Below are 72,089 nucleotides of genomic sequence, written 5' to 3'. Positions count from 1 at the left end.
CCTTCATCTGCGATTCTAGAGAGGCAAAGAAGGAGGAAAACAACATTTTGCAGCAAATGAAGTTCCAAAAGAGTTTCATGTGGAGGTATGACCCTCAAGAATTTATGACCAGATTGAGAAAGAAGGCCAAGTTGGGACCTTATATTCACCACCCCATACTAGAGATAGAAATATATGCAAATCAATCTGAGTGGGTGGAAAACACTCTTGTAGACAGAGACAGTACAAAGGTAGATGTAGAGAATGCCTTATGTGACTTAGAAAGACAGTTTGATGAGAGCTCGTTTCTGCAAGTACCTGAACAACAAGAGCCAGCCATGAGCACCCTTCCTATCATGCAGACTCCTCAGAATGAGGAAAAGAACCCCAAAAGGCCTAGGGAGGAACCCTCAAGTTCAGGAATGGGCACATCAAATGTACAATATGAGACCAGTCAAAGCAAAAGGCCTAGGCTAAACCCTGTTTCAGAGCAGGAAGACGCAGAAGGCTCAGTAGAAATAACTGACACTGAGGTGGATAGAAGTAAAGGCATAGCTCTATCTAAGGAAACACAAGGGCCCATCCACATCATAGACCTAGATTTTGGAAAGACAACTAAGTGTAGAAGCATCCTCATTCGATAGGCCTGATGATAAGGAGAAGGATATAAAAGATAGATATAAAGAGATCAAGATGATAAATTAGAAACTAAAGGCCCAAACTTATGCTCAGTATCTGAAACTCACACCTACTAATCAAACAAGGTTGATGTTACCTTTTGACATCAAGGAGGGAAAATTACAGATGTCCTTCATAAAACCAACTGCGCAATAGCCAAGGACATCAATAGATTACAAGATAATTGATTTTGAAGTGATGGCAAGGGATATTCATCCCATAGACAAAATTGAATTGCACAAACAGGCTAGAGAGATGATATACTCCACCCTCACAGGTAAAGCCATAGCTGCCCATCAACTGCAGAATTCATTGATCAATATCTTAGCTCAATACCAATTAGATAAGGTCTCCTCACAGGCCAAGGATACTAGAATCAAGTATTTGGAAGACTTAGTGATTGAATTGGGACATGATCCCAAAGATATCAAAGCCATTGAACAACTGATAAAGAAGAAAAATGATGACATTGCTACACTGAAAAAAACAATTGAAGATACCTCAGCTGCAACATCCCCAAACACAGGAGGTCTTAGAGACCCAAACTAGACATGAAGAGTTGATGGACTTGGTCCTAAAACTTAATGATCAGTTAAGGGAGACAGATAAAGAACTAGACACTTTAATTCAATTGAAGCAAAGTGATATTGCCACTACATCTGCAAATGTCATCCCAACGGTCTCAATAGCAGTCCCTTCAACGTTGGCAGCCTCATTGGCTCCCACAGCTCCCATGCCTACAGCACAACCAGTTTCAACAGAGTCTACATCAGTAGCAGGTGCATCAGGAGAAAAAGTAGCAGAGTTGGTCAGAGCCATGGAGGAAATGTCTATTCAGGCTACAGAAATGAACAAACTGAAAGAAAAGGTGACAATCTTGGAAACAGATTGCAAGCTTGCCAAGATCATGCACAAGGAAGAAGTGCAGAAAGTTGCCAGAATGAATGAAATATTAAAGGCCATGGAGAAAGATCTAACACTAAAGGAACCCCTTGGGCAAGCCAAGGAACTATTATGGGCCAATATCATTGACTCTGTCAATGATATTTGGCCATCAATTCAAGTGATTTTTGAACAGATAGACCTGATAAAGGTAGCTATAGAAGCTATCCAAAAAGTCAAGGAAGAACTAGGAGACATGCCTGAAGATGAAACCAGACTTATCCACTTCCTCAACAGTAAAAACAAGTATGAACTTCAAGAATTGGATATAGAGGATATGACAGAAACAATTTTGGAGGTAAGAAAGGTCCTTTCCAAGAGAAACTTAATGTTAAACTTGGAGGACAAGTGTCAAAATATGCAGGTAGCAGTTGATAGATTTATGACCAAGTTTCAAATTTTGAGAGAGAAAGGGTTACCCAGTCCCTTGGTCATAAATGATAAGCTCATGACACAACAAGATTATAACAACAAAATCAGAGAGCTAGCTAAAGAACAGGCCAGTACATCATCAATAAAGGCATTGCCAACAGGTAAAGTTCTTTACCAGACATTTGAAAACCTATTTTTCCTCCAGCATGAGGTGAAACACATATTCATCACTAGGCTTACTTTTGCTAAGTAAACCGAGGCAGATGAGATATATAGAAGGATGTTAAAAATCAAGTTACCTGATGCAGAATTATGGGAAAAATTGACTGATTTACTATAGTAAAATGTAGTAAAAAGGTTAATGTACAGTCAGCAGAGTAAAAGGTAAAGACAGGTCAGCATGGCTAAAGAGTATTAGTGCCAAAGAGTATCAGATGAAAGCCAAAAGTAACTAAAACCTCTAGTGTGAAAGTTCAAACAAAAAAGAGCATAAAGGGCTACAAACCAAACTATAAAGGCCAGCAACACCACAATAAAAGGGACAACATGAAAGAAGTTCAATAGTTGTCTCTATCTTCTTGCAAGAAGATATTTGTATTTCCTAGATTAAATCTCAAGTTAGTTTGAAATATTTTGTAATAAATTTTTGTATAAATACTTCACAAATCGAAGTATGTGTGTGGATTCTTAGACATTTCTATAGACTTATTGATCAAAATACTATAAAGCTATTTTATCACTGATTGGACTAGCGAGCTGGATTGATGAACAAAGACAATATATTTCACAGGATTCATGTGTAAAGTGAAATGCAGACAAGTATTTTCTCACGTTGTTGTTTTCTTCCTTAAAAAAATTTCCACAATGTATATCTGAATCCGAATGCTATAACATGGAATGATATCTCAGATTTGCCTAATTTCACTATGTTTTAACTGTTAGGCATATAAATTTTTTTATTGATATCTAAGTTAAGGAATTCTTAATTGCTCCTTAGTTTAGGTTGTCTCTTTATAATCTATAACAAATGATTCTTAATTTCCCTTTGTTTCCGATTACCCTCTGTTCCTCATTTAAGTCTCGGTCTAAGAATTCTTGATTGCTCTCTCACCCTGATTTAAACCATTTCACCCCACTTGTGCAAAGACCTACACTCTACTCTGTTATCTTGCCCTTTGAACATTCCCTTTAGTGAGTTAATTCCAGTTTTTCTTCCCTTCTGTTGACTCCATAGCCCAATGGTCTAAAGACATCATTATATCCATCTGTTTTAAGGATTCCACCATCCAATCTTCAATACAAATAAAAAACCCCCTTGAACATTCATAACTAGCCTGAAATCCTAGCAAACAAAGCTAAATCATATAGAGAGAGCCCTCTCTGAGCCATAGGTTGGCTAGAGCCTATGCTTAAAATTTGGTTTGTGGTTACCTCGGTCATTTTCTTTCTTCTGATAACTTCTAGAGAAAATTTTGAGTGATAACATAGTGGCAACCATACTGGGGACATTGAATCCTCAGTCCTAATAAAGCTTTAAGAAAATTCTAAATCTTCATTTTGAGCCTCTTAAAGTCATTTGTTAGAAGTTATCTTGAAAAAAATCTCACAAAAACAATTAATTTTTTTTGAAATTTTGGCTTCCAAGAAGACTCATTTTACTAGGGCTAATCCAGACCCAAACCCTGCCCCAGTAGTTGATAATCCCAACCTAATTTCAAGAAAATCCAAAAAAGAAGAAAGTTCAGTTAGCCAGATACCATTAGTTAAAGCTAATTCATGTCCTGATGAGTGGTTATTTTTAGAAGAACTTCCCTTTGATGTGCCCTTTGATCTTTCATTATTTAGAACAAAATCCAAAAATGCACTCAGTGAAACTGTTCTAGATCCTGATTTTATTACAGACCTTGAAGTTCAACAGGCCAACAAATCCATTGATGAATACATTCTAAAATCTCCACAATCATCCATTAATACTGCCACAATCCTTGAGCTTTCTGAACAATCGTCCATTACTTTGAGTTCACCATTGTTCCCTTCAACTTCATCAATAATAACTTCTGAAGTCCATTCTTCACCACCATTTATACCTACTTTCCCTCACCAACCTATCATTACCCATTCATCACCTACTAGTCCTGGTTCTTCTTCCACTACTGTATCATCTCCGAGTACCTCAACCCCACATCTTAGCCCCTCCCAACTTAGAGCAATGGAAAATAGATATTCTCCTCTTGTTTTACTTGCCTAACTTAATGCTATGCCAATAGACTAACAAAGTAAAATCGTTCAATTTGATGGCACAGGACATTACACTACACAACAACATGTTGACAAGATAACATATTACTTTGAGTTACACGAAATTGACACAGATAATGTTCAAATGAGACTCTTTGCCCAGACTTTAGCTGGTGATGTTAGGAAATGGTTTAGAGCATTGCCTGTTAATAGTATTGATAGTTTAGATGCATTTCATCAGCAATTTTTGAACAGATGGGAAAAGAAAAAGAATCCCCTACAAATCCTTTCAGAATATGAGAATATTAGAAGAGGACCTAATGAAATTGTTCAAGACTACAACACTAGATTCAATAATATATAACGCCATCCCAGTTAATCTTAGACCCCCACCTAACTTAGCATTAATAAAGTTCCCTGATGGTTTTGACACAAATATGGCATACCAACTTAGGGAAATAAACCCGCAAAACTTAGAAAAAATGCAAAGTGTAGCTATTAGTGTTGAAGCTAATTTGTTAGCTAAAAAGGCTAGAGTCAAAAATGAAAGAAGAGGAACTGCAAAGGATGAAGCTTCACCCTCTGACATTAAAATAGATAGCTTAGCCAAAAGTATGGAAAAACTAATGGATAGAATAGATAACATAGAAAGGAAACCCCAATGGGATAACCAACAAGCACCTCCAGTTAGAAACCCAAATTTTAGAAAAAACCAAAACCAAAACATTGGGAAAAATGGACTGGATTAGGACATTAGGCCTCATTTTCAAGAAAATTATGCAGAGACATCCCATACACAAGATTAGAACAAGATACACAAATTAACCTAATGGGAATAAATGATGAGGACACTGTTTTTCTAACCCAAGATGAGCAGGAACTGCATATGTTGCAGCAATTACAGATACAATATGGAGAATCATTTGATTACAAACAAGGATATGATTTTGCCATCTTTGAAGTACATAAACAGTATAATCTAAGAAGAAAAAAGAATGCTAATGTCCCTGACCAAACCAAGAAAACAGTACAAAGTCAACCCAAGAAAATAAAAGAAGCCCCTGTTTCAAAAATCCTCCAAATTCTCCCTAGGCAGAACCCAAATCCTTCTGGCCCCACCATTGTAGATATAACCTCTGATCAACCTTCTGTTGATCCGCCATCCACTTCAATTCCACCTAAGGAACCAGTGGACAAAGCTCAAAACATCAGATCTGAAAATCCACATAAGGAGATCCCCAATAAAGGAAAAGAAGACAAGCCTACTCAAGTCCCTGCTGCAAAAATTCAAAACCTTCAAACAGAAAAAGTCTCTTTGCCATTCAATCTGGGAGCAGAGATAGCAAAGCTAAATATTTCAGTTCCTTTAACAGAACTAATCAAGAATGAAACTTACAAATCACAGATAAACCAGACCTTAAACATTGTTGAAAATGAGGATTCAGTCAACCTGTTTGATGACCAACCAGAACTCATATTTGGTCCAAATGTTAATGGCAAACCATTAGAAGGAGGAGTTCCACCTTTTTACTTCAGCCTTAGTATCCATGAAAAAATTCTTCACAACGCAATGTTGGATTCTAGGGCCTCTCACAACTTAATGCCCAAATCAGTGATGGATAAATTAAACCTAGACATTACAAGGCCTTACAAAGACTTATTTTCATTTGACTCCAGTCAAGTACAGTGTCTAGGATTGATCAAAGACTTGTGTGTCACTTTAGTCCAATATCATGCCAAAAGAATCCTCATGGATATTGTGGTTGCTAACATCCCACCAAAGTATGGCATGCTGTTATCCAGATCATGGGGAGCCAAACTTCAAGGATCCTTACAACTAGATATGTCATATGCAACAATCTATGTTTTTGGATAACCTAAGAAACTATACCGAGAAACTTTAATAAAATATATGGCGAGTAGCTAGGATTGGCATCAAAACTTTCCCATCTACTCCATACACTCAGATATCAATTCTTTTATCCTGTATAATGTTGATCAAACACAAGGAAAAATTTTAGATAGTACTAATGCAGAACCAAAAGAAATTGCAGTTTCTACACAAAATGAAACTAACCAAACTACAAAACTTTTCAATGAACAAGATGGTCAAATTGTTGTAAATGATGAAAAGTTTGTTGCACCAGATAGTCAAAATTATGATCATGAGATATTATGGCATTTAGAATTTGATGGATCAATCAATAAGTTAGGAGGAGCAGGAGTGTGGATATATAATTTTGAAAATAATCACTCAGAAGGACATGCATATAGATTGAATTTAAAATGTACCAATAATATGGCTGAGGATGAAGCATTAATTTTATGTCTTAATTTTATTAGGAATTTAGGAGCTAAAAGAGTTTTTGTCATGGGAAACTTTGAACTAATTATAAAACAGATTGATGTTGTATATATGACAAAGGACCCTAGATTAAGTTTCTATAGAGGAACTATCGTAGAAATACTTAATACTTTCCTAGAAACAAATCTTGCAGTAATTCCTAGAAAACACAATATGCAAGCCCATAGTTTAGCAATGTTTTCTAGCACCTACAAATTACCCTTCCAACCTAACCATCGGTACACTGCTAAAGTTAGACATAGACCTGCAATTCCAGATAATTTGAAGAATTGGCAAATATTTTCTGATGACAAACAAATAAATAACTTTTTACTTTCAGAAGAAGAGTTTGTAAATAACAATATAGATACTGATACATCCATAGATCCTGACACTAAGGATGAGATAGAAATCAATGAGATAGAAGGTGAGGAACTGAATAGACTCAACCCAACTAAATTTACTAAATTAGATGTAGATAACTTAGAGCAAATTGAGATTGATGAAATAATTAGTGAAGAAACCAAATTAATTAATATCAAGGATAACTTCTTACCAAAGGGATTAACCCTTCTGGAAGATTTATTTGATTCAAATGTTGTTCCTAGGAAACCTAAGATGGAACCATTAAGGTCTAATACTGAGTAATGTAATATAGGCACCAATGAAAATCCTAAACCGATCAAACTTTAAAAATCATTACCTCCAACTGAAAAAGTAAAATACATTGAGTTGTTGAAAGAATTTCAGGATGTCTTTGCTTGGAGTTATGAGGACCTCAAATCCTATGACACCAACATCATCCAGCACACAATTCCTATTAAATAAAATCAAAAGAATTTCAAATAAAAACTTAGAAGGATCAATCCTATCTTATTACCTGCAATTGAAAAAGAAATTCAGAGGATGTATGATGCAAAAATAATTGCACCAATCAGATTTTCTGATTGGGTCTCGAACTTGGTGCCAACTACAAAGAACACTGGTGAGATCAGGCTTTGTGTGGATCTTAGAAACCTCAACAAAGTGTCACTGAAATAAAATTACCCTCTCCCCAAAATGGACCACATTTTACAGAGAGTAGTTCGATCAACCAAAATCTCATTGTTGGATGGGTTTTTTGGTTACAATCAAATCTTGGTTCATCCTAATGACCAACCCAAGACTGCTTTTACTACTCCTTGGGGCACATTTATGTATGTGAAAATGCCTTTTTGGATAATGAATGTAGGAGCCACTTTCCAGAGGACTATGGATATAGCCTTTGTGTTATCGGGAAATCTAGTGTCTATGCAGAGCTGCTAGTCCCACTAAGGCTGGTAGCTACCTTAGAAACAAACAAACTAAAACCACTTTCGTTTTCCTTTATGAGAAATAGATAAGAGGGGAAAGAAGGAGACCAACCTCTGTCTTGCGCTTGGTTCCTTGCTTGGTTCCTCTCCCTTCTGATAGGTCTTTGCCACTCGCTTCTTCGTCTACCCAGCTTCAAAGAGCACCTGTAGAATCAAAGCAACATAACACTATCCAAGAACATAGATATACTATCATAAACAATATAGGACCAGATATATATTGACCACAAAAATGCATATATCATCAATCATACAAGAATGTGGAGGAAAACTTGAATAGCTTTATTAATAATCAAGAATAGCAAAGAGGATTACAACCAATTATTCTAACCCAGCATCATCCTCTCAGCAAGAAAGCCCTTCTTCACCTCATGAAAAGCTTAGATCACCCAACACTATGATGTTACACCAAGAAACCAGCAACACTTCCTTACAAGATACAAAATTCCAGCCTCTGGATCTCTGGGATGAGGGATCCATATATAGATGTTTGCAAGGGCGGTGAGTCATCTTTTGAGATTTTATTAGTGTCCTCTCTCTGATAGTTCTTGATTCCACTTGGAGATTGATGATCTCTTACTCATCCCTGGGCGAATGTAGAGAGGCAAGTGTCACAGGAGAAGTTTCTAGAAGATTCCATTATCCTCCACCTCGCAGATTGACCCTGCCATTTGTCCACTCTCGCCCATCGCACCCCATAGAAGGGCTTTTCAGTATGCATCGCACCTCCCTTGTGTATTTAGGTGGGATGCAGTGCACTTCGACCATGGAGTAGGTGAGATGGTCCAGTTTTGACCAGTTCTGAGCAGTTTTTCATGGAGAACTTCTGGGAGAAGATGTTATCAGTTGACCTTGTTCTTTTAGAGGTTGGAACAACACTTTTAGGGACTTAAGAGCCCTTGTTTTATGGACATTTATGATTGGGGTTGCAGTGCCCAAAAATGTCTATAACACTTTGCAAAATAAATTCATGGTTTCCTTGTGATATATCTAGATGATATCACTGTATTTTCAAAATCTGACAATCAACATTTGGATCATCTAAGACAAGTTTTTATTAAATGCAGGAAATTTGGAATCTCCTTGAACCCCAAAAAGTCCTTGTTTGGGTTAGAAGAAGGAAATTTGTTAGGTCACATAATTTCAAAAGATGGTATAAGAATAGACCCTGTGAGAATAGAAGCCATCTTGCAAATACAACACCCTAGGAACATTAAAGAGTTACAAGCTTTCTTAGGGAAAATTAATTTTCTTAGAAGATTTATATCTAATCTAGCAGAGTTAATTAGATCACTAAACATGTTGAAAAAGGACTCCACCATAAAATGGACTGTTGAGGCTAAAAAATCCTTTGAAGATATTAAACTAGCCTTAACTAAAACACCTGTGTTAATCAGTCCTAAATTTGACAGAGATTTCATCTTGTTTTCCTTTGCTTCTGAGCACACAATAGCTGCAGTTCTATTGCAGAAAAATGACCAGGGCTATGAACAACCCATTTCTTTCTTTAGCAAAGCCCTGAGAGATGCCCCCTTGAAATACAATATAATGGAAAAACAAGCATTGGCTTTAGTCAAAGCCATTAAGGACTTTAGGGTATACATCTTGTATTCTCATATAGTAGCCTACGTTCCAAATTTAGTAGTCAAAGACATCCTAACTCAGGATGGTCCTGATGGAAAGAGGGGAAAGTGGATTGCTACTATTTTAGAGTATGATATAGAAATCAAACCTACTAAGTTAATCAAGGGCCAAGGTTTAGCCAAGCTCATGGCTGAATCGAACTGTCAGGCCTTGGATATAAACTTTATTGCAACAATAGATGATGGAGAGGAGATGGCGACTCCACTAATCAACCAGGCCTTTATTGAATCACCTTGGTATGTTGATATTATTTATGTTTTACTGAACTTACAAGCTCCTCCTGAATTATCTAGAACTAAAAGAAGGTTTTTGAAGATGAAATCCTTGAAATTTTGTATATTAGACAATGCTCTGTTTTGGAGAGATCATGAAGGTATTCTTCTCAATTGCTTATTAAAAGAGGAATCTGATAAAGTTTTGCAAGAGTTTCATGCAGGTGACTATGGAGGACACCTTTACTAGAAGACCACTGCAGATAAAATCCTTAGAGCTGGATTTTGTTGGCCTACCTTGTTTGCTGATGTCAAAAAAAATGTAACCTCCTGTCACAAATGTCAATTTTTTTAGGGGAAGAAAAATCTTTTACCTTTACCCCTCAAGCCAATCTCTGTTGAAATACCTTTTCAACAAAGGTGTTTAGACTTCATTGGTGAAATTCATCCACTCTCCTCTGCCCAGCACAAATGGACCCTCACAGCCATAGACTACTTCACAGAATGGATAGAGGTCATACCTTCAAGGCAAGCTACAGACATTGTTATCATAACCTTCCTTGAAAACAATATTCTATCAAGATTTGGATGTCCAACTAAGCTCATTACTGATAATGCAACAACCTTTAAATCCAAAAGAATGATAGATTTCTGCAATAAATATCATATCACCCTGGGCCATTCTACAGCCTATTACCCTCAAGGTAATGGACTGGAAGAATCCTCAAACAAAAGCCTGGTAAACATCATCAAGAAGTTACTAGAGGACAATAAGAAAACTTGGAATAAAAAGCTAGTCAATGCCTTATGGGCAGACAGATTGACTACTAAGAAATCAATTGGTACTTCTCCCTATCAACTAGTTTATGGGATGGAAGTTGTATTTCCATCCTCTTTGGGAGTACCAGTAATGAAGATACTTCAAGAATCGCAGGTTGAACCAAACAATATCCAAAGAAGAATCAACCAAACTATTCATCTACAACAAACTAGAGACGATGTCTATATCAGGTCTCAAGATGTGCAGGAAAGGGTTAAAAATATTTTTGATAAGAGAACCAAAGTTGAAAATTTCTGCCTGGGTGACAAGGTGCTCAAGTGGGATTCAAGGAGGGAAGACAAAGGTAAACATGGGAAATTTGATTTCCCATGGAAATGTCCCTATGTCATTTAAGCTTACAGAGGAAATAATGCTTTCTTCCTGAGAGAAATTGATGGTACGGATGCAAAAGGTGGGCCAGTGAATAGTCGAATGCTAAAACATTACTTTGAACCTAGTTACTAATTTTCATTTCCCATTTGTACATATTCTATTTTCAAAAGTCTAGTTTGGATTGGGTGGTGATCTTTGAAGTTGAAGCCCGAAAAGAATCCCTTCAGTATCAATAATGTAGATTTGCAGAAGGATACCTGGCAAGGCAACACCAACATCAATTCAAAGGCCACTGATCTTTAAAGTTCTTGACATTTCACTAGAAAATGTCATCCCTAAGTGGAGCCACTGTTAGTTTCCTATACCAATAGGAGTCATAATTTTGAATCGCGAAGGTTAAGCCTTGTAATATTGTACATACCTTTGCTTTTTGCAAATGTTTTCCATATTAAAAAATTAAAAAATGTAAAGAGGGTATGTCCTAAAAGAATAATTAAAGGACAAAAAGAGTGAGAAAAGGTCAAAAAATGAAAATATATGAACCCCCCCCCCCCCCCGTCCCAAAAAAAAGAGACCATGAAAGTGAGAAAATCTAAATGCCACTACTATTTACTTTTATGCATAATAATGATTGTGTGCAACTTGTTATTCATGCCACAATCCATGGTAATCAAACTGTTTAATCTTGATTATATCATGCTTTGAATTTTATGTTTATAGTTAGAGAATAAAATCTGACCAAATAGTTTAATCTTGGCACATCCTTAGATAGGTAGAGAAAATAAAATGAGCTCATGAGTTTAAGGTTAGAAATAGATAGTTTGTTTTATTAAAGAAAAGATAGAATAAGGGTTTGCTAGCCTAAATGCACCCAAATAAATGAAGAAAAAATGTTAGGGTAAGAAATGGGTAAGTAGAAGAAAGGTTGCTGAAGTATAAAGTTAATTGGATCAAAATACATGCATCATGCTTACACTCATATTTCAATATGTATGATCAACTGTGAAAGCAAAAACAAAGGTTTGCAAGTTAGTGTGATTAACTCCCCTCATTCATTTTTCCCCTTTACTTACTAATTTCCTATCCACAAGTATGTTCTAGTACTTTAAATCCTACAAGTCAAAGAGGCTCAGAGCATTTCTCTGACTTTTGGTGGGACCAGACCCTCGGCTTAATGACTTATGGACACAAGTGCTAGAATCCCCTTCATAAAATCCATTCCCCCTTCATTTCCCTAATAAAACCCCCTTTTCCTATGGTTAAACTCTTTTTCCTAGGAAAAGTAAAAACAACTCCATGTAAATCCCTTTTCACCCAAAAACCCACAAAAAACCTTTTATCCTAAGTATTGAGCATATGTGCGCTAAAATTACATTTTACCTTTTTACTTAAGGAAAAACCCACTCCGCCACATTTCATATTAATTATTAACTTTATTATATAACTCCCCAATGAAACCCTTTTCCCGTATATTAACTAAATCCCTATGTAAATACCCCCAACCCTTAGTTTTAATAAAAACTAATACATTTACCCCATATCCCAACAAAACCCACTTAATTTACCAAATCTCGGTAAACCTACGTTAAACCCCGTCATTTAATTCCACCCGATCCCCTAACCTCGTGATTAACCACACATTAATCACAAATCGTCGTGATTAAGGCCCCTGGCCCCCCTAAACTCTCGTTCATTTCCTCCACGCAAGTTTGTCACCCAACTACCGTTAGATCAACTTCCCGCTCATCCAACGGTCCACAGCCATATCGGTCGTGCCCGATGGATGAACGTTACCCGCCCGATAAAGTGGTTTTTCCTGACCCCTCCTTTGCTACGTGTCAAGCTCTAGACTATATCGGGTGACCCCTCTCGAAAACCATCTTCGCCTCATAAGCAGTGCGATGGCTTAGGAAACCGTCTCCCTGCTAAACCTGCCAAACCACCTACTTTTCATCGAAATCACCAGCCAAAAGATAACCGTTGCTCCATAAAAAGGCTGAGAAGCCCTTTTTTACCCTTTTTTGCTCATTTTCTCTGCGAACTAGTGTGATTCCTGCAAACGCCGAATTCACCATTTAAACTCCGAATTCAATCCTGAAGAAAGTTGCAGAAACCCCAATCGACCTCTCAGTCCGTACCAAAACCATTCGAACCTCTGCAGCTACCTCCAAATTTGAATATTATTCACGTAATTCCAGGTAGTTTACCACAAATTATCACTCGCCCTTTAAAATTCAGAAATGCTCAGCCTTGTTCAATGTTTCAATTAAGTAAAATTAATTGAATAAATACTTTAAATTTTGAAACCCACGGCCAAACCCTCTGAAAAATCCCAGTTACTGTGGAAAACTTTTGAATAAACCTGTAAAGCCTAATTTAAATTCACAAGAATTAAATTATGGCTGCCCCTGTTGCCCTGGACGTTAGACCTATCACAACTCCCCATTTGGACCTCGACCACCTTTCCTTGGCTGACAGGGATTTACAAATTAAGGATACATCTACCCAAAACCTCCTACTTAAAATTCATTGTTTAAGTAGGGATAGATACCTCAACCATGCTGATGATATTGGCCTTTGGGAGTCAAATTTTCCCAAATACTAGTTCCCAGGGGTACATGTTTTCCTTGAAATTGTCCACCAGTGCCATGCCTATTACAATCCCAGCCTGAGAGCTATTATGCCCCCTGACCAAAAGATTCTATTCACCATTACAGCTAATTCCAAAACTGACTTCACTCTCAATTAGAGATTTGTTAGACCAATATTCCAAGTTAATTCCCTCTAGACTGGCCCAATTGTTCCAAGATTTCATTATTGAAGAGCAGCACATTCCTAAAATTCCCCCCTCCCCTGCACCCCCACCCCGCCCATATCTATCTTTACTCCATGTTCTCTGAAAGGGGCAAACAAATCATCACCATGATATCATGTGTCCTAGGCTGCTCCGCTGATGAATTTGTTGATGAACTTATCCTAGCCTTCATGTCAATCTATACCCCAGGACAACCTCCTATTGTTTTGTACAATTATGTTGAGTTCATAGCTAAGAGAATGCATGAACAGTTCACCAGGATGCACAATGAAAGAGTGTTCAAATACTCATTTGTCCTCTACCATATGTTCCTATATTATCAGCCAAACAGATTTCATTTTCCCCTCCAGAAGCTGGATACCAAAGGCCAACCCAGGTCTATCATTTTTTGGACCCCACTATTCCATAAGTTTGAGTCACCATATACCTATTCAGATTTCATAGATTCTTTTATTCATCCAGTCATGACTATGTTGAAAGGAATCCCTCTGTAGAGTCGTTAATATGCCATGATTATTATCACTTTTGAACACTTATTCCACCCATTTCTACCATTCTTCATCATGCCATTTATTATAATTTATCATTTAAATCCATTTTATTAATTATTTATGCTCTCATGAATAAATATTATTTATTCTCCTTTATTTCTAATAAATTGATGATTATGCATTATTTTACCAATGATAGTGCTAATAAGTTGGTTGTAACATTATTCACCATTTTTAGCCTCCAAGGTAACTACCAGATTGAAGATTTGATTTTTAAATCTGCCAACTCAGAAATTCGCTGGTTTAAGGAGTGACAGTTTTGCGGTTGAGATTCTGAGCAAATGAAGACGAATTTGGAAAATCCAGAACATGGGTTTTGTCCAGAACGGGCCCAATTATCTTCATCAAGAACAATTTGCCCAAATTCAGCTTGTACTAAGAGAAACGCAGGGTTCTTTGAGCACGATTTTCTCTGATTTGCAGTTGCGGCCGTCCTCCAAATCTTAGCTGCAAAGCCAAATTCGCCTTGTTCTTGTTGATCAAATGGTTAGAGGAAAACCAATTTTGTAATAGGAATTATGTTGTACTTATCCTTATTGTAACTTCTCTCTGATCTCTCTCTATTTAAATGAAAACAGAGATCAGAGAGGGAGGATTTGAGTGAGACGTGATGATGGATTTGGGGAATGAGAAATGATGGACAACAATGGTGGATTATTCATGCTGTAATTCTTAAGCTTTGCTATTGTAATGATTCCACAATTGGCTGATTAATAAATGATTTGGGAGTGTTGTTCAATTCTCTCATTCTGAAGTGACCCCGCAGCATCCGCTGGCGGCTAAGGGCCCAGCCTCTGGTGGAGTACGCTGCTGCTGCTGTATATTATCTTTTTGGTTTATGCGTGGTTTGTATTATCAACTTGAATTGGTAATCTGGTGTGATTTATTATCTTATATTGCAGTTCTGTTATATTTCATCTATCGCTCTCTGCAACAAGAAAGTCGTAATGTGCATTCTGATCTTATAACGTATTGCTATCTCTTTAAAGTCGTTAATGTAACATTGATGTTCTCTACAGAATGATTTAATTGCGGAGTAATCAAGCTGCAACCTTCTTAAGCTGGTATTATTGTATTTGTCCATGGTTTATACTTCATAAGATTGCTGTTCAAATGACGTTGTGGTTCCATTATGAATTGCAATCGTTACCCTTTCCAACCAGGATTAATACTTGCGTATCAGACTCAGATTACCATTTCTTAATATCGTTGTACGTTGTGTGCATTATTTATTTTAGCACCGTAGGCTGTTCCATATTTCATTTCCAATTAGTTGCCATTCTATTTCCTTTTGTTGTCTGATTTATTTGATTTGGCTTGGTTGTTGTTTGCTTCCATTAAAACAGAGTTTGTTGTTCAGATTCCTTTAATTCTAGTTTGCTGATTCCATTTACGGCCGTTCCATTTTAGACTTGCTGTTCCATTTATTTTCTGCTGTCCATTTACTTGTATTTATTGCTTTGGTGTGAGAGAAGGTCTAAAGCTGTAGTGAGTCAGCAAGTCGCTGCTTAGCTCCCAGATCTTTGGTCCATGCTCTAATTTCCATTCCATTTACTTGCATTTACTGTTTTAGTGTGGGAGGAGGATCAAGGCTGTCGTGAGACACAGCAGACGCTATTATGCTCCCAGATCCATGATCCATACTCTAATTCCTTTTCCTTCATCAATTTCTAGAGGAATGAGTTATTGCTACTGTATCCTCGATTGGTGGTTATTTGAATGAATGATTTAGTTTCTTGCTTAGATTTTGTTTCCAGCTCTCATTTACTTTTGCATTTTAAGCACTATACTACACAACATTACTCTTGAGTAAATAGCCGCCTCAGACAGAGTACACTCTTGAAATAAAAAGTCGTCCCTGGGTTGATAATTAATGTGAGGTAATTAGGAGTTCACAAGACACCTTTTTATCGCTCCACATTTTGGCGCCGTTGCCGGGGAGAGTGTAGCTATTTATAAAGAGTAGTGTGAATCTGATGAGTGCCTGTTAGGGAAGAGTTGGATTTTAAAAACGGAAGGTAAGAACCTGCGTACGGAGCATGTAAAAGCCCTGCTCCACTGTCCGCTTTCCTAACAGATTTGCTCTTGCTTTATTGTGTAGAAGTAGATGTTTGAATTTTTGTGAATGACTAGGAAAAAAATAGAAATTTTGAAAAATAAATCACATAATTTCACTCAAGTGGTGATGTAAGCACCACCCATTTCACTAACTAATTGACAGGAATATTGGAAGAAGGAGCTTCGAAGGAACACATGAAGGACATCTTCTGTTATGGTAAGAAACTGCCCAACATTTTTTTGAATTTCCTGCTCAACTAATTCCACACCTTCACCGCAATAAACCAGTACAACATGCTTACAGTGTTGAACTGCCAAATTGACCCACCCTTCCCACCCATTCTATCTCACATGCGTTATCAAAGAAAATTTATAATGAGATTCAGAATGTTTTTAATTCAAAAATTGTAGAAGCTATGGAAAAAAATGAGGTTTCTTGTAGGTTACGCCAACAAACCATATTCAAAGCTCAAGAACTTCATGCTATGATGGGAAATCAAGAAAGTAACGGATATATTGAAGATTGATTTCACTCCATCATGAGTTTGCATCATCACTCCATACTTCAAAATTTTTGAAACCATCTTTTCAAGGGAAGTTGGCTTCTCATACCCTAATTTTTATCAACATGCATTTTTCGAATTTGGGTATGTGCATATATGAGGCCTTATTTCTAACATGGTTCCACTGGAAATACTCTTATACATAAACATATTCAATTCTCAAAGAAGAGTAGGATAGTGGAGAAAATAAAATAAATAAAGAAATAAACACATTTTGTAAAACTAGTTGTTTCTTTTGTTGCAACACGCTATTGAAATCAATATTGGTGATAAATATTTCAATATATTTGTGTATGTAGATGAATCATAATAGAAATAATAATTTATACAAACACTCATTTTCATTTTTATCACCAATTTAAAAAAAATGCTTGAATATCATTTTTTTGGCTTGCGGGCTTGATGAACTTTCGGGAAAAACAGTCGGGACAGTCATGTTTTGAGGGACCAAAAGTGAATATTTTTAAAACCTGTTTCTACCCTAGGTAGCCCTTGATTTCTACTTTCTAACCCAATTTGAACCACTCAATTTGGATTTGAAACGAAAAAGTTAGAACCAAAACATTGACCGGTTATCTAGTAGGCAGCTCAGGAACAGAGTTGGGACAGTCCGTTTTTGGAGGCCTAAATGAATGAATTTTTAAAACCTGTTTCTATGGTAGATTCCCCTATGAATCTAGTTTACAATTCAATTGGAATCACTCATTTTCGATATCGTATGGGGAAGTTATGATCAAAATACTGACTGTCTATCGTAAATCAGCACCCTTAAAACTATGTCTTTCCGGTTGTTCCTTAAAGTATTTGACCTATCAATTCTTCTTGTCTTCAAAACCTGTTTCTATTGGAGATAAATAAATGAATCTACTTTCATTTTCAATTTGAATCATTCGAATCCGACATCAAACGAAAATGTTATGCTTGAAATATCAACTGTTGGTCTAAGCCGGGTAATCGAAAATGACTCTATTATGCAGGTTGTTCTAAACAAATTTGACATATCATATGATTGAATTTTTAAAACCTATTTCTACTGGAGATAAACCTTTGATTTAGCTCTCATTTGGCTTTGGAATCACTCGATTTTGACGAAAAACAAAGAAGTTGTGATTAAAACACTGCGGGCTAGCATGATTGGCCACTGCTCTCCCGCACGTGACAGATAAATTTTACTTTGTTATTTTCTCAATGGATTTGTTATACAGAGTAACTACTTGTTGTTTTTTGCATAATTCTTGGATTAGGGGAGCCCGATCACCTTTCTTTCTCCATGATTGAATGTTTTATTGCAGGTAGACACTCGTTTTTTGCAGGTCCTGGGAAAATAAAGAAGGTCAATTTATGGACGAGTGATTTTTCAAAGAAATTTTTATAAAACAAAGAAATTTTATCCAAATCATTACCCAACGGATTCATAATAGAACAAATGAAGAATTGATTTCAATTTCAAGATTCATGTCTTGTCACTGCTGCCAAAACATTTTTCAAAAAAATCATTTTTTTTACATAATATCATAGCTGTTGTAACTCAATTTACATATTGTTTTTTTTAAATAAAAAATTGTTTATTTTCTAATTTCTTTTATATTTTGTGTTTCAGGTGTTGCTTCATTCAACAGCATCAATGCAGTGAACAGCTAATTCATTCTTTGCGTGTTTTTGCTATTTTTGCTGTTCCTTTTCGAAATGGAACAGCATTTGTGTGATTTTGCTGTTCCTTTTCGAAATGGAACAGCACTTGCGTGTTTTTGCTGTTCCTTTTCGAAATGGAACAACATTTGTGTGATTTTGTTGTTCCTTTTCGAAATGGAACAGCACTTGCGTGTTTTTGTTGTTCCTTTTCGAAATGGAACAGCACTTGCGTGATTTTGTTGTTCCTTTTCGAAATGGTACAGCACTTGCGTGTTTTTGTTGTTCCTTTTCGAAGTGGAACAACACTTGCGTGTTTTTGCTGTTCCTTTTCGAAATGGAACAGCATTTGTGTGATTTTGCTGTTCCTTTTCGAAATGGAACAGCACTTGCGTGTTTTTGCTGTTCCTTTTCGAAATGGAACAGCACTTGCGTGATTTTGCTATTCCTTTTCGAAATGGAACAGCACTTGCGTGTTTTTGCTGTTCCTTTTCGAAGTGGAACAGCATTTGTGTGTTTTTGCTGTTCTTTTTCGAAATGGAACAGCATTTGTGTGATTTTGCTGTTCCTTTTCAAAAGGAAAAGGAACAGCACTTGCGTGTTTTTGTTGTTCCTTTGCGAAAAAGGAACAGCACTTGTGTGTTTTTGCTGTTCCTTTTCGAAATGGAATAGCATTCATGTGTTTTTGCTGTTCCTTTTCAAAATGGAACAGCATTTGTGTGATTTTGCTGTTCTTTTTCGAAATGGAACAGTATTTGTGTGATTTTGCTGTTCCTTTTCGAAATGGAACAGCACTTGTGTGACTTTGCTGTTCCTTTTCAAAAAGGAACAGCACTTGCGTGTTTTTTTGTTGTTCCTTTGCGAAAAGGAACAGCACGTGCATGTTTTTGCTGTTCCTTTGCGAAAAGGAACAGCACTTGTGTGTTTTTGCTCATCCTTTGCGAAAAGGAACAACATTTGAGTGTCTCTGCTGTTCCTTTCTCAGAAGAAACAGCATTTGTGATTTTTCGAACGACATTTGCATTTTCACGTTTTTTGTATGTATTTTTGTTTTTTTGGTGTGCATTTTCTTTGATGTTCCTTACACGAAACACTGCTTTGTGAGTGTTTTTGCTGTTCATTCAAAAGAGCAACACTTTGGGAATATTTTTGAGGGCAACCCTTTCCTTTCTCTTGTGGGATTATTCATAGTCAGCTCAACCACATTCTCCTGATTCTCTTTCATGGCATGAAGTACACTATTTTTATAAGGACAAGAATTATGGATTCTTTTGAAGCAAGTATTATCATTTACGTTATGATCTTTAAACAGGACAGCTCCTTGATGACAGATTTTTTTTCAGAAGGGACACAATTATTTATATATTACTTTACTGCATTGTTTTTGCTGTACATGATATTGATTGATCATCTTAATACCATGCTGGTTCCACCCTTCCTGGTTATAATCTTCTCTGTCTGTAATAAATGAGATTATGGGTTTATTTTTTTATATTGACATGTTCAACTTCTTCCGCCATCCTTGCTCTTAAGGAGTACTGAGCCTCCCTCTTTTTATCATAAAAATGTGTAATAATAACAAAATTTTGTTCGCAGATGGAGGATAGGGGGTCTCATTACGAGCCAGCCTACCATGTTCATAAGGCTGTAACAAAGTGACATTCCCATTATGGCCACCACACCAGGGTTATGATCCATTGGATAGCCAAATTATCCTTGAAACAGGAGGTCTCATCACGAGCCGGCCTGATCACTTTTGCTACCTCCTAGTGAATGGCAGTGTGGTTATCTGGTTACCACGCCAGCACACTGATCTCTTCTGTAGAACAACACCAAAACTCTCCATTTATAAATTGAGGATCCTGGCTCATATGGGTTAAAAAGCAACCCTGCCGAGGCTATGGACGCCTGCTGGCAGCAGCGGCTCTGCTTATGGTATTGAAGTTATATCTTTTCGTCAATTATTATTATAATACCCTTTTCTTATTCTCTTTTTATCAGATAAGTTATTTCCTTAACTTTTTCCCTGTTTGAACCTTTATGCATGAGAAATTGTTTTATGATCAATCACATCATTTTCAGCTAGAATACCGTCAGCAAAGCATCTTTTTAGCATATTGTTGTCCTTTTTCGTTTTGCATAAACTATCATCAATCCAAAGTGTCCTATCTCTTATTCATAACTATCTTTATACACTTTGCTCTCAATATAACCATAATTTTCACCGTCCTATCATTGATAAGTGTACTCTGCTTCCCTTACTGATATCTTGTTCATTCCATTGCCTTGCCGTCAGCACCACCCCTTTCATATGCTTGATGGTTATGGAACCCATTTTCCAATTGGAGGGGGGAATGTATGCATTATGGGATTGCATGCGATATGATTACTGCACTTTGCCATACCTTGTTGATTTGACAACATATTAGTATTGCATGTATACATGAGTTTTTCTAATTGCAATTTTGCATGCATCTTATCTGTTGATATTCAAAGCTAACACTATGGATTCAAGCACATTGTATGCAAAATAGTGCTTTGTTTACAGGAGAACAACAAGTATGGGCAAAATTCTATTCACAGCATGACCACACTATTGCAACTAACAGACGCGGCTCGAGCAACTTGCGAACATGAACAACTCTTCAGACATTATGTGCTTACCTGGATTCCACCTTTTGCATCACTTTCAGCACCAACTCTGTCTACATCAGCTTCAACAACTGCCAGTATTTATATGTCATTCCACATTTTTTGGAGGTAAAACTTGAGGTAAAATTGCATAGTTTTCTAATTTATTATAAATTTAGGAGAATCTACTGAAAATCCATTTTGAGCATTATTTGTCATCCTTCATTTCACATCTTTACCACTTTCCCTTTTTCAGCAGCATATCATTTCCGAGTATGGGGGAGTGTTCCTTCATATCTTTCTTATGACCATGTCATTCATATTCTTTATCATCCATTGCTCTTCTTATTCATTCTCAACGCCTCCCTTATTTCATGTCGTTTTACACCAAGCGTAGAATTCAACAGCTGGTAGCAACCACCTCTATTTGTTTTCTAGCATCGCATGAGGACATGCTAATTTTTCAGAGAGAGGGAGGAATTGCTATGCATGATGGATGTTTTCTACTTTCTTCCTTATTTAAGGCATACAATTTCATTTTTACACAGTGCAGAAATTGATTTCCACATATTTTTTTAAAAAACTATGAACTCAATCCTTGTAATTTTTGGAAAACACATACGTATCATTAATACAAATCCACACAATTTCAAGAAATATTGGTTCATAAAATTTCGGAAATCATGCACTCTCACCTACAGCCATTTTGTTTATATCTCATGATCCATGCATCAAAACGATCTGATTTTTGGATCATAGAAGCCTTCATATATTACAAATCTACTTGCAACATTTCAACAAAATCTGGTTTGTAGTTTTTGGGAAAATGGTTAATGAAGTTTGTTGTTATCTATGTCATATTTTGCTGCAACTTCATACATATAGTTGAATGTCAATGTAAAAATTGTTATGCCTTCATCGAGATTGCTAAAATTGAATATTCATTAATTAAGGAAACATTCATTATTCTCAAATTTTTATTGCTTGGTTAACGCATGGCTTTTGTCTTTGGGTTGCATGAGGACATGCAATATATTCAGTTTTCGTTGCATGAGGACATGCAACATATTGAGTGTGGGGGTATGTAGAGTCGTTAATATGCCATTATTATTATCACTTTTGAACACTTATTCCACCCATTTCTACCATTCTTCATCATGCCATTTATTATAATTTATCATTTAAATCCATTTTATTAATTATTTATGCTCTCATGAATAAATATTATTTATTCTCCTTTATTTCTAATAAATTGATGATTATGCATTATTTTACCAATGATAGTGCTAATAAGTTGGTTGTAACATTATTCACCATTTTTAGCCTCCAAGGTAACTACCAGATTGAAGATTTGATTTTTAAATCTGCCAACTCAGAAATTCGCTGGTTTAAGGAGTGACAGTTTTGCGGTTGAGATTCTGAGCAAATGAAGACGCATTTGGAAAATCAGGAACATGGGTTTTGTCCAGAACGGGCCCAATTATCTTCATTAAGAACAGTTTGCCCAAATTTGGCTTGTACTAAGAGAAACGCAGGGTTCTTTGAGCACGATTTTCTCTGATTTGCAGTTGCGGCCGTCCTCCAAATCTCAGCTGCAAAGCCAAATTCGCCTTGTTCTTGTTGATCAAATGGTTAGAGGCAAACCAATTTTGTAATAGGAATTATGTTGTACTTATCCTTATTGTAACTTCTCTCTGATCTCTCTCTATTTAAATGAAAACAGAGATCAGAGAGGGGGAGGATTTGAGTGAGACGTGATGATGGATTTGGGGAATGAGAAATGATGGACAACAATGGTGGATTATTCATGCTGTAATTCTTAAGCTTTGCTATTGTAATGATTCCACAATTGGCTGATTAATAAATGATTTGGGAGTGCTATTCAATTCTCTCATTCTGAAGTGACCCCGCAGCATCCGCTGGCAGCTAAGGGCCCAGCCTCTGGTGGAGTACGCTGCTGCTGCTGTATATTATCTTTTTGGTTTATGCGTGGTTTGTATTATCAGCTTGAATTGGTAATCTGGTGTGATTTATTATCTTATATTGCAGTTCTGTTATATTTCATCTATCGCTCTCTGCAACAAGAAAGTCGTAATGTGCATTCTGATCTTATAACGTATTGCTATCTCTTTAAAGTCGTTAATGTAACATTGATGTTCTCTACAGAATGATTTAATTGCGGAGTAATCAAGCTGCAACCTTCTTAAGCTGGTATTATTGTATTTGTCCATGGTTTATACTTCATAAGATTGTTGTTCAAATGACGTTGTGGTTCCATTATGAATTGCAATCGTTACCCTTTCCAACCAGGATTAATACTTGCGTATCAGACTCAGATTACCATTTCTTAATATCGTTGTACGTTGTGTGCATTATTTATTTTAGCACCGTAGGCTGTTCCATATTTCATTTCCAATTAGTTTCCATTCTATTTCCTTTTGTTGTCTGATTTATTTGATTTGGCTTGGTTGTTGTTTGCTTCCATTAAAACAGAGTTTGTTGTTCAGATTCCTTTAATTCTAGTTTGCTGATTCCATTTACGGCCGTTCCATTTTAGACTTATTGTTCCATTTATTTTCTGCTGTCCATTTACTTGTATTTATTGCTTTGGTGTGAGAGAAGGTCTAAAGCTGTAGTGAGTCAGCAAGTCGCTGCTTAGCTCCCAGATCTTTGGTCCATGCTCTAATTTCCATTCCATTTACTTGCATTTACTGTTTTAGTGTGGGAGGAGGATCAAGGCTGTCGTGAGACACAGCAGACGCTATTATGCTCCCAGATCCATGATCCATACTCTAATTCCTTTTCCTTCATCAATTTCTAGAGGAATGAGTTATTGCTACTGTATCCTCGATTGGTGGTTATTTGAATGAATGATTTAGTTTCTTGCTTAGATTTTGTTTTCAGCTCTCATTTACTTTTGCATTTTAAGCACTATACTACACAACATTACTCTTGAGTAAATAGCCGCCTCAGACAGAGTACACTCTTGAAATAAAAAGTCGTCCCTGGGTTGATAATTAATGTGAGGTAATTAGGAGTTCACAAGACACCTTTTTATCGCTCCACACCCTCCACCTAGGATAAGTTTAGAGATCAAAAGGGTCCTTTAGTTGTCTAAACAAGGCAAAGTGGGACATTGGTACATTTACCAAAACCACACAAAGACAAGAATTTATGGTTGCGAGCTTGCACCATATAAACTACCCTAATACCTCCCCATGAGGTTATTTGCTCTAGAGTACTATAGACAAATAATGAACTCTGAGGAGATAAATTGTGTCTCGTCCAAGAAAAGATCACAGTTCAAAGTAAATTACTAGTTAGGCCTCTTCATCAACAATTCTAGAGAGGCAAGGAAGGAGGCAGACCAAATTTTGCAGCAAATGAAGTTCCAAAAGAGTTTCATGTGGAGGTATGACCCTCAAGAATTTATGACCATATTGAGAAAGAAGGCCAAGTTGGGACCTTATATGCACCACCCCATACCAGAGGTAGAAAGATATGAAAATGAATCTGAGTGGGTGGAAAACACTCATGAAGACAAAGACAGTACAAAGGTAGATATATAGAATCCCTTATGTGGCTTAGAAAGATAGTTTGATGAGATCTCGTTTCTGCAGGTACGTGACTCCTCAGAATGAGGAAAAGAACCCCAAAAGGCCCAGGGAGGAACCCTCAAGTTCAGGAATGGGCACATCAAATGTACAATATGAGACCAGTCAGAGAAAAAGACCTAGAACACATATTTCATTAAATTTGGAAGGAAATAGTGGATTTAGAATTTCAAAATAACCAAAAGCTCAATTCTAGTGATGTCCTTATAATAAAATATTTCCAACTTTGATGAAATATGTGTTCTAGGCTAAACCCTGTTTCAAAGCTGGAAGACATAGAAGGATTATTAGAACTAACTGACACTGAGATGGACAAAAGTAAAGGCACAACTATATCTGAGGAAACACAGGGGCCATCCACATCACAAACCTAGATTTTGGAAAGACAACTAAGTGTAGAAGTATCCTCATTCAGTAGGCCTGCTGACAAGGAAAGGATATAAAAGATAGATATAAAGATATCAAGATGAGAAATGAGAAACTAAAGGCCCAAACTTATGCTCAGTATCTCAAACTCACACCTATCAATCGGACAAGGTTGATGTCAGATTTTGACATCAAGGAGGGAAAATTACAGATGTCCTTGGTAAAACCAACTTCACAACAGCTAAGGACATCTACAGATTACAAGAGAATTGATTTTGAAGTGATGGCAAGGGATATTCATTGCATAGACCAAATTGAATTGCATAAACAAGCTGGAGAGATGATATACTCCACCCTCACAGGTAAAGCCATAGCTGCCCATCAACTGAAGAATTCATTGAGAAATATCTCAGCTCAATATCAATTAGAGAAGGCCTCCTCACAGGCCAAGGATACTAGAATCAAGTCTTTGGAAGACTTAGTGATTGAATTGGGACATGATCCCAAAGATATCAAAGCCACTGAACAACTGATAAAGAAGAAAAATGATGACATTGTTGCACTGAAAAAACAATTGAAGATACCTCAGCTACAACATCCCTAAACACAGGAGGTCTTAGAGACCCAAACCAGACATGAAGAGTTGATGGACTTGGTCCTAAAACTTAATGATTAGTTAAGGGAGACAGAGAAAGAACTAGACACTTTAATTCAATTGAAGCAAAGTGATATTGCCACTACATCTGCAAATGTCATCCCAATGGTCTCAACAGCAGTCCCTTCAACACTAGCAGCCTCATTGGCTCCCACAGCTCCCATGCCTACAGCACAACCAGTTTCAACAGAGTCTACATCAGCAGCAGGTGCATCAGGAGAAAAAGTAGCAGAGTTGGTCAGAGCCATGGAGGAAATGTCTATTCAGGCTACAAAAATGAACAAACTGAAAGAAAAGGTGACAAGCTTGGAAACAGATTACAAGCTTGCCAAGATCATGCACAAGGAAGAAGTGCAGAAAGCTGCCAAAATGAATGAAAGATTAAAGGCCATGGAGAAAGATCTAACACTAAAGGAACCCCTTGGGCAAGATAAGGAACTATTATGGGCCAATACCATTGACTCTATCAATGATATTTAGCCATCAATTCAAGTGATTTTTGAACAGATAGACCTGATAAAGGTAGCTACAGAAGTTATCTAAAAAGTCAAGGAAGAACTAGGAGACATGCCTGAAGATGCAACCAGACTTATCCAGTTCCTCAACAGTGAAAACAAGTATGAACTTCAAGAATTGGATATAGAGGATAGGACAAAAACAATTTTGGAGGTAAGAAAGGTCCTTTCCAAGAGAAACTTAATGTTAAACTTGGAAGACAAGTGTCAAAATATGCAGGTAGAAACTGATAGATTTATGACCAAGTTTCAAATTTTGAGAGAGAAAGGGTTACCCAGTCCCTTGGTCATAAATGATAAGCTCATGACACAACAGGATTATAACAAAAAAATCAGAGAGCTAGCTAAAGAACAGGCCAGTACATCATCAATAAAGGCATTACCAACAGGTAAAGTTCTTTACCATACATTTGAAAACCTGTTTTTCCTCCAACATGAGGTGAAACACCTATTCATCACTAGGCCTACTTTTGCTAAGTACACTGAGGCAGATGAGATATATAGAAGGATGTTAAAAATCAAGTTACCTGATGCAGAATTGTGGGAAAAATTAACTGATTTACTATAGTAAAATGTAGTAAAAAGGTTAATGTACAATCAATAGAGTAAAAGGTAAAGACAGGTCAACATGGCTAAAGAGTATCAGTGACAAAGAGTATCAAATGAAAGCCAAAGGTAACTAAAACCTCCAGCATGAAAGTTCAAATAGCAAATAGCATAAAGGGCTACAAAACGAACTATAAAGGCCAGCAGCACCACAATAAAAGGGACAACATGAAAGCAGGTCAATAGCTGTCTCTATCTTCTTGCAAGAAGATATTTGTATTTCCTAGATTAAATCTCAAGTTAGTTTGAGATATTTTGTAACAAATTTTTGTATAAATACTTCACAAATCGAAGTATGTGGTGTGGATTCTTAGACATTTCTATAGACTTCTTGATTAAAAGACTGTAAAGCTATTGTATCACTGACTGGACTAGCAAGCTAGATTGATGAATAAAGACAAGATATTTCATAGGATTCATGTATAAATCGAAGTACAGACAAGTATTTTCTCACGTTGTTGTTTTCTTCCTTAAAAGTTTTTCCACAATGTATATTTGAATCTGAATGCTATAACATGGAATGATATCTCAAAATTTGCTTAATTGCACTCTGTTTTAACTGTTAGGCATATAAATGTTTTCTACTGATATCTAAGTTAAGGAATTCTTAATTGCTCCTTAGTTTAGGTTGTCTCTTTATAATCTATAGCAAAGGATTCTTAATTGCCCTTTGTTTCCGATTACCCTCTATTCCTAGTTTAAGTCCCGGTCTGAGAATTCTTGATTGCTCTCTCACCCTGATTTAAACCATTTCACCCCACTGACCCAAAGACCTACACTCTACTCTGCTATCTTTCCCTTTGAACATTCCCTTTAGTGAGTTAATTCTAGTTCTGATGCCCTTTCGTTGACTCTATAGCCCAATGGTCTAAATACATCATTCTATCCATCTGTTTTATGGATTCCACCATCCGATCTTCAATACAAATCAAAACCCCCCATGAACATTCATAACTAGCCTGAAATTGCAACAAACAAAGCTAAATCATATAGAGAGAGCCCTCTTGAAGCCACAGGTTGGCTAGAGCATATGCTTAAAAGTTGGTTTGTGGTTACCTCAGTCATTTTCTTTCTTCTAATAACTTCTAGAAAAAATTCTAAGTGATAATATCAGGAACTTTAGATCTAAATGCTTTTTTAAGTTCCATTCCTTTCCGCATTTCCAACACACCTTTACAGGTTCTCCTGGATATTTGGATCTCCCTCCATATTTTGATCTCCCACTCGAGGACTTATTTTTGTTTCTGTTCTGGGACCATCCTCGTTTAGACAAGGCATATCCATTCTATCCCTCCATATTTTTCTGTCTCATTTCCTCGACATCAAGGATGAGACTATTTCATCAAAAATTCAAGGTAGTTGTATTGCTACCTATTGCAACAACCAGAATATCCCACGAATCTGGTAGAGAACATAACAAACTGATGCACTTATCTTCATTTGAAATTATAATATCAATAGATAATAATTGGCTTACCACAATATGAAAGGCATTTAGATGCTTTGTTACTGAGTCTCCATCCTTCATCCTTAGGTTATACAACTTTTTCCGTAGGAACAATTTGTTCACTAGAGATTTAGATTGGTACGAAGTCCCTAAATTGTCCCACAAATCCTTCATCATAGATTCCCCTGATACATTCAACAATACTGACTCTGGGATACACAACCATATCATGCTCTTTGCTTTCAGATCCAACTTTGCCCAAACTTTTGCAAACATTTCCCTCGGTTTAGCACCTGTATCTACTGCGATCCACTGATCTTTATCCACGAACAGATCCTCCATCTTGAGTTTCCACAACTCAAAAATCTGACCATTAAATTTCCCGATCTTTATCTTTCTGCTGCTCGCCATCTTATTTCACCCCAAGAATCGATCCCACACATTTGCCACTGAATAGGGTCTACCACAGGCATGAGAAAAACCCCTCAAACAAAGGTGTCCCCTTGAAGCCGAAATAACTTCGATATCAAATGTAGGTTTTAACCCTATACAAAATTACCTACAAATGAATTCTTAAAAATATAAAATATACAATGGCAAGCAATACAAAACAAATACACAGATATTTCCCCTAGATCCCAAAACCTGGGCTACTAGATTGATTTTTCATTATATTCCTTTTGATATTACAACAGATATATATATATATATATATATATATATATATATATATATATATATATATATATATATATATATATATATATATATATATATATATATATATATAGATACATGACGAAGAATTCATAAACCCCAATCCATTAACCCTAGATTAGAACATAACCATAGTTCCCTTGAGCAGATTTAAAAAATACCATGGAGAGAAAACCATCATGCCAAAAACCATGTGCGAAACCCATGCACAAAACCATAGGTAGGTCCGCTGACCTAATATAGGGTCCACAAAATTTTCCTGGGGCGCTTCCTCAGACCCCATACAAGGGGGCTACCACCCCCCTGAGACCCCCCAACAGGGGGGGATGTGCAACGAACAGGAGGGGTTATTGCCCCCCCCCCCGCACATGCGACTAGCCATGGAAAGAATATAACACAAACCCAACATTCTCCCACTTGTTTTTTTCTTTTCCACAAAGGGGGTCATAGGAGAGCTTAGTCATTGGTCCAACCCTACAATGCCCATTGTTTCTCTACACCAAGAAAACTTCTTAGTGCTCATAGACTTTTTGAATGCATCTACAGCATTCTTCAAAGTGTCCACATTTACCAGCAAAACCCTTTTGTCCTAAACCAAATCCCTCACAAAGTGATACTAAACATTAGTGAGCTTTGTCTTTTAATGATAAGAAGGGTTCTTTGCCAAGAAAATTGAACTTTGGCTGTCACAATATATTATTATAGCTCATTGTACTAACCCCATACTTGAACACAATATCTGCAACCAAACTACTTCCTTGCTTGCATGAGTGGATGTCATGTATTCTACCTCTGTAGTTGAAAATGTCACTACAGATTGTTTCTTGCTCATCCAACTGACTGCACCTCCAAATAGGTTAAACACAGACCCACTTGTAGGTATTCTCTGATCCATATCTTCAGCCCAGTCTGCATCACAAATCCATGGATGTCCAAAACTCTATCCAATCCTGGTCTTCCTTGATAGCACAAACCATAATCACTAGTGCCAAGAAAATACCTGAAAACCCGCTTCATTGTTGTCCAATGCTCCTTCCCTGGTTTTGACATAAAACTTCTCAATACTCCCATTGCATGTGAAATGTCTCGTCTAGTACAGACCATTTCATACATCAAGCTACCGACTGCACTTGTGTATGGAACATAGGACATGTCCTCTTCCTCTTCTTATGTGTTGGGACATAGTTCAACAGATAATTTTACACCTACAAGAATAGGAACCTTCACTAGTTTACTATCTTGCATATTAAACCAATGTAGTATTGTCTCAACATACTTCCTCTGGTTTAAGCAAAGCTTCTTCTTTGCCCGATCTTGTTAAATTTCCATGCCCAAAGTATAGTTTGCAGCGCCAAGATCCTTCATGTCGAATTTGGAGGACAATTGGGTCTACAAATCTTGAATAATTTCTTGGTCATTTCCAATCAGCAACATATCATCCACATACAATACCATATAAATAACACGGGCACCAACTAATTTAAAATACACATAGTGATCTTCTTTTCTTTTGGTGAAGCCAAGTCCCCGTATAAATGTATCAAATTTCTAATACCACATCCTTGGTGACTGTTTTAACCCATACATAGACTTTTTTACCCTACATACCAGTTCTTTCTTTCCCTTCACCGCAAAGCCTTCAGGTTGATTCTTCCAGATCCCCATGAATAAATGTTGTCTTCACATCCATCTGTTCTACCTCAAAATCAAAAGCAGCAGCAACAGATAAAAGTAATCTAATATAAGTTACCTTGGAAATAAGAGAAAAAATATCACCAAAATCAATTCTTGGCACCCGAGAATAACCTTTTGCTACCAACCAAGCTTTGTATTTCTCCATCTTGCCTTCTGCATTCATATTCTTCTTAAACACCCATTTGATTCCAATGGGTTTCCTTCCAACTGGCAACTCTACCAGATCCCAAGCCTCATTTTTGTACAAAGATGTCATTTCATCAACCATGGCCTCTTTCTAGAGTTTTCCATCCCCTGAATCTACTACCTCCCTAACAGTTATGGGATCATAATTAGTAATATATAAAGAAAAATTTGAATAGAAAGCAAATGGACTATACCTTTCTGGCCACCTTTTGTCTGGTTTTCCACCAGAGCCTTAAATTCTTTAAACCTGTCAAAGACTTCAGATTTATTTCTTAGGAAATATATCCATGTATTCCTTGAGAAGTCATCTATAAATGATATATAGTACATATAATTACCCAGTAATGGAACTGACACAGGTCCAAAAACATCACTCTGCACAATCTCTAATATCCCTTTCGCCCTCTTAGCAATAGAGGGGAAACTCACCCGATTTCGCTTCCCATATACACAATGTTCACAGAAATCGAAATTCAGAGAGAAATTAGACATAACTTCTACCATACCATTACCATGAAGTATTCGAAGGCCCTTCTCTCCAATATATCCAAGCCTTTGATGCCATAGCATGGTCTTTTCTCTAGAGACCAGTAGATTTTCTGCTCCATTTTCAAGAACCACAGAACTATTACACCCATCAATAACAGTACTACCCAAAATATTGTACAGAGTTCCAATCTGAACTCCCGGCATCAATACCAGTGCTCCCTGAACCATCTTGTAGGTATCTTTCTTGAACATTGTTTTTACACCTGCATCATCTATCTTACTTACATAAATGATATTTCTAGACAATCCAAGAACATGCAGAACACCCAAAAGTGTTCTAGTTATTCGACCTCGCAATTTCAAATTGACTTTTCTGCAGCTGATAGTTCTAGGATTCATTTCATCCCCTAAGAAGACCCAAACACACCCAACAGAGAAGAGGATAATAATCTAAAGACTGTATATTCAACAGGCAAAATCAGAATTAGAAGAAGAGGAAATTGTCTTGAAAGACAATGAGAATAAAACTTCAAAGTATGATCAATAGGTTGTAAAGGAGGTATGTAAACCATAATTGAATAAGAGTCTTATAACTCTTATGGTAGAGGATATGTAATAGCCTATGGATAACAATGGTGAATTTCAACCAAAGACAAAGTTGGATGATGAGATTGATGGATTGTGGATGTTGATGAGGAGAAAATCAAGAGAATATATAGTAAGAAACGAATGAAAACCAACAAGAATTCTCAGCTAACTGAAATGCTTTGTATCAACAAAGAATAGGAACAACAACAAGATTGTAAATCTTGTGGGCAACTACAAAACAAGGTTTGGGATCCTGGGGGATTCAAAAATTAATGACATCTGACTAGGAGGTCATGAATTTTTCTACCATGGGAGTTTGACGCATGAGCATTAGAGCTTCCAAGTCATCAAGTTTTTTGGAGACAAAGCTCCAAACTGGGTTTCAACATGGAAAAGGAATTTTATTTCCTTATTGTAACTAATTTTAATTTCTTTATTTACAAAAGAACTATGGATAGAGATCAGATTTAGTAGATAAGATTTCTAACAATAAAATATGTCTTTTAAGGCATGAAATATTTAGGAAATAAATCATGAGAGATTAGAGGAGGAAAAAACTTTGCAGCAATTAACAAGTTGTCAGTATAGGAAAAAGTTTAGAAACCTTAGAAACTATAGGAGTACCTTTAGGATCTCGAAGAGCTATTAGATTTCTTAATTCTACTTATTGTAAGCCTATGGGAAATTAGAAATAATGGCCAAATGAATGTATACTCAAGCCAATAGAGGAACATATGATTATGAGTTTATGCATGCACTATTTTTCTTTGTTTAATAGAAATGTAGATTCACCATATGCTCTGTGTATAATTCTTTGTATCATTGTGTGGCGTATATGAATGGATTGAGATCTGGTGAATGTTATTAATATTTTGATTGGAAGGCAGTTCACCTATCTGGGTGATTGTAAAGGAGTAAACGAGTTTGGTAGAACTTGTTTAGAAGTAGAAATGGGTAGAATTTCTGTTGAAATTCCAATTAAAGAGATTGAATTTGGATAGAATCCATAGGGGTTCCAAATTTTGTAAAAGTCTCTATCACTTAGAAGTGGAGTTTGTAGGAAAAGGTGAGTTTTCCTCCAACAAGTATGATGTGGAAAATGTGGCATATTGGAATAGGGAAAAATATTCTCCGATGTTCTTGTCTCCTCAAAGGGCCTTGTACTTACCAGTTGATAATAAAATATGTTATAATGGTCTCATACATGAAATATAGGTCCTAGAGGCATGTAATGCTAACCCCCCACCAACCAACACATGGATATAAGGAATCATATATGATGAGAAGTTCCTTCCTTACCAATGAACACTCTAACATATGGAGAGGGAAATTAAGCCATATAGATAAATAAGGTATGATAGATCCCTGTGAAGGAGATCTTGGAGAACTAGCACACACTCAAGAAAGCATGCATTCAAGTTGAAATTGAAGTTTCCACCATTGGTAACTTGTCTTAGACTCCTCCAAATCATTACTCGCTACACTGAATTTCATTGTTGAAGATGGGGATTTCACTTCCTCGTTAAAGATTTGTAAGAATTTGAACTCACCTCCACATCTTGGAAGATATGACCTTTCCTTCGAAGAAAAAGCTAGGAAGCTAGTCTATGGAGGTAGGCTTTCCACTTCTAGTTATGAGGCTAGGGAAAGGTAGAGGCGTATAAAGCTAAGGATAGAAAAAATGAAAAAGTGGTTGGGAAGGGATATGATGCTTAGTTAGATAATCCTAATGTACGAAAGATTGGTATATTTTTGGGATGTTTGATAATGGTAAGAAAAAAACCCTAACATAATCAGTTAGCCTAGTTTGGTCAAGTCTCCTTGTTACAATTTTTTTAACTTTAAAAGGGTTGGATGGATTTTTTTTAAAGGAATAAAGATGAAATAAAAAACATAAAGGAAATAATACAGTTTTGAGAGTTCTCACTTTTATTCTTTAAAAACTACTCAACCATACTCATGTTGAGGGTATACAACATTACTCAACCATTACATGTTAACTTTGATTTCATATACTTCTTCATTATTTTGTAAATACAACATTACGCCACCATTACAATTTTTTAATTTAATTAATTAATTAATTTTTAATTCTATTTTTATATAAATATATTAATACTAAATTTTATTAAACATATTATTAAGACTTTACATACATTATTATTGTTAATATGTATGGATATACTAAACAAACATATTATCAAGACTTTGCCTACATTATTATTGTTAATGTGTATGGATAAAAATCAAGTTTTTTCATACTAAACATTACAATGAGGTGGGTATTTCTTAATTATATGGAATCTTCAAGGAGTTTTAATAAAATCATGATCACCGTCGTATTAAATTGATATATGAAAAATTGTGTTCCTATATATTATATATAATATATAATATATATATATATATATATTATTTGTTTTACTATATGATAAGGATTAATCTTAAGAAATGTTTTTTTTTTTTTTTTTAATTATATATATAAATGTGGGCATCATCTCCAAATTGCAGATTTTAATCCTCTCGTGTTGCTAAGATTGTATTGGAACCCATCCCATTTTGTCAAATTTGTACCTACCAGAAAATTAGCACGCCACTTGCTAAAGCTCCAGTCGGTGGCTTCACCCAACATGAACTCGCCACGAGGCAGTGGAACGTGGGTGACCACACGTTAGGCAGCATTAAAATGTTATTTGTCAGTATTGAATATGCTAGTAGGTTGCAACTTCCCTCTTATTCGTTAGCCCTTGCTTACCTTATCCATTTAAAAATTGGTTTTAATTCTTTTTTAATTAAAACCAATGGCTTTTTGGTAAACTATGTTTTCAGAGCGTAGGTCTCAAATCTATTGTCAATAGAACTAGAATCTATTGACAATTATGTACACGAAAACTAGTTTCAACTCTTCATAAATTTGGGCATGTGAAAGAAATACTTTTTAAAATCCTTCTTAAGCCTTAGTTAAAAAATCTACCATATATTTTTAAATCTTCCAAGGTTGCCAAAATCCATTGACATATTAAAGATTTGACAATTTAGCCCCCATTTGAACAATGTGGACCATGGAGCAAAATTGATATAATTATGTTTTTATAAATCATGTTTACTTGAAAACCATGGTTACTCTTACATTTCTATGATCTTTGAGAAGACAATAATAAAAAATTTATTTAATGAAAAATGTTATAAAATTATTGGGAGGTGAGGGGTAGTTAACTTATTCATAAAGAGATGTTATTAAATTGTTAAGATATGTTGAATTCACAAACTTATAGAAATATAATATTAAGGTATAATATGTTCTCTTGGTAATGAGAATCGAAGAGTCTGTGGTTGAGAGATCTTGGAATATTTAAAGGTCTACTTTAAAGGAATGAAAAGCTGAAAATTTATTTTCTACAAATTCCACATTTGTAGAGGGATAACACTTAGCGCCTTTAAAGAAGTTATTATTCCACATATTAGAACCCCTACATGATAAAAATGCATTCATGATAGAGTTGATACTTGCATTTATGATAGAGTTGATACCTCATGAATATGATGATATATAAGCCCTACATTATAACAAAGAGTTGATACCAAATGAATATGATGATATATCAGGGTGCAATGAATTTCATGTAATGTTTTTAGTTGGATTCCTCAAAATAGAATGTATATCTATACATTCTGATATGCAATAACGATGGTGTAAAATATAAGGGAAGGGAATGCAGTACTCGTGATTCTCAAATTAGCAATGTATGTATATGTGTATATTATGAAAAGTTGAGAGATGAATAATTATGTAATAACTAAATGTTGTACATTAATAATAAAAATACACCATCTCTAAATGGAGAAGGACAAGAAAATGGGACTATGATTCCACAAGAGGAATGAAATTGAGCTTAAAAGATGTAAAGGGAGCCGAAGAAAAAATTAATATTAAATTTTCATGTAAATTAAAATTTTAATAAAATTTTCAAATATTTATATTAATTAAGATTAAACAAAAAATAAATAAATAAATATGTGAAATCTAAATTAGTTCTAAAAAAAATTAAATTAAATTTTAGACACTAAAATGGTTTGGATGCTATATTATTAACATATTTTTAATTACCATAGTCTCATATTTCTTCCTAGTCATAAGAACATCCATGAATGATATATTATTGTTCTATTTCTGTTCCATCTACATGAAGCTATAGGATATAAATGACATTGTTGTAGTAGAAAATGCTTAAGCAAGATAAGTAAGTTTTTAGAATTATATTTGTGTTTGAGAAGTATTGAAAGAAGTTCTCCAAAATCACTATAGTTTCGATTAGTTTGAAGGTTAAGAAGGTCGATAATGTGACATATATTTGAAATTGAGATTTAATTTGAGAATATGCAAAAAGTGTTTTTGAACTTCAAGTGTCTTGGTGTCACAAATACGACATATTCCTTCAAACCACAAGTTTTTGGGAATTGTTCATCTTAAATTTTTACTATGGAGTTAGTAAGAATTTGTTCTTATTTTAGTTATGTTGATTTTCACTACCTTCCTATAATATTTTGATTTTCTTTTAAATTTAGATAAATAATATTTTTACTATTATCGGTGTTTTACATAATGATCTATTCACTAATTTTCAATGATTTAAACAAGGCTTGACATATTTATGCCATCCCTCGTTGAGTAATATGTGGTTTTTGCTCAAGTTTGAAATAATTTTGGTAAGTCTCTTTTCTTCCATATTGTTTATTTTGTTTTTATACATAGGTACTTAGTCATAACCTGGGCATTTAATGAAAAAAAATCTATTTTATAAAGAAAATAAAATAAAATGTATTACTTCTAATTTTAAAATTATAATTTATTTAATGTAAATATTTAATATTTATAATTTTGAATTATATATATATATATATATATATATATATATATATATATATATAATAACATAATTTTTTCCTTTAAAAACAAATAAACACCCCCCACCCCGCACCCCACCCCCAAAAAAAAAAATCTATTATAAATTTAATTTTTCGTTAAATCTTCACATAGTAATCATATATTTGAGAGCATATTTGAAATATAAGTTTTACCTAAATAGGCATATAGGCTTGGTCGACATTGGAATTGGGCTTGAGGAATTTCAAATTTTCATAGATAAAAAATTGTTTGGACGGTGCTGATTTGATAAACTTGGAATATTCTTTTTCTAAATCACAATCCAACAGATTAGATTAAGGGTTTGAGAAATGAAAAGTTACAGTTTCAATTTCAAAGGTAAGAATAACAAATTAAATTAAATTAATTTTTTTTTACATGTGTTAAACGATTGCTTGTATTTTCTTTTATTTCACGAGTGATCCTTCTCCATACATTTCTTCCGCCAATGATCCTTCTCTGTACAAAATTATTAGTAATAAATTTTCAATAACTCCTAAAAAAACCTCGCTTCCTCCACACCTCCTCTATGTATAAACCTTTGAAACTCTCTTTGTGGACATCTCCTCTATCCATAAACTAGCCCTTCAATTTCTATTTGACAACCCCTTTCGACTTGCATGCTAAAGGAAGCACGAAATTCGGTCGGATGCCAACGATATGCAAGGGTTTGAACTGTTGAAAAGGAAGAGGAGGATAGGCACAAAATAACACAAAATTCACACACACAATAACACGAGCTGTGACTCTTCTATTGATCACACAAAACCTAATGATTACAATGAACCCGGTGAGGGGTATTTAAACTTTTTCAAATAGCGACTCACCTAAAATAACTCAACATGCACACACACACTCTAAATTCGACTTTACCCAAAATAAGATTTAACTCGACTTGAATCAATTTAATGACTCTCTAAATTTAGCCAACTCTTCATGCGAGAGTAATCAACTACTTTAACACCCCCCTTAATTAGAACCACTAAACTAGGACATGACTCATGACAACTCAAACATGCCTGCTGGTCTATTTCTCATCTAGGCTTACAATACCCAAGTTTCTTCTATGAAACGCAAACACATCTTTTGCTAATGACTTAGTAAATATATCAGCCAATTGATCACTCGATTTACAAGGCTTCAAGTGAACTTCTCCATTGCTCATAGGTTCTCTAAGAAAGTGATATCTAGTATTAATATGCTTGCTTTTTTGATGAAACACATTGTTCTTGGATAGTGCAATCGTTGAGGTGTTGTCACAATCTATTGATGTTGATCCTTGTTGTTTCTGCTTGAGTCCATCCAATACTCTTCTTAACCATACTGCTTGGCATGTTGCTGATGTCACTGCTAAATATTCTACTTTTGTTGACGAAAGTGTCACAATAGAATACTTCTTAGATGCCCATGAAATCACACCTGAACCAAGATGGAACACATAAACAAAAGTGCTCTTCCTATCATCCAAACTACTTGCAAAATCAATACTTGTATATCCAATCAAATCCTTCTTCTCTGTTCTTGCATACAGTACGCCATAATCTTTAATTCCTGCTATGTATCTCAGAATTTTGTTTCATTCTTTCTAATGTGTGTCTTTTGGATTCTCCATAAATCTAGAAATAAAACTCACGCCTTGCAAAATATCTGTTCTTGTAATTGTGAGATACATGAGGCTGCTAAACAATATTTTGAATAGAGTTGTTTTGACATCTGATCCTTCATCATCATTGTTTAACTTTGTACCTGTTGCAACTAGTGTAGGGACAAATTGACAATTTTCCATTCGGAATATTTTCAGCAAATCTCTTGCATATTCGTTTTGACAAATAAAAAATTCCTTTTTTAGATTTCTCAGCTTCTATGCCAACAAAATATCTCATGAGACCAAGATATATCATATTAAATTCTTTCATCATGGCTGCTTTAAATTCATCTAACTCAAGATCACTTGTAAAAATCATCACATCAACATATAAGCAAACAATCAAAATATGTCCATGCTCATTTACCTTTGTGTACAAGGTAGGCTCAATGATGCTTCTACAAAATCCATTCTTGATCAGGTAGCTATCAATTCTGCTAGACCAATCTCTACGTGCTTTCTTGAGTCCATAGAGCATTTTCTTCAACCTGTAAACTTTATCTTCTTTACCTTCAACTTCATAACCTAGAGGTTGTTGCACATAAATTTCTTCTTCTAGAATTCCATTCAAGAAGTCTGATTTCACATCCATCTTATATACTTTCCATTTGTTTTGAGTTGTTGGGGCTAGAAACTCTCTTACATTATCCAATCTATCTATCGGAGCAAACATTTCTCCAAAACATATTCATGGTTGTTGCGAGAATTCTTTTGCTACAAGTCTTGCTTTAAGTCTGTCAATTTCACCTTTCTCATTCAACTTTGTCTTGTATACCCATTTCACACTAATGAGATTTTTTTTCTTTGGAAAATCAACCAAATCCCATGTATCATTATTTTCAATAGCTTATATTACTTCATCCATGGCTTGCACCCAATTTTCATATCTAATTGCTTCTTCAAACGAAGAAGGTTGGAATGAAAACAATGCAAAGTTTGAACTAACATCCAAATCATCATAAATATCTTTCAGACTTCTCATTTTTCTCTTACCATTGCTTGATTCATCACTTGATTGACTGATGGGAGAATTTTGATCTGTTGATCTGCTTGAAGATCCATGCTGCTCGGAAAATCTTGGAGTCCTTACTGGCGTGACTTTGTTTAGTGTCTTCTCTTGTGATTCTCGCTGCTCCTTTTCCACTACATCATATTCTACCATCAGTGACACTTGTGCATCAATTTTTTTGTATATAATACCATTCCATGACTCTTGTTCTTTGAACACAACATCTCTATCGATTATGGTCTTCTTGGTGCTAGGGTTATACAATTTGTAAGATTTTGATTGCTCACTATAACCAGTAAATATGCATTTTTTACTTTTATCATCCAATTTTCCTCTTATCTCCTTAGGCACATGTGCATAAGCTACACATCAAAACAATCTCAAATGAGATATGATGCAAGACATACCTGACCATGCTTCTTCTGGTACTTTGTTCATAACACTCTTTGTAGGAGATCTGTTTATCACATAAACAACACATGCAACTGCTTCTGCCCAGTACTCATTAGATAAGTTTCTTCCTTTCAACATGCTCCTTGCCATATTCATAATGGTTATGTTATTTCTCTCTGATACACCATTCTACTGTGGTGTGTACCTGGTTGTAAATTTCCTTCTAATTCCATGTTGTTTGTAGTAATCATGGAATTCCTTCGAATCATATTCTTCACCACAATCTGACCTCAATACCTTGATCTACCGATCACTCTAGTTCTCTCTTAAGGATTTGAATACAAAAGTTCCAGACTTCCGCTTCAAGAATTAAACCCAGGTCTTTCTGCTATAATCATCAATCAAAGTGAGGAAGTAGAAACTTCCACCAATCGACTGTGTCCTCATAGTTTCACACAGGTCTGTATGCACCAACTCAAGTGGTTTCTTTGATCTATAGGAAACTCCCTTTGGAAAATTTTCACGGTGTTTCTTTCCCAAGATGCAACACTCACAAATACTAGAAGGTTCCTTAATGGGAGGTAATCCTCTGACCATCTATTTCTGCTGCAACAATCTTAAACCAGAAATGTGCGAGTTTCCAAACCGAAAGTGCCATAACCAATAATCATTAGAACATGCAACTGTATATGAATTGACCTGATCATTGTAATTCATGATTAGAGGAAAGAGTATGTTCCTCATCATCTGCACCTTTTCTATTAGTTGCTTTCTTGGGGTCTTGTCATATATAACACACTTTTGTCCTTGAAAGATAACTTTGTATCCCTTATGCATCAATTGACCAACACTTATCAGATTATGTTTGAGACCAGGGACATAATATACCTCTGAGATTGTCTTTGGCTCCCCATGCTTAGTCATAATGTTGACCACTCCTTTTCCATCTACATCCACAACCTTGTCAGTCCCCAAATTTACCTCTGTCTTCATAGCTTGATCCAAATTTGCAACCAAATTCTTTTTGCCTATCATGTGGTTACTGCAACCATTGTATAATAGGCACACATTATTAGAATATTAGTGCATGGTATGGAAAGATAGTAACATGGATTTAGTACTCTCTGTAGCGACATTAGCTCTCTGGTTTCCTTGATCAACTATCCTCTTCTTGCAATTGTTGGCTTATATGGGCCTGACCCAGGTTCAAAAGAATTATTTAGCCAAGCAAATCCCGCAGCTACCGGCCCTTTCGGCAACAACCCGCGAAGTTCGGACTGAGGTCTCACCCGAGGTAGCAGGGGAGGGTGCTGGAACCAGGTTTCCGCACCCTTGGGATGTCTAGATGTGGTTCGAGATGTTCGCGCACCGTCCTGTAGCTTCACGCTACGCTAGATCCGCGCAGATCCAGATAATATTAACCGCACTGATTACAGATCTAATTTATTCGATTAAGTATTATAACCCAGATCTACTTAGAAAGGTCTTTAAGCAAACATTTACTTCTTTCATTTAGTTCGCATATTAAGATTAAACCCAATTCACAAGTACTCAATAAGCATATGCGCGTAGATCAAAACAGTTTCATTAACCATAAAAGAACAGAGTTGCGATAGTTCAGAATAACACAGAATTCAGAAGAACTTATCTTTATTTCCACTTATCACCCTTACATCTAGATCTTCCCTACGCACTCAACTGCAAGGGTCCGCGCACACAGCTGCAGACTCGTCCAGGCCTCTGCACACACAGCTGCAAAGCCTCTATCCTCTACCCAAACCCTCGACTCGGACTTACAAACACTCTCAGAATGCTCTTTTTAGACACCCATTACATCTCATATCTCCAAAATCATACCCCAAACTTAGCTACTCTACCCATAGAGCCTCGCTCTATATATACCTTTCCACGGACCATGATCCATAGGCGGGCCAACTCAACTTACAGTTCTTTACATTATTTTTTGGCAGACTACCCTTTTGAATTTGACTTATTACAACTCACGCTCCATGCATCTCGCAGAGTCTTTACCTTGCTCTCTACCCAAAATTTCGAGCTTCGCGCCCCATACCCGTTGCGCAGGGCTTCTGCTACACAACAACAATCACGGGCATAATGACCAAATTTATTGCAATAATAACATCTCACCTTTGATTTGTTAACTCTTTGATTATTTTTGAAGCTTTTGATGTTGCTTCCACTTTCATGTTCCTTCTCTTCTCGACTATCTCTCTGACCACCATGTCTTCTGCCTCAACCGTTGTCTCTTAAAATAGAAACTTTACTTTTGAAAGTGGTTTCTAAAGTGGAATCCTTATTTTTTTCTATCCTTGCCTCATGTGACATAAGTGATCCCATCAGCTCATCAACTGTCAATGATTTCAAATCCTTTGCTTCTTCTATCATTACTACCACAACGTCAAATTTGGTAGACAAAAATATGAGGACCTTTTCAACCATTGTTTGATATTCATCCAGGTGGATATCAGTGGCCACCTGCCTATTCCACTTGGAACCCCAGCATTGTCTCTTTCAGTTTTTCAGTTTCCTTAATTATAGCACAATCGACTATTTTTGGCAATTTTTCGGGTCATGAACTTCCAGAGCTACTTTTGAGGCCCTAAATGACGTTTTCATTTTGAAAATGTAGTGCTCAGATATATCTTTCTAATGAGCTATTGTGTGCATCAAAAGGAGATCGTATGCCAAAGTTACGACCCTGGGAAGTTGATGTACCAATTTACCCAAGCAGGGCCCATAGTTTTGGTGCTTCACCTCCTAGGGTTAGATTTTTGGATGTTTATGGTTTTCCATTATTTCTCAATAATAAATAGGCCTTCGAGCCTCATTGTAACACAATTCGAAGGCATGCAGCTGCCACATCTCTTCTCATAGATAAGCTACCATCACCCGTGCTAGTTTATTTCCATTCTATTTGTAAGCATATTTCAGTATTTGATATTAATGAAAAGAAGTGTTATTTATGTTGCATCTCTATATTTGTGGTTATATCTATGATTTTTTGTGTTCCGGTTTAATTTTGTATCAATGGTATTAGAGCGGTTTTCTGTTTCTCTATTTTTCCTTACATGTCCCCAACGAGGTCGAGATATAAGGAGTTAGGGCGCGAACTGGTCGAACCTTTGCAAGACTAGCCTCGCAAATCTCAACAACCTCCCATGGTGGAAGAGAAGAAAGATGAGGGGGAAGGATATCCTTTCAAAATATTTCTCGAAGAAACACTTGAGTTACAAAGGAACGCGATGATAGAAAACTTTTCCCAGATCCTTTAAAGGCCACCTAAAGGTGACACATCTTCTTCCAGCAGCCACTCTGGAAGTGCCACGCCCTTTAAGGTACAATTTAACCTTGAAATCACCATATTTGAAGGTAATAGAGATGTGGACGTCGTAGATAAATGGTTAATTATGCTAGAAGGATATTTTTTTGTTCATGATTTTTCCAGCCAGGAAAATATTAATTTTGCACTTCTCAAAGTCACCCCCATGTCAAGGACTGGTGGGAAACCTACTGTGAGAAGAAGGACGAAATTACACCCTCACTATTCTCAACCTTACCCACTTGGAATTCATTCCGAGACACCATCAAGGAGCAGTACTACCCTATCAGGAGATATGAGGATAAATACATAAAGTGGACAACGCTATAGCAAGGAAGGGACCAAGACATGTCGAAGTTTGATAATGTTTTTCATACCCTTCGCACAAAGTTGGGTATCAATGATTCTGAGCAACATTTGGTACTCAAGTACCGCGATTGTCTACACGTGTACATCCAGGATGAGATGAAGTTCCTGGACATCTTCTCACTCAGTACAGCGTACTAATAAGCTGTTAAGATTAAGAAGAAGTTTAAACATAAGAAGCGAGACTTTGGATCTGCGAATCTGAAGCAAGGGAAGGGTGCCCCCAAACTGCAGAGTAAAGGACAAAGCCAAGGCGGGGTGACCCATGAAAAACTACCAAAGCCACAAGCAAATAAAAACACCCCGAGAACAAAGAAGGACACGAGAAAATGGTGTGAGTTCCATAAGAGCACCACTCTCGACATAAGTGAGTGTCGGACCAAGCAGTCACTAGTGGCTGAGTTGAAGGCTTTTGCATCAGACACATATTCTAACTTTGAGTTAGAACCTGACAAGGGGAATGATAAAGGGAAGCTGATCATTCACATGGATCCCAGTGCCACTGTAGGCACCACAAAGATCCAGAAGAATGAGCCTGAAGATCCAGAGGAGGGGGAACACCTCTTCCACTCACAGATGTGGGTGAAGGGTTATCTGATTCAGTTCATTGTCGACATCGAGAGCCAAAATAACCTCACTTTAGAAGAGGTCATGAAGCGGTTGGGTCTATTGACTACAACACATTCGCATTCATACACCATCAAGTGGCTTCACCAAGGACAAAATATTTGCCTTAGCCAACAGTGTCGCCTTCCCTACATCATCAAGCCCTTCATAGATGAGGTATTGTGTGATGTTGCCCCTCTTGAATTTTGTGATGTATTATTAGGAAAACCATACTTATGGAAGCACCATGATGTATATGAGTCTAGACCTTGCTCTGTGATTATTACTTTGGGCAATAAGTTTTATAGGATACCAGAGGTAGCCACACCTACTTCCATCTCTTTAATCTCTATAAAACAATGCAGTAAGATCATGGAGTAGACCAGAATTTTTTTTTCCTTATGATTTGCCCTTAGGGAAATAAGAATACCATGGCCACCACTTCCAAATAGGGATCCTCCACATAGAACTAGTAGATGGATATGGTCATGGAGGACTACAGGGACATTTTCTCCTCACCTATGGGGGTACCTCTGCACTGTCAGGTCAAGCACCCCATCGATCTGACCCCAGGTGTGCTGCTACCTAATGGACTGATCTATTGACGCTCGGTTCCAGAGAATGATGAGATCAAGAGGTAGATTTAGGAGATGTTGTAGAAAGGGCACATCAGGCTAAGCTCATCACCCTGTGGGAACTCGATTATATTGGTATAGAAGAAGGATGGGACCTAGAGACTCTGTATTGACTATCGAGTGTTGAACAATATCACTGTCTAGAATAGGCACCCAATCCCACAGATTGGTGACCTTATGGACCAACGCAAGGGGGGAAAATATTTCAACAAGATTGACTTGAAGTCCAATTATCACCAGGTGCCTATCGAACCCTCCAATGTGTGGAAGACTGTCTTCAAATTCAAGGAGGGCCTTTTCAAATGGTTGGTCATGCCTTTTGGGTTGATGAATTCCCCCAGAACCTTCATGAGATTCATGGCCGACATCTTGCGACCCTTCACCAATGCATTTGTGGTGGTGTATTTAGATGACATCTTGATCTTCAGCTAGAGTTGGGAAGAGCACCTCCACCATATTTGACAGGTCCTCCAAACCCTGTGACAACACAAATTGTGTGCCAATCTAGAGAAATGCACTTTTGGCATGACCCAGGTTCAATATCTAGGGTACATCATTAATGAGCATGGTGTGCATGTGGATCCAACAAAGATACAAGTTATTTGGGATGGCCAGTCCCAACCACTCTAACAGAGCTCTGCAAATTTCCGGGCCTTTCCAACTTCTACCATAGATTTGTGTTGGGGTTCTCTCATATCACTTGGCCTTTAAGTGAAGTCACCAAGGGTAGAGCGAAAGAAAATTTATTTTGATATTAAACCCAAAAAAAGGTGTTTGTTGAGTTGAAGCAGTGCCTCTACTCTACATCATTGCTCACATTACCAGACTTACGACAACCATTTGAGATTGAGACAAATCCCTCCAACTATGCTATTGGAGAATTTCTTACTCAACAAGGGATTCCAGTGGCTTACCACAATGAGACACTTTCAAAAAAATTCTGAAAGTATCACACCTATGACAAAGAAATGTATTCTATTGTGCAGGCCTACCATCAATGGAATCATTACATTCTAGGGAAGGAAACAGTCATACACATAGATCACCAACCCCTAAAGTTTATACAGACACAAGGGAAGTTGCAGAACGATGACCATCAGAAATGGTCCACATTCCTGCAACAATTCTATTTGAACATTAAGCACAAGAAGGGCAACACCAATAATGTTTCAGACTGACTCAACCAACCACCAGTCATGGCATTGATCACTATGCTCGACTCCTATGGGCATGAGACTTCGAGGTGACTGCATCTTTATGAGAGCAATCTAGAATTCGGTAGCACATACTAGACACTCTTGGAAGCTAATAATTTTCCAATTTTCACCTCCATGATGCACTATTATGCCACCTAGGAAAAGTTTGTGTTCCTTCAAGCAAGCATGCCAAGATGATTTTGGAGGCACACTACAGTGGAGTCACTGGACATTTCAGAGTAGAGAAAACAATGGAAATAATGCAAAAGTATTCTTATTGGCTAAACCTTCGTCAAGATGTTGGGAGGTACATTAAATATTGCATTGTCTACGCCATTTCCAAACAAACCATCAAGAAGCAAGGCTTATATAATCCTCTGCCTACTCCTAGTCGACCTTGGGAATCCATCTCCGTGGATTACATGTCGGTCCTTCCTTCTACTAAGCATGGGAATGACTGTGTTTTCGTGGTCATTGACAGATTCTCTAAGATGGCCATTACGGCGACCTACAAGAAGAGTATCATAGTAGAGGCCACTGCTAAGATCTTCTTTGAGTGAGGGTGGGTACACTTTGGGATCCCACAGCCCATTGTCTCAGATCGAGACAACATATTCCTAAGTGCATTTTGGTCAAGTATCTAGTCGATGCTGGATACCAAACTCACTAAGTCCATGACTTTCCATCCCCAAACTAATGGCCAATTAGAGTTCATCAATAGGAAGATCATACACATTTTGCGCATGTACAACTCAAAGCATCCATGCACACAGGATGAAAGCCTCTCCTATGTCCATCACAGCTACAACAAAGCTCTCCACAACTCAACGGGACATAGCCCCTTTCAGGTAGGGCTAGGATTTCAACCATTATGTCCCATTGATGTGGCCATACCATTTGCAGCTACTCGGGAAGATTCATCTCATGTCCAGTCCGAAGCCGACAATGCTAACAACTTCATTGAGTACATTCAACACATCTGCCAGTAGCAAAGAAAATTTTAAGGATGGAAAATTTTCTTGAAGTTTAAAAACATTGGTGAATCTCACTAATCCCTAATATGAAAACTATAAAATGTTTATTGATATATTTGTAAAATTATTCAAATTTATAATGATTTTATATATAGTCTTTATATAATGTTGGAAATTTTTAAGGTAAAATAATTTTATATTCTAAAATTTAGGCAAATCATCTTTTATAAAAATTGGAAATTGGCAAATATTTTTTGTGGAAAAATCATGGAAAATTACCCCATTGGGTGAACATTATCTTCTAAAATTTTCCATGGCTAGGAGGTCGATGATGTATTGGATAGAGGCAATTCTAAGTACAAGCAACGCCATGATCAGCGTCAGGTGTCGCATAAGTTCCAGGTGAGCGACAAAGTTTGGCTACATTTGCAGAAGGAGCGCCTCGTTGGACTCCACCGCAAGCTTCACCCGCTTCGATATGGGCCATACACCATCACCAAATGAGGTATTGCGCATGTCAAACAAAGATCGTATGCGAAAGTTACAACCCTGGAAAGTTGATGTACTAATTTACCCAAACAGGGCCCATAGTTTTGGCACTTCACCTCCTAGGGTTAGGTTTTTGGATGTTTAGGGTTTTCCATTGTTTCTCAATAATAAATAGGCCTTTAAGACTCATTGTAACATAGTTCAGAGGCATGTAGCCACCACATCTCTTCTCAGAGATAAGCTACCATTACCTGAGCTAGTTTATTTCCATTATGTTTGTAAGCATATTTCAATATTTGATATTAATGAAATGAAGTGTTATTTTTTTGCATCTATGTATTTTTGGTTATATATGTGATTTTTTGTGTTCCTGTTTAAGTTCGGATCAAATATTTAACATCTTCACCATAAATTTTTAATTGATTTACGACAATCATGATATGATTAATGAATGAATCGATGTTCTTTGTCTCCTTCATCTACAGACTTTCAATACATCTCCTAGTATTTTGCAACTTAACAGTATTGACTTTGGCCATACCTTTATATCTTGTCGCTAAGGCCTCCCATGTTGTCTTTGCTGAAGATGTGATCATAATCTTATGGAACATTGCTCGGTCCACTACCTGTTGGATAAGCTGCAACACTTGTGCATTCTTCTTTTTGTCTTTCTTCCATAGTTACCTCTCTGCATTAGCGAGAGCTCGTTCTTTTGCTTCATCCTTAGGTTCTGGAAACCAAAAATGGACATGATCCCGAACATCATGAGCCTTTAACGTGGTCTCCATCTTAATGACCCACACATCATAATCCTTCCCTGTAAATAGTGAGAAGTGGGGGTGTAAATTTATGAAAGTCATCTTTCTTCAAAACTTCTCTTCAAATAAGAAAAATTGCCCTTCATTTAAAAAAAACACCTTTTCAAATCCCTTTATAACCTTTTCGAAACCCTTTCAATAATGCCCTTGATTATTTTTTTATATATAAAATATTTAATTATTTTTTTTTTTCATAATAAGCCCCTTTAAAAAAACTTCAATCTAGAAACATTCTATTAATGGGCTCACTTCATATATGTATTCATAAGCCTTAATAATAAAACCTTTGACTTTTAAAAAATCACTTGACTTTCAAAAAGAAACTTTTACGTGACCTTTTTTGAAACTTTCAAATGATGAGTTTGTGAAGTTTTAATAACTCACGGGATTTTTGCACCCTTGACACATATAAACTGCGATAACCTGAATTTTTATAGATTCGAAGTTTGAGATTCACGCATTTGATGTATTAATAGAGTGCGGATTTCACACCCACATGCGCATTTATCACTCCTTAACAGTGCGACGATTTTGTAATGCAATTTTTTTTAAATTGTCAACCTTTTTCTCTTGGCCCACTTCTCACTGGCTCTGCAAGCAGCACGAATCTTGTGATCCTTCTTCTTCTCTTATACTAATTTGTTGGAAAGGCAGAGGAGGATAGGAACAAAATAACACAAAATTCACACACACAATAACACGAGTTGTAGCTCTTCTGTTGGTCACACAAAACTTGATGATTACAATGAACCCAATGAGGGGTATTTAAACTTTTTCAACTATCGTCTCACCTAAAATAACTCAACATGCACACACACTCTGAATTCAAATTTATCCAAAATAAGACTTAACTTGACTTGAATCAACTTGAATCAATTCACTGACTCTCTAAATTTAGCCAATTCTTCATATAGGAATAATTATCTATTTTAACACGAACTTCATCGTGGTCAATCTATTGTAAGCATAAAGGTTGGTAAAGAGCGTAAATATTTTTTCGATTGTTGTTATTATTTATGATCCCTCTACCATTTAGTGGTATGTATTTGACTATCGTTGAATCATCTCTTGTTATTTTTTATCCCTCTAGGTATGTGCGCTTGGTATCTGAACTTTCCCTTCATTTTGACTTTAAGGTTTTGGGATATTGTTCAATAGTGTTCAAATGATGTACATTTATTGCAATTGTTCAAATGATGTCCACAACTATGTAGATGGTTTTTCTCTTGCTTATGGGTTGGCATTATTTTCCTTCGCTGTGTGATTAAGAGTGTATGGTTGTTTTTAGAGGTCACATTTGGCATTGGGGTATTGCAAATAAAGGTTTTAATCCTATATTTTTATGAAATTTTTAGTCTCAACATAGGGTTGGGAAGTTTCCTCGATGTGGATAACTGGGGATAGTTAGGCTTAAATGGTGTATTTTAAGATACACCAGTAGGAACGTCAAATTAGTGGATTCATTGTTAATTATTTTGGTTTGATTGCTGTGATAATTTTACACTTGTGGGTTGGCATTATTTTCCTCTGTTGTGTAATTAAGAGTGTTCAGTTGTTTTCAGAAGTTGCATTTGGGATTGGGGTATTAGAAATACACAGGGGCTTCAATTAATGAAACTCTAACATAGCACGTGTGTTCATGGCATACTAAACAATACCCTTAATTTGACTACATATTGGAAAATACCTCTAAAAATCACTTTATTTAACCCCCTACCAATATGAAAACAATACACGTTCCCAATTAAAAATTCCCCTACTTTAACTAGATATTGTAGGTATCCATTTTTCATTAACATTTTTTATACTGCTTTATATTTATATCCCTTTATTTTCATTAACAATGGGAAACATATTCTACACCTAGAGAGAATAACCTAAATACTAGGTAGCTAGAAACTTGAAAGTTTCAATAAAAAGGAGGCAGATATAAGTTGGTTGTTTTAGAAATACACTATGGAAAAATTGAATGGAAAATACATATATTTGAACTCTCAATTGTAACTATCTTCTATTGAAAAATGAAAAAGATACACTACAACATTTCAAAACAAAACCTCGATAACCAACACAATGATGCACCTTTCATCTCGCTTATAGAATATGAAGAGGAGATAAAGTACAATGAATATGGACACATGAAAAATCCTATCTGGTTGGACTTTGTCAAATCAAATCCCTAATCTAATCTCCTACTGCACCATAGTCGCATGGTAAGAGTGCCAAGTAAGTGTGTCTCCATCAACAAATGAACTACAACATGCAAGCATGCATCCCTTCCTTGATATCTATGTTTGCTACCTAAGATTGGAATTTCTCATGCATAAGTATTCTAATAGACTAAGGATCTACACCCTCTTAGTAAGAATAGATCATGAATGCTAAAAATAACAAAAGAAAATCTCTAATAATAGAAAAACTCCATTCAAAACTGAAATTGCTAAATTTGAAACAACATCTAAACTGGAATTAACTGAAGGTGTGACATGCGTGCCCTTAGCATGAATTCGCCCTCTTCCAAACAATAGTCTATTTCACTATATCTTGTGGCATGCATGTTCCCTGTACCAAGAAATAATCGATATTATTGTCTCCTTCAATGCCATTCAACCTTTTCATCATTAATGTAAGGAAACGGTGAAGGTCCCATAATGTTGTCTTCTCCACTGCCCCATCATTGGGAGGATCACTACTTGAGCAACATGTAAAAAATCTTAATACACACATTAGACATATATCATAGACGTGTTAGTAATGTGGCGTGTGTATCTTCTGGAGAAAGGCTGCTTGGGAGCAGGAGCAGAAGAGGGAAGTGGGAGTAGAAGCGGGAAGCAGGAACGAGGAGTAATTTTTATATAACTTTATGCTGAGACATTTGAATATTGGAGATTAATTAGAAGAACCTGTTCTACTTTCATTTTGTTGTTCATTGGTGTGGATGAGTGACTGAAGTTTCAGCATTTGATAGCAGCCTCAAGTGTGCAAGGCAAGGGTGGAGGGCCCCCACTCCAAGCTAAGTACACTTCATTGTTAAATTAGCTTAATTTTCATGAACTAGTTACTTTAGATTTGTTTACTTGCTTTGTTTCAGATTTGCTTATTTGAATTAATGTGTGATGATTTATATTACTGGTGAATCTTAGTTTGTTTATCATTTTAATAAGAAGGGACAACAAAGTGTTCAAGTTGAATTCTCCTTCTATTGAATTAATAGATCAAAACTAGAATTCATCTTTGTTACATTCAAGCAGTTTTATGTAATTTCAGTTTTCCAATGATAGCATAATGATGAATGAATTGTGATGAAGAATACCCAAAGATCTCTTAAGTTAAGAGTCTCCTTCATTGTTTATTTATGCATCTTAAGCTATTTTTAATTCATGATTTCTGATTTCTATTCATTAAGTGATATTGAGAGAAAAGGACACAAATGGATCTCTTAAGTTAAGAGCCACTTCATCTTTCATACATTGCAAAAGTGAATTAGAAATTGTTAAAATAGGTTTATATTTGTAATATGTACTTCTTTAATTCTTCAAATTTTATCTTCTAAGCTTGGCTACACCTGATATCCATACACTGTGGACTTGCCTCCAAGTTTTACAAACCTGGATTGATAATGAATACTTGTGTTAATTTGTGTTAATAAATTAGCTCAACACTCACCTTGCATAAAAAGGGAGAACCTCAACCTGAAAAGGGAGGTCTCAACCTTTGATGGTTTAAGGATGACCACAAACTCTGAAATGCTTAATGCAATTCCTGGAACTCTTCCAAAACTGACAAGAAGCTGAAGTCTTCTGCTAGAGGAAGTGTCCCCGGTTCTTTAAAGATATATCTAAACCCTGCATAGATGGTTTAAGGTTTATCATCAACTGAAGGCATGCTCTAGGGCATCTTTGTCTCTGGCTATAACTCTGAATCTGGTATGGTAGGTTGTGGCTTAGGATTTCTTGATGTGGTTTTGAAGCTTGTAGATGACCATCGCTTCCCCCCTGTCAGATACAAGGTGAGAAGATGAAGATATCTCAATTGCAATACTTTTCCATATTCGAGAACAAATCATGTTATATGAGCGAAATATCTTCTTGGCTTTTGAAGCCCATTGCCAAGACGTGATCCATCCAAGATGAATCCTTGTTCTTGCACGAGGCTTGTTTTTGAAGCATCTGTGTGAAGAATGAGTACGCTGATCACAATGCTTGCATGGTTGAAGATCAAAACAATGATCTTTCATATGGCCAACTCTGGCACAATGTTGGCATTTAACAATTTGTTGTGGTTGTTGTGGAAGAGGACCAGAATATGAAACAGCTAAAGGTGATCTGTCATGAAGAAATCCAACACTCTGAAACTAGATGGGCTTTGAGTAATCTGGAATATGAAAGGACACATCCTTGTCATATCCAAGACAAGTTTTGTGCTTGTTATGGACAACCTCTTCCCAAGGTCTAATGATTGGCTTAGGAAGTTTTGGATGGCTTTCTTCTTCTGCATGTAACTCTGTTGCTTCATTAGGAACTAGATCTGAATCAACTGTAACATTATTGACTTGCTGTTTATGGGAGTCTGTTTCAATGTTCTGAACAGAAACAGGTTCATATTGATGACTCCAGTGTTGTAATTCTTCCTACTGCAGTTGAGATTTAAGCTGCAAAAAATCAATCCTTTCTTATGCACATTGAAGACAAGTTTGAATATTAGAAAGAGTGTCCTTGTTGATTTTAACGGTGTTTTCAATAGTAGACATGATTAGAGTTTTCAATAAATCTAATACATTGTTAATTTGATCCATTTAAAAAATTAAAATTTTCTTGCAATTCCACCCTATTTTCTATGTTCAGTTACAGGAGGCTTGACATAAACTCTTTAACTAGTGCGATTTTGTCCAACATCAGCGTCGTAAAAACACTCTCTCACTAGTCCAAGAGACATAATAAGCACTTCACCCTATGAAGTGAATTCACTTGTCATTGTCAGAATATACAAATGCCTTGAGGCTTTCACTGGATCTACAACTAGGCCATGAATTTATCGGTTCAACTAAAAGAACACCATTTTCTACAAGAAATTCTATGACATAGATAAATCAGATTGATTCTTGGGCGTAAATTTCCACTGTATATGTTTATTTGTTGTAGAATATTCCAACATGACATCGAAACAATTCATCCTATGCCATTTGGCATGTGAATCGATGGAACTCAGGAATGAGTGATCCCATGCAATGAGAGGACGCAAATTATCAGTCAGTGGCCAACGTTTTCATCGACCATCCACCTGAAATAATTGCTTAGCAACCAACATTTCCAGTTGTGACTAAGTGTAGTTCGACTTTGGCACAATTGTTGGACACAACAAAATCAATGAACCACAAATGTTTGAACCATTCACTCCTCCATTTAATGTAATAATAGAAGGGAAGGCATCGAGATGTTGCTTCGGGCCAAGAAAGTCATCCAAGCAAACATAATGCATATTATCAGAGATTTTATACACTATTTCAACGAATTTCACGAGAACTTTCCATGCATTCAAAACTAGTGTACACACTTGTATTCCTGGACGATAAGCGTATGCATAGATGATGAAGAGTCAACAAGAATGAGTTTGAGCGCAAATTGGGGATTGGAAAGGCCAGACAAGCAGATATGAAAGTGTTTATGTACTATATAATCCTTTGATACCAAGAATCTCTACTAAGCTAAGTAGATGGTAGAGAAATGATCAAAAAGAGGATTCTAGAAGCAAGCAGTAATCTTGAGCACCCACGTCAAAAGGAATGAATTGACAGGAGGATATAGATGTTATAGTCTAGACTGAGGCAAGGAATAATTTATGCATGAGGCTTTCCATATTCTTTCCATGTTCCGTGCTCGATTCTGGGGAGTAATCAAAGCTATTATCCAATCTCACCAAGGGTGTGATTGTGAGCAAAGAAGGAATCTTGTAGGTGATGAAGGATAAGATAATAAAACTACTTTTTCAACTTATCTCCCTAAGGTTTTACTCAAATTTCAAGCTGGAGTACTTGTTGGATGCAAAATTTAATTCTTCATCCAAGGAGTACCCATGTTGCATATTTTCAATTGACCCTGCTACACGAAAAATGAGAAATACATGAAAAAACGTGATTGCAATCATGTTTTTCATGTATTTCTCATTTTTTGTGTAGTGGGGTCCATGGAAAGTATGCAACATGGGTACTCCTTGGATGAGTAATCAAAATATGAATCCAACGAGTGTAACTGCTTGAAATTTGAGTAAACCCATATGGAAATAAGTTGAAAATACGAGTTGAAAAAATAATTTTCTCTTTTTTCCCTCTAAAATTTGATGATGTAATCTAATCTTTTTTATTATTTGCACTATTATTTTATAATTTCCTTAGGAGGCCCATTTTAGACTTCAAAATTCCTCTAATGATGTACCTTCTCTGATACCATGTTAAACACATACATGGCCAAGGAAGAATATGAAGGATAAGCATGAGATTGCATCTATTATTCACAATGATACATATATAGTACATTGGTGTGACCCTTGGATTCATATTCCAAGTGGTTTCTTGGACTCCAGTGGTTGTTCACATTCCACACCAACCCATAGAAGATATGGTGTCCAACAAAAAACATAAAAACATGGATTAGACCATATAAAATCTTTCATCTAGTAGCTATAATCTTCATCAACCATAGGTCCTCAAATTACAAGTTCTCCTTTATATAACATGTAATGGTGTTCATAACCAAAATGACATCGAGTGCAATCCATATCTAACCTAAAAATACATCAACAAATAAGCTCTGGATGACCTCTACCATCCAAAAAAATGATGCTACAAAAAATACCTACATATCATGAAAAGCATTGCCTTTCTTGGGATCTTTGTCATTAATATGACCCTATAAGCATAAACATAAGATAGAAAAAACCTAGCATGTCAAGTCAAGATTTTGTTTGAGTAATGGGTACATTTTTAGTAGGGTTATGATAGAGGAGTTTGACAACCATTCTCACTAACATCAAGGTACATAGAGGGCTTGGTTCTATTGAGTAAATATGAGTTCCATACTCTAGTACATGAAAAAATCCAATGGAAACATTGCTATTCCCCCAACCTAAAATCCTGAAAAACTAATAAGTTTGTTGGATTTTAAGTGAGATATAAAATTCTAATATCTCCATATGAAATGTAATGAGATCGGAACCACTCTTAAACATCTTGAGTCATTTCCTAGTAATGTTAAAAATTTAAGTAAAATGGTGAAAATGAAAGGTAAAAGAGAATGGCAATATTAGGGCCATAGGTTTGAATATTAGGCTAATATGGACCTAATATTACCATAGTGTTTTCTTTTTCCCTCTCACTCTCAATACTCATGAACCTCTATTTCTCCAACCCTTTTTTTTTGCCTCCGCTTGGCCAATGTATTGTATAAACAATACCTTATAATAAACATATTGTTATACAACATATAAAAACCCTTCATTTTTTCCTCATTTTTTATGCCCCAATATGAATGCATGTGATATGGTATTGTTTTGTTAGTGAAGCCCATATATAGAAATTTGAAATTCCCACTATCAACATAAAGCTTGGAGGTTGCCTCGGTAGGCATAACTAGTAGATATTCTTAAAAATATTAATGTAGTAGGGAGATCAAATTGATAGATTACTTTGACAATTTTATACTTTTAAGTTTTAATATTAGATATTATGTTTAAAATATTGAATTTTAATATTAAAGTTATCATATACCTAATAATTATTAATTTGGTTGATATATGTCTAATCAAATCTATCAACCACATTTACTTATGTCCGGAAAACCAATTAATTTGGATAGTGGATATTCTTAAACATAATAATGTAGTAGGGAGATCAAATTTATAGATTATTTTGGCAATTTTATACTTTTAAGTTTTAATTTAGATACTAGGTTTAAAACATTGAATTTTAATATTAAAGTTATCATATACCTAATAATTATTAATTTGGTTGATATATGTCTAATTGAATATATTAACCATATTTACTTATGTCTGCTAAACCAATTAATTTGGAGTCGCGAAGGAATTGCCTAGACAATCAAAAGTGGCCGGAATTTAGACAATTTTTTTTTAAGAAATCTTGCAATAGCAATATTTGAATCATGTTTTTTATAGTGATGGATAAAATAGATTCAACGCCATCAAAAACCTCTGTGGCACCCATAATCTTGAAATTTGACAGCTTTAATTAAAATTTACAAAAATTTCTGCTGAATTTTATCAAAATCTCATAGAAATTTCCATAATTTTAGGGAAAACAGACTACAATTAATTTCGTTGGTACGTATATATAAAGCGACCGAAGATATGCTCATTTTCCAAAAAGTAAGTGGACTAACCGTTGCTCCTCGTCAACGTACTCACGATAGGTTCCCTCACCGAACGTGGGTTGGTCCACATACTAAAATCCTGTTGACTTTATTGTCTCTTTCAACATTTCGTGGAAGTTTCTACAAGGACTGCTTGCTGTCACTTGTGCTCAACTTTCTTCATTCCAACAATTCCACCGACACCTTTTCAAGAGTATGAAGTTTCGTAGAAAGGTGGAATTGATCCGACAAGTCAACACCTGGAAAATAAAAAACTATTAACTACTTCCTAATAAAATCTCAAGAATAAAGTACCTATTGAGTTGTTTCTTTATCTGCATTCAACATTATCCAATGTTCCGGACATTATATTATTTCTTTTCATTTTATTATGTTCTAAATATTAACAGCATATCAAATGTTCTGAATATTACATTATTATATATATTTATGTGTTTTGCAACATTTTTACATTTTCAAAGAACAAAATTTTGAAACCATTATTTCATATAATAGTTATTATGATAAGTTCAAGTTTGCGTTAGTTTAGTTAAACATTATTTACATGTCACGCCATAACGGGCTTTCCTTATCCTACCAAATTTTTGAAAGGAAGGAAGGAGATCAACAACAAACCTAATCATGTGCTTATGGGATTTCAAATATAATAATAGATATTGTGAGAAATCAAGAGATTTTACAAAGAGGAATAGGATTCTATAGAGAGGAGCAACCTTAAGGTATGAGAGTGTTTATTTAGTCATTAGCAAATATGAGTCATACTGAACCATCATAAAGATATTTTGATTGTGTTAAATGATTGGTATGTTTTAAGGCCCAAAGTGACCATCCATTATGTGACTTATGGATATTGTAGTTCAAGTACCCGAAGGAAATCTATGGTATGAATAACACCAAAACTTTTGAAGAATTTCTATGGGTTTGTCCCAAGTTGACTCTATAACTAGCAAGTCTCAAATGGGTTTGAGAGGCTGTGAACCAAAACTGAAGCATTCTAAGTGACTAAGGAAAGAAGTTGTGAGGTTTGTATCCCCAAATAGACCCATGAAGTTAGGGATTGCTCTAAATGGATGGTCCAAGGGGATCAAAATAAGTTAAACTAGTAACTAATGATTGGAAGCCAAATGGAAATACGGACCTAAAGAACCCACCCAAGTGTTAGAAATTCCAATGATGTCCCATATCTCTGTTAAGGTGAAAGAGACTCCAAGAAGGTGACCCATCATCTTATAATAATGGGTGAGAGGTGTCATGACATCATTATGTTGGTCACATGTGAATACACACATGAGTGGATCACATAAGGCACCTCCAAGTGGGAAGGCATATGTGAGTGCCCATGCGGTAAATGTCATACACTACATTTTTCCCACTTTATAAGAGTCCTTATTTGTGGGATGGGAATAACATCGAGTTCCAAGGGAGGGAAGAAGCAAGAAAGTGCACAAGAGTAATATAGGATCCTTAGAATGTAGGCCAATGCCTTGATCATGGGGGAATATTTCATCGATTAGGCTTATATATCCCATTGTATGTATAAAGGCCCACATTCCTCTAAGATCAACACAAGTTATAACTACAAGGAGTGCAAAATGTGTTAGCATGATGTCGAGCAAGAAAAAGTTGAAAGATGAAGAAGGATCAACAAGCAAGAGATATGTGTTAAGGAATAATAATGTGATAAGGGAACCATCAAGCTTGATTACTATGTAAAACAATAGAAAGCAATATATTAAAATTAATATAATAAGTTAACAAAATATAACCCTAAATATCATGTAGAAGATATAATAGATAGACTATGAGATAATATATCAACTAGTTAATTACTATGTCAATGGAACAATCACTCAAACATGAGAGTAAAGCATGAGTGATTCTAAAGAGAATAATATCATCTTGACTATAAAGTAGTAGCAACAATATGGAGTTAGATTAAAAATGACATACTTGCACCTTCCAATAGGCAAGGCATAGTGATGTGATCATGTGATAAGGTGAGATAAGTAATCACCCCATAATTTTTAGAAACTTATTGTGAGTGGGGTAGGAATAGAAATACCAACTTTCAAGGAAAGGGAAAGGTGGGAGGAAACAATGCTAAGATGAATCTGACAAAAGAATGAGAGGAAATAATATGATTCTAGTATGACATTGAAAAACATCATGATGTGACATACTCTAGTTAAGAGCCAATGTGAAAAGGAGAGGTGACATACACTAATCCAAGTTTTCACTAGAATGAAGGAAATATATTGTAATTTGAATTTAGCGGGACCATGAGAGGTGAAATTCACTAATCTATGAGTATCATGGTCATGGAGGCATCATACACTAGTTGAGGACATAGTGTGAGTCCCACACAACATATAACAATATGGAGAGTATGAGCACTAGCGGTGGAATAGAATAATCTAGAGTCACCATGAGCATGAAGATGGCATATCATAACCAAGAGTAAGTCTAAGAATGAGAGGTAACATACAATAGTTTGAGATTATTATGGTCATGGAGGCACCATATAGTAACTGAGGACATGATGTGAGTCCCGTGAAACATGTGGTAATATAGAGAACACGAGAAAAAGAGATGACATACATTAATCTAGATCCATCTCAAGTATGGAGCTAGAATATGATGACCTAGAGTTAGTGCAAGCATGGGAAGCAACATACATCAACATTGAGTTGCTGTGAGTAAAATAGGTGACATACACCGACATAGGGTCAATGTGATCATAGAGGAGGCCAATGGAAAAATTATTCCCATGGAGGTAAGGGAAGCAAAGGAGGATATGGTGCTACCAAAAAATAGGCTTCATAGTTGTGGGCTACATAATGGAGTAACTAATGGGGACATCTTGAGAGAAAAATCAAAGAAGTGATAGTTGATCTTATACATGTATAAATTATCTTTAGTAAGTTCATACTTCAAATAATGGCTTAGAGGGACCTATTCATAGGTAATGTAACCAAATTAAAATTAATAAAAAGGGTCACAAGAAAGAGTAGTTAAGGAAGAGGAGTGGGGATTACCCCCAACATTCAAAGGACAGAGGAAGGATGAGTGGGATGTGAAATAGTGTGATAAATTAGGAGAGGGAGAATACTAGAGAAGAAATAATAAATTATGAGTGTCTAAGTGATACTTAGGTAAGATGTGGCCAAAGATTATAATGGGAAGTTCAAGAAATCCATAGAGATATTCTACAAAGAATAAGTCTTCATTAAAATTGATAAAACCATGTTAAAACATGGAACCCATTCAAGGTCAACAAAGGGAACCCTAAGTTATTTATGGGAATCTTAGGAAAGGGAAGGCCAAGAGAGGGAAGGAAAAGAAGGGGAGGGAATGCGCTGAGTGTTTTGACGTAGGCATGAAGGGGAGGAAAAATAAGGATTACTTAGTATGATCATCTATTAAAGAAATTGAATTACATAATAGGTATAAAAAATGCTCCATAATGTATTGATATCAAAATGTTCAAGGTAGGAAAACACTTTGCAATGATCGTTTTATGGAAGCAATTTGGTGATGTTCAATTCCCTATAAAGGTAGGACAACCCGTCAATGAGTTGATCTCCAAATAAAATATTATTTCATGCCTTCTTGATCTAGGAGGATCTTACATCAATCCAGGTTGTCAAGGAAGTCTAGTTCATCTTCAATTCTTCATGGTGGTGGTTAAGTCTTCACGGTGCAAAGATCGATGATGGTTTTCTTCGTCATGGAAAAATTGTCAAGGTGTGAGAAACTGTAATGGTTAAACTATGGTGGTAAAGACCTAGCACTAAGTAATACAAAAACCTAAGCTAAGGTGGAAAAATTCTATGCTAAGATCTAAACCTTTGCTAAAGACCTAAATCCTAACCAAAGACCTAGCGCATATGTAAATGACATAACCCATTGCAAAAACCCACTCTAGGACTTTATGATAAAACAAACAAATTTTAAACACAATTAACCGCGTGGGAACAATCACACAGTTGGCAATGTGTTGGGAACGGGTTCCCCCAAGAGTAGTTTTGGGGCTAAAAGCCCATGTTTTGGGTTAATTTTGTAATAAAGTTGTAAAAGTCTCCGCATTTTGTGGTCGTGGAGTGTGAAGGTGTCAAGAGTCATAAATGGTTGTCCTCCCTTATTTTGTAAAGTGTCAAGTTGGCTGTAAAGATCTACCCATGGTCAGTGGACCATGGGATTGTATAAAAAGGAGCTAAGAAAGCAAGCTCTAAGAAAAGGGAGTAGAGAGGAGGAGAAGCATTAGAGTTTTGGTAGAGAATTCTAAGTGTTTTAGGTCATAGCGTAGGTAAAGGCTCTGTAGTTGAGTGCGCAAAGGCCTAGGGTGGAAGTCCGTAGTTGAGTGAACGGATCCCTGCAACTATGTGTGCAGGGTGGATAGAGTCTGTATTAAACTGAAAGATATCAATAAAGAGAATTATTCTACAAACTATGTGTATTTATTTCTTGTTAATGGACCTGATTATATTGCGTTTTGGTTTTAATTTACAATGTTCATGTGATAAGCGAATATATGTGATTGTATTGGTTAATTGAATGCAAGAAAGGATATTAGTTTATGTGGCACTAACTGTGATAGATTAGTAAGATAAGTAACACAATTGAAATAACTTTGGAACCTATATAATACATTGTCATCGCTGCGCGAAAGTACCTGGACCACGGGTTAGGGCTGCACGAAGGTCAATCGTACACCTTCGTGGAGGTATTGAAGGGAAGAATAAAGGGTAGACTAACAGAGCCCTAAATCTTAGTGACCTGCGCGAAAGTAGGGGCAGAGGGTATAAACCAACATCACGACCATCTTAGGGTGCGGAAACTTAGTTCCAGCATCCCCCCATACTGCTTTGGGTGAGACTTCAGTCTATGCTCAACGAGCTGATGCCGAAAGGGCCAGTAGTGTAGGGATTTGCTTGGCTAACTAACGCTGAACCTGGGTCAGGCCCCACAAAGCCAACAAATGGTTCTATTGTCGGGACCAGAATCTACATGAGAGATGTGTGATGTCGTATCACTGGAATATAAGTAAGAAAGAGGTCGAAGACTGGTTGGATAGGAAGATCCACGAATTTGCAACACAGGAGAACATAAATCCATGACTGGGAAAGGAACAGTGGTTGGACACGTACTTGCATACATAAATCCATGAGATTATTTTTGAGTTATACAAGTAGACCACGAAGCTAGCGGATAGCCAAGGAAGGTGGAGGCTTGACGGTCCTATTGTCTGGACCATGGAGCTGGTACAGAGACTGGAAGCCTCTAGGGATAAGATCGCATGCACTGTTCATCATTGGGTCGATCATATCATAGGAGGATTAGTGACTGAATTTGCGGTCGATACCTCAGTTAGTTACAGTGAGGCGGAGCAGCGCTTTTTCAAAGGTCCGTGAGGTAAGTACTTGAAGTCTTTAAATACCTGGTTTAAGATGTTATTGTGCGAAAAAAGGGTTATGCATCTACGTTGATGTTCGGAGCTATGCGAAGTGGAAATACTTACAGGAATGAAGGAAGAAACGGTCGTGAATATAGCCCACTGATTTCCCCTTCGTTGGGTGACGAAGAGGGAGTAGCGTAGGCTTCTTCGCAAAGTATAGTTCAATTAATAAAACAGGGATTCCTGCGACTGCCACCTCCACCTACACCACCTCCAACTTCACCACTGTCACCTGTGACTTCGCCCACACCACCCACCTCCACCATAGTTCAATATGGTGAATTCAGTGAAGCTGCCTTTGTTTAAAGGTTTGGGAAATTCGAACCCGAACTAGTTTTGGTTCATCGTAAAAGTTGTATGGGAAGCTCAGGGCATCACAGATGATCACATGAAGAAGGAAACTTTGGTTAGCGCTTTGCAAGATCGTACACTAACTTGGTAAATCAAGTACTCTAATGATAAACCAAATGCTGGGTTGGCAGAAATCTAGACTGTACTAAATAAAGAGTTCAATAGGCCTAAATCTGAGGAGCAGTCGATTGTGGGGTTCAAGGAAATCGTGATGAAACCATGTGAGACACTTTGGGAATTAGATTAGAGATTGAAAGTGTAAAATCCACAAAGCTAATATTAACTTAGCAGATGAATAGCACCGTGAGTGGTTCGTGGCCTCGCTCCTGCCTCACCTAAGGGTTGCATTGTCACAATAGAAGATTACGACTCAGGCAGAGGATTTGGAGATTGCAATAAGACTGCATGAAAAACTGATGCAAGATCTGAATCTGGGGATTCAACAGATCCATGCGTAGTTGCAAAATCTTTGCCTCAAAATGCAAAGTTTGAAGCAGGACAGAATAGTTCGACCAGAGGCGCGCGAAGAGATATGGTGCCTGAAATGTAAAGGTCAGGGGCATGACAAAGACCACTGCCCGGTCTTTGCGAACTATATTGCAGGAGGAGGACCGATGCCTTTGAGGCCGAAAGCCCAAGAAGGACTGAGTGTGGGGCATTCATTGTGGTGTGCTATATGTCAGGTAACAGGGAAACATACAACTGATAATTGTCATTTGCTGCAGAAGTTTGTACAAACTCTGCAACAACTTTTCTGCAACTTTTGCAGGTCAGTAAGGCATGATGAGTGAAACTACCGAAGTTACGAATTGATGATGGAAATAACACCTGCCTAAAGAGTTCAAGAAAAAACGCGGCCTCGTGACCAGAGTGCTGGGATGGTGCAAACAGGCTTTAAGGGGCACGGACGAGGTTGAGGTAGAGGAGGACCTGGCAGAGGTTGGGAACAGCTAATCTGCTACAATTGTGGAGGACTAGGACACTGTGCCCATGAATGCACTAACCCAATGTGTCCGTCGTGCAAATATTGTACTAAATTTGATCATGAGACGGAGGACTGTCCTACACTGATAACAAGGATACGCGAAAAAGGGGTGCTACCACCACAACCGACTCAGAACCTGCAGATGATGAGGGTTGAGCCTCGCGAAGAGGATCTAAATGTGAATATAGTGTTCTAAAGTGGAATTGCAATGAGCTACGATAAGGGGAAACAACCTGAAGACAGTGCATGGGTTCCCAAAGCTCTGGCGAAGGAGGCTGAATTTGATTTAGAGTGCGCATGGGAAACGTTCATGGAAGCAAAGAAGAGCTTCGTTGAGGCCTCTACCTTAGGGAGTCAGGATAAGCCTGATCAGGAAATGGACCCTTCTATGCTTACGACCTTTCTAGAGACCTGCATGAAGTTGCTACACGATAGCAAGGCTGTGAAGGGGTTACATGAGTTTATAAATAGATGTGTTGGAAACACTTCGGGTGAACCATGCGTGGTATGGAAGATTGGTAAGCATAAAGAAAGGACAGGAAGTGAGATGAGACTCACCACGCCAATAGGAGAATATGAAATGGATTAGGTATTCTGGATCTGGGGTCAAACGCGAATGTTTTACCAAAGCAGACGTGGGAGCAAATGCGGAGACTTGCACTGCAGTGGTCTCCAATTCAGTTAAGGATGGAAAATCAGATGAAGATTATCCCCATGGGACGACCGCAAGGAGTAACTGTAGACATTGAAGGTGTGAGTGCATTGGCTGACTTTGAAGTGATAGAAATTGTGGATGAAAGCAACCCCTACCATGCACTCCTTGGCATTGATTGGGTTACTGTCATGAACGGGGTAATCAACCTAAAGAAGCGAAAGATGATGTTTGAAAATAAATCACTTCGTGTAATAGTACTCCTAGAACTTGTTGAAGGATCTCGCTATATTGAACCAGTCCGCGATTACGAGAGCGATGATGATTTGGACTTCATATATAAAATAAAAGCGCGAGATCAAGATTTGGTGAATTCAACAACGGATGGCCGAATTACATGGGATCGCGAGAGTTCTTGCACCTTAGACTCGGATGAAGAATTAGAGCACTGGCAGAATCAGCTACATGAAGTAACCACGCTGAGCTATAACATGATGACTTGGTCACTGTGTTATGTGTTGTCATAGGTAAGAAATCTTCCCACTTACGATGGATTGAGTGATATGGATGTGTTTTTGGATGCATTTGAGAGGGAATTACCAAAGAAGCAGCGCTTCCAGACTTTGGGCTAGGCATTGCGCGCTACGCACAGAAGATGGTGGGGTACGCACAAGGGTAGCTTTGACGAGTGGCACGAGTGTAGGAGGATGGTGCAAACATGCTTTGGGAAGCCAAAGGTATGAGTGATAGACAAATATGATAGGAAGGATGATCCGTGTGCACACTTGGCCAAATGGGCTAAGGCTTGTGGAGCGAAGCCCCAACCTGAATGGGTGCACTTGTTCTGTCATACCTTGGATGTCATCCCGATGAATTGGTACTTGGAGACAGAGCTCCACCATGGCACAAGTGAATGGGATATTCTGCGCGAAGGATTCATAATAACGTTCAGATTCAAAGACGGGTTTGACTCTATTGATGAAAAGCTACACGAAGTTAAAGCAACAATCTTTATGATATCGCACGATCCTTTGGATCTGATTCAACCCGATTGGACTACTTAGTTGAGCCATGTGCTGGAATGCTATAACATGAATGTGAAGAAGAAGATGAGGATCCACGAAAGATTAATATCCCTGAAACTGAGGGTCACCGTGAGGTCCAGGGACCGCAGATCGAGAATCCTGATATAACCATGCGACTAAAAATGAAACAGGTAAATATTGGTACGGAGGCGGAGCCCAAATTCGCTAAGATTGGAGACTATTGGGATGATGCGACGGTAGATAAGGTCGCCGAATTTCTCCGCGAATACCAGGATTTGTTCCCTACCAAGTTTAAAAAGCTGAAGGGGATAATAGGAGACCTGGGTTTTACGAAGATCATGTTAAAACCTGACATGAAGCCAGTTAAGAAAAGACCTTACCGTCTCAATCTAAAGTATAAGGAGAAGGTCTGCTTAGAGCTAAACAAGATGCTCGCAGTAGGCATCATTGAGCCCATAGAAGAATCTGATTGGGTAAGCCCAATGGTGGTACAGGAAAATAAGTAGAAGGATGAAATAAGGATATGCGTAGATCTTAGGAAGTTGAATGACGTTTGCATACATAATCCCTTCTCGAATTCGTTCACTAATGAGGTATTGGATAATGTAGGTGGCCAGGAAGCGTACTCCTTCACTGATGGGTTCTCTGGGTACCATCAGATAAAAATCATGCCTGAAGATAGAAGCAAGACAACCTTCGCGATTGAATGGGGATGTTTTCAGTACGCTGCAATGCCTTTCGGATTGAAGAGTGCGCCTGCGATTTTTTTGCGCATAGTCATTGTTGCATTCAAAGAATTCATTCATAAGTTTCTGGAGGTTTACTTTGATGACTGGATTATGTTTGGGTTGGTAAAACGCCATGTGGAAAGTTTGTGCTTAATACTAGATACTTGTCGAAGGTACTAGATTGTGCTCAATTTGAAGAAATGTTTGTTTTGTGTTCCTTTTGGCACTCTGCTGGGTCATGTGGTTTGTAGACAGGGACTGATGGTAGATCCTGAGAAGGTCACAATGGTACTTAACTTGGAGGCGCCGAGGAGTGTAAAACACCTGCACGCAACCTTGGGACATACTGGGTACTACAGGAAATTTATCAAGGGTTACACCCAGATCACCGCGCCTATGGAGAAGTTGTTGAAAAAGGAGGTTATGTTTTGTTGGAATGAGGATATCCAAAAAAGCTTGGATGTATTGAAAGGAAAAATGGTTACTGCGCCAATTTTAGTCTTCTTGGATTGGAAGAAGGAGTTTCATGTACATGTAGACGTGTCATGTATAGCACTAGGAGTAGTACTGACACAGACCGGTGGAGGAAATTAGACCATCCTATAGCGTTTGCAAGAAGGAGGTTATCCAAGGTTGAGAAGAACTATTCCATCACCGAGCGCGAAGGATTAGCCATGGTATAAGCGCTCTAGATGTTTAGACACTATTTGCTGGGTGGGCACCTTTAAGATGTATACAAATCATTCTGCATTGAAATACTTGGTCAATAAGCCTGTGTTGGGGGGTGAGAATCTGTAGGTGGTTATTATTGTTCTAGGAGTATGATTTTGAGGTTATTGTGAAGCCTGGACGATTGAATGCGGGACCAAACCATCTGTCGCGCATCGAAATAGGGGAAGAGTCTACTAATTTGGAGAAGGGATTGCTTGACACACAACTATTTGTAGTGCGCATTGCGGATGTTCATTTCGAAGACATCATGGACTTCCTAATGACAGGAACTGCCCTGGAAGGCTGCACTGTCCAACAAAAAAAGGAGTTAGTGGTACAAGTGGTAGAATTTTCTATCATTGTCAGACATTTGTACAAAATGGGGTCTGATGAAGTATTACGGCGATATGTACCGGAGTTTTAAAGGAGAAGTATCCTTGCTGACACTCATGGGGGCATCATGGGAGGGAATTATGCATGAAGAGCGAGTACGTAGAAGATTCTATGTGCAGGGTTGTGGTGGCCAACCCTCCATTAGGATTCAAAAGCTTGCTGCAAGGAATGTGATGTGTGTTAAAGGATTGGCAGGCCATTACAAAGAGATAAGTTGCCTTTGAACCCACATATAATGTTACAACCTTTCGAGAAATGGGTGATGTATTTTGTGGGACCCATTGAGCCCCAAGGAAAGAAGACAGGAGTGTAGTACATTATCACAGTGACTGAGCATTTGACTCGATGGGCGGAGGCACAACCTGTGAAGGATTGCACAAGCACAACCACCGTGAAATTTATCTTTGAGTATGTACTGACGCAATTTGGGTGTCCAAATATTTTGATGAGTGATCGTGGTACGCACTTTCTAAATGAGACGATCAGTGCATTGACGAAGGAATTTTAGGTATATCACCGGAAAAGCATACCTTATCGCCCACAGGCTAATGGGATGGTGGAAACATTCAATAAGGTGCTGGAGAACGTGCTGACAAAGGTTTTCAATGCTCATCGAAGTGATTAGGACCTGCGCATACCCGTCGTACTATGGGCCTATCGAACGACATGCAAAAAGTTGACTAGACAGACACCCTTTAGGCTCGTATATGGTGTTGAAGCAGTGATGCCCATGGAAAACATTGTGCCTAGTCTATGTATAGCAACATGCACGGGTATGACGGATCGTGCAACCCTAGAAGAGAGGCTCGCACAGCTTGCTAAGCTCGAGGAAGAAAGATTTCTGCTTGGATTTCGCCAACAGGTCTAAAAGAAGCACGAAAAATCATGGCATGATCGGCACATTAAGCTACACACCTTTAAGGTAAATGATTTGGTTTTGTTATATGACAATAAGTTTGATAAATTTCTAGGGAAATTCATAATGCACTGGCTAGGGCCCTATGTCATTAAGGAGATTACCAATGGTGGAGCAGTTCAGTTAGTTAAATTGAATGGAGATCCCTTCCCCGGAAAGCTGAATAGCAGTCGATTGAAGCCATACACCATTCATTTGGCCAGGTGACTATATGACGGTAGCATTGTCTTAGCGCTCCATGTAGCTGAGAGGAGGCACGAGACTATAAAATACATTGCTCAGGCCGGGGAACTGCGCGATTGGAGGATTGTGAGGAACAAGGAAATGTCACAGGGTTAGCGACGAGAGCTGTGCTACCCAGGGAAAAATTGCGCAGGTCAGCCGGAAAGTGATCGTTAAAGTCACTGTTCATGATTTGATGATAATAATGCGGCCAAATGGAGTGGGCAGTTGATATTTAAGGTAGAATTTATGGGTAAGATCCTTGGAAATCTACCACCAATCTAGTATTAATGAATCGAATGTGGGGGAACGGTCGGATTTGAATTCAAAATGGCCTATAAATTACAGGTGGAGGCCCAACAAAAAACACTTGACATTTTGAAAATTGAGTTGGTGAGCTCTCAAACGTGCATGATCTGCGCATTCGTCAAAGCATTGCTTGACTACCCATTGTTTGATCAATTCCCAAAATCCAACCACAATTTCATCCATGATTTTATCTTAGGATCCGAAGCTATGTATGCCGAAGCAGTGAAAATTGAGGGAGTCGTGCTAGAGGTTGTTATGGAGGTAGAAGGTGCTACTCCAGAGGTTGCAGAGGTACTAGCTAAAGTCCCCAAGTCACCACGGATGCCTAGACCGAAGCCCACCCTGACCAAGGAGAGTGTGAAGGATAAGAAGGGCAAGCCGGTTGCGATACCAGTGCACGTGTCACCCATAAGAAACCCACCAAAGGACAAGCCCACCACACAGGAAAAGGGAAAAACCATTAACTTGGAGCCAGAGGAGGAAGAAATTGAGGACATCCCGATGGATGATGAGGACTTGGGGGTGGAAGTGGAGGAAGTTGAAGTCGAGGGTTTTGACCCTATCACTAAGTTGCCTGAATACATCCCTCCCCACAAAGGCAAGGCCAAAGTGTCAAAGGACATTGACGAAAGTAAGGTCGCCTTGCACACACCTCTATTTCCGAATGAGATTGTCTTTGAAGGATCGCGCTTGGGGCAGGTTCCTCTATTGAAATTGGAAGATTGGGACTTATTTGACCATGAGAAGTTCCTGTACTTGGCGACAGAGCAGCTAATGCACCGCGTTGTTCACACAACCACCGGGATGACTGCATTAGAACCACAAAAGTGGCTCAGGGGAGTAGACAAGGTAGGTCTGCTCAACCTGCTATGGGTGCCACACTACAATTGCACACCCATTACTGTGTTGGTCATCAAGCAGTTGCTATGCTTGGTGCATGATGGGTGTCTTTGGCTGGAGGAGCTGATACCGATCACCGACAGGTTGATCCATAGAATCGCACAGCTTCCCTATACAGGGGAGAATCCAACCATGATGTTTGGCAGAAAAGGTGGCGAGCAGGCCGTCGCGGAGGCCATGAAGGAGAAATTCAAGCTCATGAAGAAGCCGCAAGGCTATTCCATCTCAAGTATCTATGACCCTACGGTCAAAGTGGCCACACATATTTTGGCAAGAAAATTTATGTGAAAGTGTCTCACAGATGAAGTGCCAGTACCAGTCGTCGCTCTAGTGGCCCAATGCGCTAAAGGAGTCCAGTTTAATTGGGTGTGCTATCTCTGTTGTAAGTTCCATGCAAACTTCCCTGAGGGACAAGAGCTCAGCAAGACCTTCCACTATGTGTGGCTCTTGATGTCTATTGTTCTGGTAGCTTGGGAGTTGCCAAAAGATAGTCACTTCCCCTCGGTGGTGCCAGATTTGCCAGAAGCAGCGAAGTATGCTTCACTTTGGGTGACCAAGGATGCTTAGCGCATCAAGGATAGCAAGATCTTCTAGATTTTGATGGAAATGAACATACACATGGTTATCAATCACAAACCGTGATTGTCACCTATTGTGTTTACCAAATTGTAGGAGTACGCAGAGTTCAAGGCAGATTTTCACCACGTATCAATCAGGGCATGGAAGGACCCCGAGTAGACATGGCATGTCTTGCCTTACTTGGCGACGAACAACGTGATTGGTGCAGTCCTTTATCATTGGCTGACAGAGTGACGCACTGGCTCAGACTTGGTGACGGGGTCAAGTAAGTTTGTCGCGCAACACAAAAAGGAGGAGACCAAGCTCAAGATGGCGCAACTAGCCGAGAAAAGGAAGAAGGAGGTTGCTGACAAGGCCGAGGAAGAGCGCGATGCGACCCAGCAAGCGGAAAAGCAGATAGACAAAATAGAGCGAGGCTCTAACAAAGGTGCAAGGTCGCCCTCGCCCGAAACAAAGGAAGAAACAGAAGAGAAAACAGAGCAGCATGGAGTGGACCCGCAGACGACGTCAGACCACATCAAATGTCCAAGAGAACAAGAAAAGTGGGATTGCGGAAGAAATCCAAGGCCAACAAGACATCGTTGGACCCAATCATCCTAACAGAGGGAGATTTGCATGACATTTGGGACATGGTGCAAAAGTTCACCGCAGAGGTACTGCAGAACTTCAAGCAACAGCAGCAGAAACCATTGGGGGCCATCCAGATGGGTCTGCAAGAGCTGTAAATCCTCACATCATAGGCTGGCACGGTGTCCACCAGCTTCTCTATCGGTACTTCAGAAGTTGCCAAGATGCTGCGTGTGAAGGACTCCTGAGAAATAGTGTTATCGGATGGAGCACTTACCACAAAAAGTGAAGTTGACAAGCCCACTGTCAGCACCCTCAAGGGAGTGGGGTTGAACTTGGCAGCGCTCCCTCGTGAGGTGCTCCACCTACTGTAGGATGGACTGATCATGGAGTTGAGGGCCTGCGAACACTACGCTTTGTAGGTAATCAATGAGCATAAGATTAATAATGAACAGATGGCCTTGTAGCGAGACACCGCCCTCACTTCCATGGTGGAACTTACTAACAAAAATATGTGCATGATTAAGGCCATGAGGGAAGCCTGCTGAATGGTCCCCGAATTGGCCATTCTTGATGATGCAGAGGCAGATGAATAAGTCTAAAAGCTTGTTATAGGGGTGCACGACACTCGCACATAGTTGGCTAAGGTACAGCTGGAGCTGAACCTACAAATTGCAAGTTTATAGTTGAAGGCCCAACCTTCAACTCTTCCAGAAGTAAAGGAGAAGTGTGCAACCGCTATCACAGAGGTGATAGCGGTGGTAGACAGTGCAGTAGCAGATTGTACACAACTTTTTGAACAGTCGTTCGAGGTCCTAATGAGCCTGCAGGAGGATCCTAATGTACAGCGGCTGGAGACAGAGGCGCAAGAACTGCAGTGGCGCTATGACAAAGTAAAAGGTACAACGTGCACTGTCGCTCTCATGCAGAGACTGGCGATGTTGCAAGAGGCCAAAACATTGAAATAACAGGTAGATGCAGCGTAACACAAAGAGGCGATGCTAAAGGCGCACTTGAAGCCCTGGTTGGATGAGGCTTATTCGATCACGACCTCTATTGAAGGCAAGCTTGCTAATCTGAAAGCGACTTAGCAGAAGCTTCAGGTTGACAATTCAGGACCAGTGACAGAGCAGTTGGTTGAAGAAGCGAAGTAGGCAATTGCATAGTGCACTGCCGAGGCTATCGTCATACAGGTCGAGCTGGGAGGTCTTCGTGCCAAGATCTCTGTGCTCGCAGAGTGACTCGAGGATGAGTCACCATGTTTGAGTTGGGGGCATGTTGGGAACGGGTTCCCCCAAGAGTAGTTTTGGGATAATTTTGTAATAAAGTTGTAAAAGTCTCTGCATTTTGTGGTCGTGGAGCTCGAAGGTGTTAAGAGTCATAAAGGGTTGTCTTCTCTTATTTTATAAAGTGTTAAGTCATTTGTAAAGATCTACTCATGGTCCACGGACCATGGG

The sequence above is a fragment of the Pinus tabuliformis genome, chromosome 9, assembly GCF_031772625.1.
Source record: "Pinus tabuliformis cultivar Carrire ecotype Pingquan chromosome 9, CPIR1, whole genome shotgun sequence".
Classification (NCBI taxonomy): Eukaryota; Viridiplantae; Streptophyta; class Pinopsida; order Pinales; family Pinaceae; genus Pinus; species Pinus tabuliformis.
Note: the sequence above shows the minus strand (reverse complement) of the source record.